The sequence below is a fragment of the Gobio gobio genome, assembly GCF_949357685.1.
Source record: "Gobio gobio genome assembly, chromosome: 1".
Classification (NCBI taxonomy): Eukaryota; Metazoa; Chordata; class Actinopteri; order Cypriniformes; family Gobionidae; genus Gobio; species Gobio gobio.
In genome coordinates this window covers 38,059,430-38,131,518 of record NC_137097.1, presented here as the reverse complement: position 1 = coordinate 38,131,518, position 72,089 = coordinate 38,059,430, and the positions used below count along the sequence as shown (strand labels likewise).

The 72,089-nt window shown below is 37.8% G+C and overlaps 3 protein-coding genes across 4 annotated transcripts; 1 reads left to right on the top strand and 2 right to left on the bottom strand.

Moving 5' to 3' along the window:
* Positions 1–13,120: 13,120 nt before the first annotated feature.
* Positions 13,121–62,011, bottom strand: tbcd (tubulin folding cofactor D). 2 transcript variants are annotated; one of them, XM_079825276.1, is made up of 39 exons: positions 61,505–62,001; positions 60,219–60,269; positions 60,032–60,129; positions 59,838–59,939; positions 58,192–58,338; positions 57,467–57,522; positions 54,387–54,519; positions 53,161–53,206; positions 52,940–53,072; positions 52,694–52,836; positions 52,558–52,618; positions 52,295–52,369; positions 52,110–52,204; positions 45,713–45,869; positions 38,881–38,938; positions 38,568–38,597; positions 38,331–38,416; positions 35,041–35,121; positions 34,897–34,970; positions 34,488–34,605; positions 34,351–34,411; positions 34,237–34,259; positions 34,104–34,135; positions 30,953–31,015; positions 30,733–30,809; positions 30,568–30,649; positions 29,336–29,454; positions 29,157–29,248; positions 28,835–28,975; positions 27,327–27,410; positions 27,077–27,235; positions 25,379–25,517; positions 19,377–19,498; positions 19,026–19,103; positions 18,694–18,783; positions 16,585–16,672; positions 16,383–16,495; positions 16,205–16,289; positions 13,121–14,347 (listed from the first exon to the last, which is right to left on the bottom strand). In XM_079825276.1, the coding sequence occupies exons 1-39, from the start codon at positions 61,671–61,673 to the stop codon at positions 14,333–14,335; spliced, it is 3,576 nt and encodes a 1,191-aa protein (XP_079681402.1). In that variant the 5' UTR covers positions 61,674–62,001; the 3' UTR covers positions 13,121–14,332. The 2 variants fall into 2 exon arrangements, with proteins under 2 accessions (XP_079681402.1, XP_079681403.1); XM_079825277.1 differs by lacking the exon at positions 34,237–34,259 and having other exon boundaries at positions 34,331–34,411; positions 61,505–62,011.
* On the top strand, positions 48,148–51,943 carry znf750 (zinc finger protein 750). Its single transcript, XM_079825292.1, has 3 exons — positions 48,148–48,517; positions 49,539–50,815; positions 50,928–51,943. The coding sequence occupies exons 2-3, from the start codon at positions 49,587–49,589 to the stop codon at positions 51,544–51,546; spliced, it is 1,848 nt and encodes a 615-aa protein (XP_079681418.1). The 5' UTR covers positions 48,148–48,517; positions 49,539–49,586; the 3' UTR covers positions 51,547–51,943.
* Positions 62,012–62,706: 695 nt separating the features above from the next.
* On the bottom strand, positions 62,707–68,572 carry fn3krp (fructosamine 3 kinase related protein). Its single transcript, XM_079821097.1, has 6 exons — positions 68,338–68,572; positions 66,674–66,825; positions 66,489–66,580; positions 66,328–66,410; positions 66,101–66,223; positions 62,707–63,186 (listed from the first exon to the last, which is right to left on the bottom strand). Exons 1-6 carry the CDS (start codon positions 68,476–68,478, stop codon positions 62,848–62,850), a joined length of 930 nt encoding a protein of 309 aa, XP_079677223.1. The 5' UTR covers positions 68,479–68,572; the 3' UTR covers positions 62,707–62,847.
* Between the last annotated feature and the right edge of the window lie 3,517 nt (positions 68,573–72,089).

Here is a 72,089-nt window from a genome sequence, read left to right as displayed (position 1 = left end):
TCTGTATACATAAAGGACTACGGCTGGTAGTAGTATCGCATGTGAGGATGCTCCAGGTGGCGGATCATTTATAGCCTTTTCTCACAGCAGCTGGAATAATTAAATTTATTTTGGATTGTAATCCAGAAAGGTCCAAACTATAATCAACAGTGACAACTGAAGATTCACCCATAGTCATAAGCAAAAGATTAGACTGTACAGAAATTTAAATCAGGGATTCCAAAGTACAGTATCCACACCGGTGCGGTGACAGCCTACACATATTACTCATCAAAACATTAGATTCATCCGCGCCAAGGAGCCGTGCCGATGCACATCCCACGTAAAGATGATCATTTCGCAAATAACTGCAATTGCAGGTTTCAAACAGAGATGGCAACAGAGGCAAAGCTTAGGGACTGCAGCTTTAACTTAAAAATAGTAAAACATTTGTTACAGTATTTATTAATCTTTGTTAACATTAGTTACAACTGTTCATTGTTACTTTATGTTCATGTCTCTTCAGATCCTGATAGCAGTCGATAATAGAAGTAGTCTAAATATCAAAATATTCTGTGGAAGGCCAAAAAATGTTCGTCCAATCATTGCATTCAGACCAAAAAGGCCCTACCTGCATGTCATATGTATTACCATACCTCTGTGCACCTGCTTTCGCAGACATCACATCATCAGCGCGTTGCAGAGTTGTAGACAGATGTCAGTCATGAGCATCACAACCAAAACAGCAGCCGCCTTTTCCTCCTGAACCAAAACAATGAGCTTATGCTGCGTTCACGCCATGTCATAATTACAAGATAGCAACACGTGACGTTCTACGGCGGAGCTGTTCACATCCTCAGACTCGCATTTATGCATTTCTATGTCAACACTATCAACAGCTGCATCAGTCAGGTGGCACATGTCAGAGCTCTGTAAGTTGTTTACATTCATTTTAATGTAATGTTATGTGCTTTAAGATCTGAGGTCATTTAATGCCGTCTCTCGTGTTATGTGCTTTAAGATCTGAGGTCATTTAATGCCGTCTCTCGTGTTATGTGCTTTAAGATCTGAGGTCATTTAATGCCGTCTCTCGTGTTCATGTGTTTTGGAGGAGGTGTGGATTTGGAGACGCACTGAAGGGAGTGTGAGATCTTATTCTTTCAAAGCTAACTTGCTACTGCTAGCCTCTCCGAAATTGCCTACCCCACCTTTAAGTAATATTAACAGATACAAGTTTTGATTTTAGTAACCTATCAGTAATAGCTACTTCATATTGGATTTGAACAGAAGCAAAGAAAAAATAATGTGAGCAGAGCACTGCTAACCTAAAAAAAATCATAAAGCTAAAAACATGTCAATTAAGCTAATCTATGACCTCATTAGCTAGTCTAGATTTGACATCAACCGCATGTCAGCAACCAAATTCGACCTCTCGAGTCAATTAGCGAAATAATCTATAGACGTCCTTCTGCACGCGCTATATAAAAACGGCCTGCCCATTAACCTGTGGTCTATAAAAGCACACGACTTAGCAATTAGCCCACATTCCCGGCGCGATCCAGCAGTCTCCGTCCCCAAATTACTATAATTCCTAACAACAACGTGGCAATTTCTAAGGCAGGGAGCGCATGCCTCTCAAACTGTTCATTAAGGCTTTTGGAAAGATATAAGAAGTGTGGTTTCCTGGAGAATGACCGCATCAGCTGTCATAATCATAATTATAGCATCTCAGCTATTTCTACTGTAATCATATAATTACAATATATCTGGTATTTGAATCATATAATTACATTATTTGGCCATCCTCACAAAAAGATACCCTTTCTGAGGCCTCTGTATTTTCAAAAATGAAATATCTGTGGGTGTCCACAGATATTTATGAGCGAGCCACGTGTTTGGCGTCGGGACCTCTTGTTTGAGTCCGCTAGCTTTGATAGATGATAACATGGTGATGAACGGGCAAGAATTTCATATTGCCTATCTATTTTCTTAAAAACATTTCCTGTAGATTCACATTCCGCCACACATGGGGAATGAGATCTGAAAACATGATTTGAAGCAGAAATCCCTATCTGAAAACAAACAATGGCTCATTTGTTTTTTTAACAGCATTGAAATCACAATTCTCTCACAGTTGTCTTAGCTAGTTTTTCATGTTTTAGGAAATTTATCTCTTTAATAAAGTGGTTCTTAACTCTGTGTGAGATAAAATGATATTTTCCTCTTTTACTAGCCTTTGAAAGTTATTAGTGCAGGCAGCTGCCATGTTATCAAAACAATGAGCTCAGGCAAAACTTCGATTCCGTAAACATCTTTCTAAAAATGTCTGCACATTTTGGATGTGCCGTATTCCACTTAATTTTGTCTCAAAAAAGCAGCTACCTCAATGAGACTCAAGGTCCGTTAAATGCAGACCCACCACAGCTTCTCTTCATAAAACCCTGGTCATTATCAAAAAGGACACGCCAACCAGTCTGTGGCCAGAAGACGTTAATGAGCACAGGGTGTCATTTCTCTCTCACCGGGTGTTAGGAGCTCCAGGACTTGTCTGCTGTAGTTCCACCTGGGCATAATTAAACATCCCACATATTTCGAACGATTTTATAAAGGGCCCCACATAGTCACCTAGGGCTGTGTCCAACAGAGTTGGATTTATGACTCACTGTCCAACCCTTCTACTTAATGAGATACAGAAGAGTTGGTTCCTATTAGAAACTGCTGAAATAAACATAGCAAATTAAAAATTAATGTACCATGTGGAAACCATCATTTGGGTATGTACAAGAATATCATTACACACAAGACACACCATAAAAGTGGAACATCTGCTCTTTCTTCGTACAACATTATCCATTGTGTGTGTGTGTGTGTGTGTATTCCCCACAGTATTCTTATTTATATAACATTTTATATAACGTTGTCTTGATCTACTTTGAAATACAAATTCCACTGAAAATGTTACTTGTATTGTACCGAATAATGGAAAACCGATTTGTTAGTCCAACTATTCAACAAGTACAAGGATAAAGCAATGTGTTTTATTGAACAAAACAAATATCACAATGCAGTGGTAAGTCTGCAAAGCCAATGTGACTCAAAGGGTGACCTTTATTATTGAAAATTTGCACTGATTAAAAAAAATAAAAAATCTAAACTTGTCAAGAGTGAGCTATGGTAATGTTGCTCAAAAAGTGTTTATTTGAAAAAAAAATTATGTATCATTCACACATTATATGAGTCTTTTATTTTTAGCTAAAGTGAGTAATTTTGATCAATAAGTATTTTGATAATGCATCAACAATGCAAAAAAAAAAAAAATCGTTGCTCCCGTCCAGGTCACCTTTGGCTCCCTCTCCCGCCTTGTCTGCCTATGCCAGCTATTTCCCACCTCCGCTGGCTCCCTTCAGTCCCTTGTCCACTCTGCTGCTCGCATCCACTTCAAATCTTCTGGGCGCCAGCTCCACCTTGGTGCGCAGGTCCCCTAGCTCCACCTCTGGCTGTCATGCCTGTTACTCCACCTCAGCCTGTCAATCAGTCAGCTCCAGCTTGGCTCCTCGCCCCCTTGGCTCCACCTGGGACCGTCGTCCTAACTGCCCCACCAGGCTCCCTTCTTCCTCCGGCTCCACATTGGTCAGTCGTCACTCTGCCTGTGCTACAGACTTTCGGGCATTCAGCAGCACCATGTCCCTCCACCCCTTCGGCTCAGTTGGTCTCCGCTTTCCCTCCGGCTCCAACTTGGTCCTCTGTCCCAAAGGCTGTGCCTCAGTCCTCCAGCCCCCTGGTTCCACTTCAGTTTCCCCCCCGCCGCAGCTACGCCTTGTCCTCCAGGAACTACGGTGTCGTCTGTCTGTCATCTCCCTGGTTCCACCATGGCTCCTCCCTCTGTTGTTTTCTGCTGCCAGCTCTGTGTCCACCTCTCTCTGTGTGTGGGGGGAGGAGTTGTAATGTCAGGTTTATGTTCAGCTTGTTTGTTTTAGTTTAGTTTGCCTTATCTGCCTACACATCTGTATATTAACGACTTAGTTTCCGTTTGTTAGTTTGTTTACGTGGGTGTGTTTTATAGTTCCTGAGTTTCTCCAAAGTGTTCCCTGTTGGATTTATTAAGACGTTTGTTTCTTGGGATCTCTAGTGTAGTGCTATTTTGTGCATCCACCCATACCATACCATACCATATAAAAAAAAAAAATCAGGAATTTAACTGTTGCAATACTGTTGGCATGATATAAAATTACTCATACCTTCAGATAAAATACTTACCAGCATGATAGTGGGGCTAATTTGGTTATGTAATTGAATACGATGGCTAAGTGAGATAATGAAGTTTAATTACATACGCCTTTCTTTTCCTGAACAAGAAGAGAACAAACAAGAAACTCAACAAGGCCGCTTCTTGGAATGATGTTTAAGAGACAAGTGCTGCTCCCTACAAGAGGACAAATTGTTCTTGCCAAAAACATAATAAAAATGGATAATAATTAAACTCAAGGTCTGGAGGAGCAGAGTAGAAATGTGTTAAGCTACACATATTTCTTTATGCTAGTACTTGCTATGGTATTTGTGTGAAGTGACATATGAATTGGCCGCATGGTGAAGAGATGTAAGCTTATTCATTCATACATGCACCTCACTCTCAGAGGAGCAGTTACCATGATGCAGTGCAACATGGGATGCACTTATTCATATAAAGAGATCAAACTAGCTTAATAAAAGAAGCTTTCCCAGAAGAGTTGAAACTGCACAACAAGCATGCATGGGTATCTACATAATTTGGCCTTATAGTCAACATTAATCTAAGCATATAAAGCTCCCTTCTTGTAAAGACAATGGGTTCATAGTTTGCACTTTATTAAAACGCTATTAAAAGAGAGACTTTAACCTCAGAATAGTGCAGATCACTACAGGCGGCACCTAATCCCATAACAAACAGCTCAGGGGAGAGTGGAAAATGCCCCGTTGCAATATCACTGCACCGCTGAGTGGATGAGAACGTCCCCCTCCCCATCGGCCTCTTTAAAAGGCCTCCATTGTACAAGAGCCATCGCCATGGCTACTGTCGGCCAACTGTAAGCCTTTCAGAATTATTAGCATTCTTCCTGACTCTCTGCACTGTAGCAGAGCCCCTCGCTATTCCAGAAAACCAGCCAGATAAAAACGAACTGAACTTACCATCTCTCTCGCCTCAAAATTAATTAAATTCGAATTACAAAAGGTTGAAGAGGAGAAGGTGAAACCTCATACTAACTAAACACCCAGGGCTTGTGTGAGGTGTATGATGACTGTGGTGTTGCTTTTGCACAGCAGCGATGGAAGAAACATTCAACAACGATAGCGTTTAATAAGAATCAGCGGTGTGTTGCACTGTTCCAACTAACAGTGAACATTCTCAGAACTTTGTCTAACATTCTGGGAAGATGCTTCCAGTAACATTAATAGAATGTTCATTGAAAGTTATCTGGTCTTTAATAATGTTCTCAAAACATTAACATAAAAACATACATTGTTCATGGAACGTTTTTTAACTGTTTTAGTTGTACGTTCGTCTAATATTACTACTTGTTTCAGAATGTTCAGGGAACATTCAAAAGTATCATTCCCATGTTTGCAAAATGATAAAAAATGGAATGTTCCTTAACGTTCGTATAACCAAGACATTTTGAATGTCCAGAGAACATTCAGAAACACAATTTTCATTACTTAATAGGAATATTAGCAAAATGTTCTTAGAGCATATTTTGGTAACACTTTAGAATAATGGCCATCATGAAAAGGTAACTATGCAGGAAGTAATTCAGGACAAATGATTAGAACTACATTAACACTTAATCTACTAGTATGAAAACAAGATTCACTAATCATTAAGTAATATCACATTTAGGACTGAGATAGTACTACTCATTTGTCCTGCATAGTTACCTATTAATGACAGACCATTATTCAAAAGCGTTACTCATATTTTTGTTATCTGGGATGTCCTAACCAAGAAATTATTAATATCTTTAATTTTGTCTTAACCAGCTTCAGAGACAGATATCTGACCATTCATGAATACGCTGGAGAGCTGCTTTATAATTGAAATTGACCCCATAATAACAACTGTAATTCTAATTCCTGAATTTGAAAAACTTTGTGACACAAAGGCAGTTTTTTCCTGTTTGTTATTGCTATAAAATAACAATACAAAAGTCTGGCAATGCTAGCATTAGACATGATTGATTGCTACTCATATCAGATAATGGTGGAAACTATAACTTAGAATGGCTAAGCTGGCTTGGTCTTAGCTGGATGCATCTGGTCTCCCAGCCTGACCATCTAAAAAAGTGGCCAAAACCCCTCTAAAACCCAGCCTGCTTAACCAGCTATGAACAGATGCCCAGTTGATGTACACTCACATTATGCAAGTTATTTTCACAACACTGTAACTCTATCATATAGAATATAATAGATGTCATTTAGACAGAGACACTCATTAAGGACATCATATAATTGTGTTCCTGATCTCCACCCAGATCATTTAAGGTAAATTGTTAAGCTCAATTTTAGGAGGGCAGACTGGATCAGTAACAAAGGCCCTTTAGTTCTGTGCAGACTATGGCTATATGGAGACTCCCTGCTCATGGGGACACTTTCGAAAAACATAATCGGCTTAACTGGTGATATTTATAAAGCTATTACTAAAATGTTTTCATATAGCCTATTACATACTCAATCTGGCCTTTATAATTGGAAAATGCCTAGTGGTTTCCCACAACCTATTATTACTCCAGCACAACTGCATAGCCTTAATAATCGTATAATTTTAATCTGATTGTACATTAAGATACCAGCAAGCCTTACCAACCCTTTAATATAAATAATGAGTGTGAACCAGGTTATTACTAAAAGTTGAAAGCACAGTTCATCCAAAAATGAAAAATCATTTGTGTCGTTCCAATCCCATATGACTTTCTTTCAACTTTGGAACATTTTGACAAATGTTTTTTGTACATACAATGGAAATCAATGGCCACCAAAATTGTTTGGTTATCAACATTTTTCATAATATAATTTTGTGTGTTTTGCAGAAGAAAGCAAGTCATATCGGTTTGGAACCACGTGAGGGTAAGTAAATGATGACATACATTTCATTTTGGGGTGAACTATCCCTTTAATAATAAGGCAGCGGCTAACACCAAGTATTTACACCAAGTGCAAATAGCAACTAGATTCTATTTACACTAAGTGAAAATAACATTTTCTAAGCGATATATGATATTTACACTAAGTGCCAATAGCTGTAGATACTATTTACTAAGTGAAATAGCATACTAAGTGAAAATAGTGATATATTCCATTTACACCATGTAAGTTCTTTGAAAAATGTGTAAATAGTACACTGTAAAAAAATACCTGGTTGCCTTAAAATTTTGAGTTCATTGAAATTAAAAATTTGAGTTAATACAATGAACATTTGAGAATCGACATCACCTTTTATTCAAACATTATTAAAAGATTTTGTAAGCATATTGCGTAATTGTGTTTTATTTGTAATAATGCAGTGAAACATGCCAAATTGTGCTATTTTCATGATTTATAAAAAAAAATGATGTTGTTCAGATACAATAATATTTTGAGTTTCTATTTATTAAACCAATTTCCTTCATTGTATTAACTCAAATTTTTTATTTAAATGAACTCAAAATTAAGGCAACCAGGTTACTGCCTTTTTAAAGCATAAACCAACTATTTTTTTTTACAGTGTAATTATATGCTATTTATACTTTATTTTGACAGATACATACTATTTGCACCTCAGTATTGTTGTACATAAACAGGATGCAAAAATAACAGAGTGTAAATGATTATATTTATTAAAATTATTAAATGGATGCCGCCTTAATGGGACAATAAAAGCCCTCCCTATACCTCTAACCATACCCAATAAATGCTTTTATTATTATTAAACATTTTGTCAGGCACTTTATTTCCTCTTTTAGACCATTTTCTTAATTTTTATTGAAAGTAAATGCCTTTCCGATGTGATATGTGATGGGAAAAGGGAGAAGAGCGAGCTCTGCAAAAGGCAGTTTCGAACCCGAGTCGATCGCGTCAAAACCAAGATCGTTTAGCCATACGCTTTACTCATTGCGCCAATGAAGACATTAAAACACACACGTTTTTTATTTTATTTTCTATATCTTGTTTGGCCCAACCAGGCATTGTTGAATAACACTTGCCAATAAGGCACGCTATTTGCACTTGGTTTGAATAGACACTCCGTAATAGTTATCATTTGTTGGTCCACGTTGTTCCGACCCCATATTATTATATTTTTTACTCCAAAACACAAACGACTGTGGGAACTTCTTTTGTACATTCAAGGAAAATGGACAATTTATACAGACAAGATTGAAAAACATAAACTTAATTAGTCCATTTGACATGTGCTATACTTTAAGTCCTCTAAAGTCACGTACTTTAAAGTCATTAGCTTTGTTTGAGGAACCAAAATTTAGGTCGTCGTTCGCCGATAGTAATTTTTTCCTCTCCGCTGTGACTCTCATAAGTAGCATTGGAATTGCACAACGAAAACCAACTGTATTTTCCATCAAACGTGGCATGATGCATCCAAAGGCGTGAAGACAATTGTGAATGAGATTTGAGGGAAATATTATCTGTAAATAAGGTTAAGTTTGGTCTGTTTCTCACACAGAGCTATCATATAGTATGACTTCAGAAGACATTTGATGTACATGTAAGGATGTAGCAGATGCTATTATCCAAAAATGACTTTTTATTGATTTTAATGCATTTTGTTTTAATGCATTTAATGTACAGTAAACATTATTGTCAATTCATGTATTCCCTGGGAATCGAACCCATGACCTCGATGTTGCAAGTGCCATGCGTTACCATCTGAGTTACTGGACATAATTAAGCACACATGTAATATAACTCACCAGGCCACTTTATTACCTGTTCAACTGCTTGTTAACAGAAATATCTAATCAGCCAATTACATGGCTGCATCGCAATGCATTTAGGCTTGAAGGTCAAAATGATCTGCTGACGTTCAAACTGAGCATCAGAATGGGGAACTGAGCATCAGAATGTTACAACCGGAGTATCATTCGCATCATGGATGTACAGCCAACAAATCATGACAATATGGATCAAAATCTCTGAGGAATGTTTACAGAAAATTGACAAAAGGGGGCCCAACCCAGTACTAACAAGGTGTACCTAATAAAAGCACTTGTTTGCCTTTTGTACAAAGATGGAATTGAAAGAAATCCATTGTATCATAGTTATATAAATTCCCTTCAGAACTGGTGCAAAACTAGCCTAGAAATCTAGATGCACCCTAGCGGCAGCAAATGTAATTTGCAGCCAGGGCGTCTAGCGACTCTCCGTTGGCTTGCAAGCTGGAACATCCAAACTCTAGTCAGGCCAATCACATCGTGTATAGAGTCTGTGGTTGGGCTTAACATAATGACGGCAAAGTTGCGGCGGTTCCACGTGCTACTTGTAAACAAAGAAGCTGGCGAAGAGCGGTCTTTCGAATTGGCTTTGGCCGCGACTCTGGAAGACTTGGAGTTAAGACTTTCTTTGAGAATAGAACAAAGAACGGCCCTGAAGTCATTCTAGAAAAAGGAAGATGTGTTCAGAGTTTTGCCGACCAGATACGGCAGAATTTTTATCTATCAACTAGCTCCGCTTCACCTTCTTCGTTGCTCTGGTTGGTTGTTGTGCTATCCTATTGCGTGCAGAGGGAATTTGAAAGAAAACCGTTTGTCCCGCCCCTCGGATTGAGCCCTGCCAATGGTGAGTTCCCATACCCAACATCTGTGGGTCTGTGAATTTTCTGAAAAAATTGCAACCCTTGATACTCGATGGATACCAGGTAGAAAAAGTCAGTAGTTTTAAATACTTAGGGACATTTATAGATAGTCATCTGAGTTTTGTTGAAAATTTAGACTATGTTTTAAAAGGCAATGCAGAGATTACATATTATTCTGAGGCTAAAACACTATGGCATGAGAAAGCATATTTTAGAAATGGTCTATAGGGATCTTGTGGAGAGTATCGTGTCTTTTAATATGACTATGTGGTATGGAGTTCTGAATGTTAAAGCAAAGCAGAAATTGTCTAGGGTGGTTCATGTAGCTTATGCAAGACACAAAGACAACTGAATTATTTATATTTATGAAAAGTTAAACAAGGCTTCGTATCACCCATTACATTCTAAATTTCATTTACTATCAAGGAGATGTTTTAGACAACCTTGGGCCCTAAAAATGTGTACAAGATGTCATTTGTGCCAACTGAATTTTAAATGTTGAGACATGAATATGAGTAGGGATGGATATGTACGCATATATTGTATATTATGTACACATTGGAATGTCATTGTTTATTGCTATGTTCTGTTGGTGTCCTTGTATATGGTGTATATTGTGAAGCAAAAGACACATTTACACTTGTGGACAATAAAGGAACCAAACTAAAGTGGCAGGTGAGTGTATTTCTTGTGTCTTTTTCAGTATAAATCATCCATTTTCATTTTATGGAAAATAACTTGGACATAATTTTTTGTTTCATGTAAGAAAAAAAATGTCAGAATGACATGCAGGTGAGTAAAAGATGCCAACATATTTATCTTGGGAGAGTATTATTCCTTCAAAAAACTACTGAAAGTTCAGGGAGAATACAAGGACATACTTGAGCCCAAATTCTGATTACCCAACGGGCAGTAATCGAAATCAAACTACTTCATCTACTGCGCCTCTCTAAAAGAATGAGCCCCCTTCCATCCAAGGGCTCCAACTCAACAATAAGACCTTTGTTTTAGCCAGGAGTGCTGTTGTGTATTTTGAGGCCATGCGGGTTCTTCTCTAAGCTCCAGTAAAGCCCGTGCCCAAAGTGAGAGCCAAGTTGGGTTGGGCCGAGTGTGAGAGAGCGCGCCATGCTTCCTCGTCCGGCCCACAGTCAGACATCAGCCACACGGATACACGCTGCCAGAGGAAGCCAGGACTGGAATGAGCTTGCCAAGCTGCATCTGTCCACTGCCAGGGCTTCCTCTCCTGTAAATGTTAACACTTTCCCTGGAGTATAATGAGGTGGATTAGATTGAGTTTCATTGCTAAGTTGCTTGTCTGGAAAGCTGTTGTGTTGGCTGCGACGGAGGGGAATGAAGTGGAGGAACTAATTGTTTGAAGGTGTGAGAGAAGGAAGTAATCTACCTATAGTTCCCTCAAAACCCAATGATCAATTTGAAGGTGGAAAACATAAGACGCCAGTGTTATTTTACCATCATTGATGTACTATTATAGCTTTTGTTAATATTTTAAATACGCTCTGTTTTTATTCAAATTTTCGTTAAAATTTTAATAATTTTGCAGATTTTTTGCCATTTTAAAATGATTTTTTAATCAATAGTTTTTTATTACGCTTCAATACTTCAATTTAAGCTAAACAAAAATGAGAAATGTTGCAGCTGAATTTTATTTTATTTTTTGTGTTATCAAATCGATTAATCGCATCTAACAAAAGTTTGTTTATACATGTGAGTATATACACTCACATGTATATACATGTACACTATATTGCCAAAAGTTTTGGGAAGCCTGCCTTTACATATACATGAACTTTAATGACATCCCATTCTTAATCCGTAAGGTTTAATATGGAGTTGCCCCCCTTTGCAGCTATGACAACTTCAACTCTTCTGGGAAGGCTTTCCACAAGGTTTAGGAGTGTGTTTATGGGAATTTTTGACCATTATTCTAGAAGCGCATTTGTGAGGTCAGACACTGATGTTGGACGAGAAGGCCTGGCTCTGCAGTCTCCACTCTAATTCATCCTAAAGGTGTTCTGTCGGGTTGAGGTCAGGACTCTGTGCAGGCCAGTTGAGTTCCTCCACACCAAACTCGTTCATCCATGTCTTTATGGACCTTGCTTTGTGCACTGGTGTGCAGTCATGTTGGAACAGGGGCCATCCCCAAACTTTTCCCACAAAGTTGGGAGCATGAAATTGTCCAAAATGTCTTGGTATGCTGAAGCATTAAGAGTTCCATTCAATGGAACTAAGGGGCCAAGCCCAACCCTTGAAAAACAACCCCACACCAAACTTTTCACACCAAAAATGCAGTTAGGCAAGTACCGTTTTCCTGGCAACCGCCAAATCCAGATTCATCCGTTGGATTGCCAGACAGAGAAGCGTGATTGGTCACTCCAGAGAACACGTCTCCTCTGCTCTAGAGTCCAGTGTTGGACGCTTTGCATTGCACTTGGTGATGTAAGGCTTGGATGCAGCTGCTCTGCCATGGAAACCCATTCCATGAAGCTCTCTACACACTGTTCTTTAGCTAATCTGAAGGCCACATGAAGTTTGGAGGCCTGTAGCTATTGACTCTGCAGAAAGTTGGTGACTTCTGCACATGGTGAGCCTCTGCATGCGCTGACCCCGCTCTGTGATTTTACGTGGCCTATCACTTCGTGGCTGATTTGCTGTTATTCCCAATTGCTTCCACTTTGTTATAATACCACTAAGAGTTGATCGTGGAATATTTAGAAGTGAGAACATTTCACGAATGGACTTATTGCACAGGTGGAAACCTATCACAGTACCACGCTTGAATTCACTGAGCTCCTGAGAGCGACCCATTCTTTCACAAATGTTTGTAGAAGCGTCTGCATGCCTAGGTGCTTGATTTTATACACCTTTGACCATGGAAGTGATTGGAACACCTGAATTCAATGATTTGGAGGGGTGTCCCAATACTTTTGGCAATATAGTGTACATGTACACACACATATATTATATCAGGGGTGTCCAATCCTGCTCCTGGAGGGCCACTGTCCTGCAGAGTTTAGCTCCAACCCCAATTAAACACACCTGTACCTGCTAATCAAGGTCTTATTAGGCATATTAGAAACTTCCAGACAGGTGTTGAGGCAAGTAAGAGCTAAACTCTGCAGGGCAGTGGCCCTCCAGGACCGACTTTGGACAGCCCTGTATTATATAAACACAAACTTTTATGTTAGATTTGACAGCCCTAATTTTATTTTATTTCAGTACATGTTTATTTCGAGTAATGCATTTTTATGGTTTTTAGTTTCAGTTGGTTGTCCCAAAAAACTGTCACCATTTACTCACCCTCGTGTCATCATTTCAAGTCAAGTCACTTTATTTTTATAGCTCTTTATACAATACAGATTGTTTCTAAGCCACTTTACAGTGATAACAGGAAAATGATTAAATGACGCAAACATGGTTCAATTTGACTGTAAAGTAGCTCTAAAAAGAAAAGAAAACCGTGTCATTGTTCAGCTGAAGTCAGCTCAGATATTTTAAGTAATCTTGAGGCAGCTCTTTCCATACCAACGCTGCTATTAAAGAGATAGTTCACCCAAAAATGAAAATTCTGTCATCATTTACTCACCCTCAAGTTGTTCCAAACCTTTATGAGTTTCTTTGTTCTGCTGAACACAAAAGAAGATATTTAGAAGAATGTTTGTAACCAAGCAGATAGAGCAACCATTGACTACCATAGTAGGGGAAAAAATTCTATGGTAGTCAATAGTTGCTCTATCTGCTTTGTTACAAACATTCTTCATTCTATCTTCTTTTGTGTTCAGCAGAACAAAGAAACTCATACAGGTTTGGAACAACTTGAGGGTGAGTAAATGATGACAGAATTTTCATTTTTGGGTGAACTATCCCTTTAAGTTTCAAATAGGAAAAAATATAGCATTGAAGTATCAGAAAGCTTTCAAAGTATCACCTTAAAAGCAGTCCATATGAGCCAAGTCAGTGAAATTAAATAATTAGAGAATTAATCAGATTTGTGAACCGTGGTTTGTGAACTGGTTTATTGGAAAGCATAACTTCAAAAAACTGACCGGTTCACTGATTTGGTTTGCAAATCATGAAGGTGCATAAATTATGAATTATGATTTTTTTTTTTTTGGGTGAATGATTTCACGAATTTGTGTTGGAACAAGTATGGATAAGGTACCTTTGGAAGTGGGTCCTCCACCTCATGTGCCTCCGAAATAAAATGCTTTGATTAATTTGCAATATAAAAAAATGCACTAAAAGAGGAAACTAGATTGTTCCTACAGCGTAGTAAGGTAAGCTTAACCCTGTAAATTGGGAAATCGTCATTTAAAAAATTAAGCGCTGTGCTCAAAGACATTTTACTTAAGACTTTAATGATGACAGGTCATACTTTTAGATAGACAACATTATCTGACAGCAGAGAGGATATATGGACATGGTCCCTGATGTCCAGACAGAACACAGTGCAGAGAGGATGACAGCTGAGCTGTAGTGCTGCCCTCATGCTTCTGTCCTGGTGAGAACTGAGCCGAACTATTGAGATGAAGTCTGAAACAAATAAACAAACAAAAGAGATGACAAATGCAAAATAAAAGTAATATTTACCACTTTAAATTTAAATGAGACTTTTTTTTCAGGAGTACAGTAGGTGTTTGATGTGGAGATTGTACATTCCAAAAATAATATATTTCCTTTTTTTTATTGTTATATTTTTTCTGCCTTTTGACAATATTTTAATTTCTCTGCCAGGCTAGAATTCGGAATCGAAAACTTCAGGTCAGGAATCAGAGACTGATTTCCCTTTTATTGATCCCTTTGTGTGCATTTTAATGACTTCATCATTCAAGCGCAAAAAGACCAATGCACTGTTCACAGAAAGTGTGATTTTAAACCATTCAAGCACAAGAAGAGCCCCAATGCAGTTCTCTCTGCTGCGCACACATTCAAAATAAGCCGCCTCTCATACTGAATAGAGTTCTCTTCTGCACCTTTTTGCACTTGAACGGACAAATAAACAGAAAAAAAAGTCAAAATATCCTCATAAACAGTCGGTTATGTCTTAAATATATGTAAACAGTTGGCAAAGAAAGTGCATGTGTATCAGTATATTGGATCTGTGCAGCTCTTAAAGTGACAGCAGCCTAATATTCCTGCTGCCATCTCTATAATAAAGTCAATCGAAAATGAAAAGCAAATTAAAATCATTGTGATATATATAGACACACACGTTTTGGGTCGATGCACAAAGGCTGCATATATTTGAAGAAATACAGTAAAAACAGTAATATTGTGAAATATTATTACAATTTAAAATAAATGTTTTATATTTGAATATATTTTAAAATGTAATTTATTCCTGTGATGAAAGCTGAATTTTCAGCATCATTACTCCAGTCTTCAGTGTCACATGATCCTTCAGAAATCATTCTAATATGAGGATTTGATGCTCAATAAATATTTCTGATTATTATCAATGTTGAAAACAGTTTATTTATTTTTTTCAGGATTCTTTGGTGAGTAAAAAGTTTCCAGAACAGCATTTATTTGAAAAAAAAAAAAAAAAAAGTCTTTAAAACTACAATATGAGTAAGAGGTCGAATAAGATAAGAGGTCGCTTATTCAAAACAAAGGTGTAGATTGATGATGCATTGATTTCACGGAGCTTTCATTATGCCGCAGATTAATGCTTCCACTTCTTCTGCTCATGCTCAACGCAGTGCTGTTTTATCATATTAGATACATTTGAGTGTGTTGAAAGTTACGGTCCGTGTCCTGATTAAAATTGCTTATTTCTATGGATTTAAACATTCTTGGAAACATTGGGAAAATGTAAGTACACAAGTCAACAAAATATATAACACTGTCAAGTGGGTTTTGGATATTTTAATTTAAAAAATCTTTGCTGTAAAAAAAAAATCTTACTGACCTCACATATTGAGTGGTATTACACACACACACACACACACACACACACACACACACACACACACACACACACACACACACACACACACACACACACACACACACACACACACACACACACACACACACACACACACACACACACACACACACACACACACACACAACTTTATTATTACAAACAGTTATTCCATCGAGTGACAGCTATCCATTGTAGCAATGGGAAGTATTGTGCAGACAGAAAGTCTTCCTATTGATGGAGAAAGGCATATTTATCACAGATTAATTGCAATTTTTCTGGCAACTGGAGACCTAATGGTTTCTGTGTCAGATTAGGAGAACCGAAGACCCACTAATACATAAAAACACCTTGTTCTCCTAACAGTGGATGCGTAATGCTGGAAGCAGATGCAACAGCAACAGCCCCCACACTACAAAATCTTCTCCCATAAAACCTTGTTAGAGGCCTATATGTGTTACCTTGACGACCAGAGTCGGCTTTTGGACTCCCAACCAATCGCAGATCTGATTCCTGTGGGTCCGCACAGTGGTCATGTCACTTTCCCTAAGACAGGAAACAAGAAACGGCCATAAAAATCAGTAGCTGCGCTGAAGTTCTTCATCATAATCCTCCAACAAGCCCAGTTTCAACACTCACCAATTAGTGTCACTAAGCGAGGCCATGACATCAGCCAGCACTTGATCATCGCCAATGACATCATCGTAGGTCAAGAGCATCTCGTATACCTGGCTGGCAGTCGTCTTCCGGATCTACAGACCCAAGAGAGACAACGGAGTCAGAATTCCATCAGAAGTGCCTAGACTAAGTCTGGGCTGAAGTGGTCTGCTAATGGCCTTACCACAGGGAAGGGGTGACAGAGTAACATCAACAGCTGCACCAAGACATTCTTCCTCACGTCACCCTGGAACTGCACCATTCCACAGAGCCTGCGGTGAAAGAGAGGGAGTCAATCAGAAGATTGATGCATGATAAAGCATATTTTAATTAGTGATCTTGATATGCCAATATCTTAGGGAGTAGTGATAGAGGCTATATGTGATATTAGCATGTATGGACATTCCCTCAGGGTTACAGGTGCTGTAGATGCTCAGTGTGATTGTGATAAACTCCCGACTTCTAAGATCATATAACTGCGTGACGCAAATTACGTTAATGATGCAGCTTCATGTACTTCTGTCAATTATTTGTGCCAATTTATTTTAATGCGTTAAGGACTTTAAATGAATCGCACGTGTTAATGCGTTAGCAGTGACAGCCCTACTAATTTTAGATACATGATACAGCGGCTAATTGGATATAGCATCATAGGGCCTTATCATACAACCGGCGCAAGTGTTTTTTGCTAGTTTCAGCCCGATGCAGTTATCGTTTTCACATCCAGCACCACGTTGTTTACATTTGCGCCCATTTGTTCGCCCATGGGCGTGCTGGTCTGAAAACTGCCTGGTGCTCAGGTAGTTCCAATTTGCATGGCCGGAGAATTACGTTTTTATGCAGTATTCAAATGCACACTTCAGAAAACCTTGCAGATGGATTCACCAATGTTTGTGAGGTTTGTGGAATTAGATGTTTGTTTAAACATAGTTGTCTGATGTCATTTGCTGAATGGCGATGGTATATGAGAAAGTATTACAGCGTTTGCTTTTCTACAACTACTAATAAAAAGGAAAACGCTATGATACTTTTTTTCATATAGCTTACTGTTAGCTTTGTTTAACAGTTCTGGCTTTTAGACAGAACTTTGACACTTTTAGGCCAAACAAACAAAAATATTGCCCGACATCAATATATATATATTTTTTTATATATCTTCAACTTGGAAACCGTGTGAATGTGCTCTCTCTGCTCTGAGAAAAAATGATGATGATCTGAAAACACTAGCAAACATGTAAGTTGGATCTCACTGCAATATTTTGCACAAATGAAAGTGTAATACAGCCGGTCAGGTTTCTTTCATGGTCAGTTTGCTGCGGTTAAATCTGCGAGCAAACCTCAGTGATGAACTATAATAAATCCAAACATGAATCTTGACTATATTGTTACTGATTGATGTTGATTGTTGCTAAATAAATGCACACAACTTCCGTGCCACAATACAAATTAATTTTTGATGTTTTAAAAGGAAAAACATTCATATAATTTGTAATTGTTGGGAGTTGATATTAGGAATTTCACTGGTTTAGCTTTTAGAGAAGCTTCTTGTTGTACAACTTTTCATAATGTAAAGAGTGTGTTCATTTATATGATAAATATAATACATCAGGAAACTAGATCAGGTAAATATCTAAAGGTGAAGATACTGAACCACTTTGATGGCAGACTTTGCTCGGGCATTTCAGAACAACAAAAACAGCATTTCAGAAGCTGTGCAACGAGATCGGTCCGCTGGCTAGTCCGGTTATGCAGTCCTGTCGTGCAGTCAAATGATTTTATTTGATGCATATAGTAGAATTTATTTGGAAAATGTTTTTCCATTGTAGTTTATGCACGTTTCCTTATCGGATATAAAAAATAAAACAAATTAAAAAAAATTAAATATCATTAGCCTCATAGCATAATTGCCTAAGTCATTTTTTGGCAAAATATGATCTGGGCAATTATGCTATGAGGCTAACGATATGTTTTCCAAACGATTACATGCAAGAACTTGGAACTTTGGAGCTACAGTACATTCCAAGAACTAGATTTCTCAATTTCCACATCCTTAAGGCAATTTCACACTGCAACGACAGACGGCAACAGACACTTCGACGGGTTTCGTCGGTTCAGTGTGTTACCACTGTTGTTTTCGTTGGTTAAACATGCTGAATCGGAACTAGAATGTCTGAGAATGGATGTGCTGTAATCTAGTGATCATCAGCGTTGATCTGCGTCTGTCAGTGCAGTTTGAATCTGCCTTTATTTTACCCATGTATCCACAGAGTGTTGGAAATGCAACTGCACTTACACAGCTATACATGAAAACAACTTCTGGACATCCTTGGACTTCTTGATTTCCTCCTTACAGAGCGACAGCAGCTCTACGCAAAAAGGATGACTGAAAAAAAAAACAATGACATCGGATTAAAACAAACCAACACACACACACACATATTCACCCTCTTTCTCTGTTTCAACATATGACTTGGCCTGGCTCATCATAAGTTCTCCCAAAGGTTCCCTGTGTGAGTCCTTTCTGTGTATTTCTGTCATGATATCATCTCTCCTGCCGAGCTCTGGATGGTTTGTGTATCTGAGCCAAGGGAGGCAGTAATGTACGCTGGGCTTTCCCACGCTCACCTCTCCTCGCTGGTGAAGAGTTCAAAACAGCCATTAGCGAGAAGTTGGTCCACCATCTTCAGCAAAGGCACAGAAACTCTGTGGGCAGATCATTTTATATAGTATAAAAATACAAAATAAAATCTTATTTGGTTCGCAGCCAGCAAGTTCCAAAAAATATTTGTCTGAAAAAAATGTATGCATGAAGCATTTTTTTGGTGTTGATTTTCAAGCATATACACTATCACCATGATGTTACTTTACTGATACTGTGATTTAAGATTTAAGATACCCCCCACCTCTTCCTCACTGCATTTGTTTGACATATGCAGCGGTTCTGTGGCTATGCTGTGTTTTGCGGTGAAGTTGTACCTGTCATTGCGCAGGTTATCTCTGAAGATGCGTAACAATGCGTCTCCAAACTGCTGAAGCGCTGCAACATCCTGCTGAATGCCCTTCAGGTACTCAAATAAAGACTGAGAGGAAAAACGCACCTGCAGACACACAAAAGACGTTTTCACTAGTGAGAGATGGTTTAAATTATTTCTGTTCATTATTATTTGTAATTATTAATATAATATATCAACAATATTTAATTTATATTTCTTTTACCGGCTATTTAGTACAGTAAATGTTTTGCTTGCTTTTGGATGATTAAAAATAATTAGGTCAAAATGTGAACCCATGTCCTGCTTGTGTTCTTAACATCTATTTTGAGTAAAAAAAAAAAGTGTATTTAAAAAGCTAAACTAGTTGGTTTTACAGGCAGGGCTTAGATTAAGCCAGGATTAGGCTTTAGTTTAATTAGGACATTTAAGTTGCTTTTATAAAAATGCCTTAGAAGAAAAAAAAAACAATACTTGTGTCCATCTTGAGACAAAACAATGGCATGGACATGTTTTAAGATATGGATTTTAGTCTGGGACTAGACTTAAGACTTGTCTGTGAAACCAGGGGTAAGTGTTTTAAATCAGAAGTCACTCTTCCGCCGGAATTAGACTCGCGTACGGCCACCAGTGATTAGTTATACATATGGATACTTTTCTTACAAAAACGCATTGCTTCGCTTCAAAAGTCCTTTATTAACCCCCCGGAGCCATATGAGCTACTTTTATGATGGATGGATGCACTTTTTTGGGCTTCGAAACATCAGTTACTATGCACTCCCATTATAAAGCTTGGAAGAGCCAGGATATTTTTAATTAAACTCTTAAATTAGATTATGATTAGATTAGATTGTGTTCGTCTGAAAGAAGCAAGTCATATACACCTAGGATGGCTTGAGGGTGAGTAAATTATGGGATTATTTTCATCTTTGGGTGAACTATCCCTTTAAGGCACCAAATGAGTCAAGGCTGCCACTAGGACCCCTCAAAAATATCTTGTTTTATGTGACACTGCATGAGATAAATGTTAAAGTATATGATACATTGTACCTCAAAACTGTGTTGTGGCGTTTAGCACACAAAGGGAATGTTGAATATTGTAAAATAACTAACGATTTTTCATCCTTTTTGTCCTTGGCTGTTATACTTATCTGAAGGTCTTACTTTAAATGTTCGTAAGTGTATAAACTCCCATTTTCGTAGTATATATGGTGCTGCAAATGTGCTCTCCTCCTTACGGTGTTGCACACAACATTGCATTTATATGCATATGTAAAGTTAGTAACACTTTAGTTTAGGTTCCAATTCTCATTAACTAGTTGCGTATTAGAATGCATATTACTAGGACATTGGCTGTTTTTTAGTACTTATAAAAGCACAGGCCTTATCATGTATGATCATATTCTATATCTCTGCATTCGCCAAAGACCAGCAATTTCCACCACAATGTTTATATTATTATTTAAAAAAATTACAAGTTCAAAGAATTCTTTAACAAATGAAACATGCACAGATGAATCATTCACAATAAGATCTATAGCATGCATTTATAAAATAGTAGGGCTATCAAAATAAATATGTTAAGGCACTTTTGTAGCTTTTATAAGGATTCATCTATAGTAAACTTAGAATGTATGCATGTAGACTGAAGTGTTTGATAACTTTATTCAATTTCTGTACATTTTCTACCTGTTAAACCTACCTGAAAATCTTAAAGTCAAAATCAACGAAAGCAATAACCAATAGAAAAAATTGAGCCCTGATAGATTGAAGAGCAAGTGAACGTGACATTTATTATAATGGGTGCATGTGAAGATTGTTTTAAGTTTACTTAAATTAAAAGTCGTTATATATTTAAAGTCTAATAAATGTTGAAATCAATAGATTTCAATAGGTTTATACTGTAATGCGGAAAGCATATAATTAATGGCTAAAATTGAGAAAAAAAGTCAATTTCATAGAGATTCAGTAGCAGTATTGGTATTAGTGATGCTGGCCTTCTTTCAAAAAAGAAAAAGAAATAAGATGGCATTAAACAAATCATTTAAAATATATGCTACTGTCTTTATGTTGTTTCTACATTAATTTGGAGATAAGGGGCCTTATCATACACCCGGCGCAATGCGATGCCAGGTTCGACGCAAGTGTTTTTTGCTAGTTTCAGCCCGATGCGGTTATCATTTTCACGTCCAGTGCCACATTGTTTAAATAGCAAATGCACTCGTGCTCATCTGTTCACCCATGGTCTGAAAATGAGGTGTGTTCAGGTGTGTTGCTATTTTGATGCAACTGTAAACGACTGTGCCATTGACCAACAAAAACCTGGTCTAAAGTCAATAGCCCAGTATTTTTTGTGATATTTAAAAGGCGCGTAAGTAATATGCACATATAGGCGGGTGCACAACGCACGTACACTCTGCTTATTACACACACAGGGATGCGCAGAAGCACACAAACATTTAAAAAAATACAAATTCCTTGCTAGAGAAGTGTGTAGTCTTTCCGCTCGGAAATTATGCCATGGTGCAAGCGCAACTTGCTTTTAAAGGGAATGGGAGATGAGACTCTGATTGGTTTATTGCACGTTATGCCCAAAACACACCCATGACTCATTAAAAGACTAGGTACAACCCTTTTAGACCATGTGGCTGGCGCGTCAACCTTTTTTTGGCATGCGCTTCAGATCATGCGCTCAGATTGTTAAAATAAGCCCTAAATGTGAAATTATCCCATACATACACATATATATATATACACACATACATACATACACACATACACACATACATACATACATACATACATACATATATATATAAACATTTAAATGTTAGGTGCGATTAATCAAGATTAATTACAGAGAAATGTGCGATTAATTAGTTAATTGTTTTTTATCGATTGACAGCACTAGAAAATAGATTTATAAATAGATAGAAAATATATTTGAATTGCATTTCACCTTTAATTCAGATAGTCCGATTCAGTCCAAGTCATGTGAAGTAATGGTACTTGGGAGCGTAATGTACGAGATAACATGTTCCTATATTTCCATAGAGAAAACATGTAATAATCCGCAGAGAAAACCATGTATACCCATGTAAGGTATCAGTCCGGACTTAGCTGTCCAGAGGGATCTGAGCTTCAGAGAGAAGCTCGATCATTCAGTGCTGAGTCTGTGAGAACCGCTCATTTATCCAGCAGTTCTGGCACAGAAAGATCACCCAGTTCCAGGCTGAAGGTGAGAGCGTAACCTCTGCCGTGGCTCTAATCAAAGGAGAGGGGGAGGAAAACTCTGACGCATCTAATGGGGGACTCATTTATAGGTCCAGTTGGCAGATGAGTTGACGTTTACTATGCTCGAAGCTCCCGTTAAAGGCCTTTACATTATTTGTTCTTCCTCAACAAACACTGGTGGCTATAAATAACAAAAGGGCTTAAAATCATGCTGATGTCCCAACAGCCACAGGAGCAGAGGCACTGAGCCTAAAACACTAAGAAAGTGGGATGGAAAAAGGCTTTATATACAGACATAAGAATTTAAAGCCACAATATGTAATTTTTCACCGCTAGAGGTCCCTTATTCAAAACAAAGCCGTAGCTTGATGATGCCTTGATTTCGTGGAGCTTTTATTATGCCTCAGATGAATGCTTCCGCTTCTTCATGCGTATGTGGGGGAAAGTGCTGTTTTATTATATCAGATACATTTGAGTGTGTTGAAAGTTATGTTATAATGTTACTCCGTGCATTCGCTTGACGGCTACTATGAGACACTTGTTCACACTGCAGTGAGCTAGATGGATATTAGGCATGGTAAAACATGGTACTCGCGGTAAATCAAGAAAACAAGATTTAAACAATAAGACTAACTGTGTTGAGCTATATAACAATCATTCGTTCTCTGTCAATGAATGTATCCAAACAGTTGCTCACCTGTCTAATAAAACAAAATAAAACTGGAAATCGAGGATAATGTGGGTATGATGTCATTGACAGGCGACGCACGGACACGGTCAACAAAATATATAACATTGTTCTACTGGTTTTGGGATTTTCTTTAAGCCTAAACCAACCATGTGATTTTAGATTTATTCGATAACTCCCTGCCTGTTTTGACATGCTAGTTGCACTACATGACTTCATTTGTATGTTTGAATTGCTTCATTCAAAATACATTCCTTTGTTATCAAATTTTAAATCAAATGACTAATGTTCAATCTCTATTCCCGAAATGAGTAAGAACAAGCGATTTTCTTTAGAAAAACACAAATTACTATTCAAAAACTTGGTGTCAATAAGATTTTTTTGTTCCACAAAAATATTAAGCAACAATGTGTAAATGTTTTAACACTGATAATAAGAAATTTTTCATCATTAGACTGATTTCTGAAGGATCATGTGACAATCATAGGAAAATTAGTAAAGAGAGTAAGAATAGGAAAAAAAGAAAAGGCTAATCAAAAACAGCATTATAGCAAATAGGAGAAAGGAAAAGATCAAGTGTATGAGAGCTGATGAGCTGAAGATCCCTCCATGGGCCCTCAGTCACCACCAAAAGCATGAGTGCAAATGCGAAGGGACACGGTGCCAATCCCACTTGCTCCGTTCCAGCTAAATTTGTTTTGAAGGAAACTTGGCACACTGGAGGATCTGTGGTTTTGCCTCTAAACCGTTTACACCCTGTGCACTTTGAGGTCACGATGGGCACAGATTTGCATTTGTGGAAACATTTCAGTTTATTCAAACACATGCCAGAAATATTCTTAAAACACCAAAGCGTTTCAACACCAGCTTATTTTTGAAAACCCAAAATAACCGACTACTTTTGTGTTGCAATTCTTGCAAATCTGAAATGAAGCAATGCAAAGTAAAACTACATGGTCTAATAGTCTCAATTTCCCTGAAACTATTCACACTCCTGACCACAGACACAATAGACACTCTCTGGAGAACAGAGTGTCGACGGCTCCCTCTGTTGGTCACTTTTGTGTCTTTTCTCACCATGCTATTTATTCTAAATTGAACCATTTCTCAACTTACTAACCCATCGCATTTTTCCCTCACAAGCTTATTCTGATGGCTGTGGTCTGGTTCTGTGGTAGATTTATTTTCAATCAGAGGTCAACCCATTCCATGGGGTCAGAGGAGTAGTTACAGTAAGATTTCTATATTTATTATAATTTATATTTTTAATAAATGTATACTTTTATTCAGCAAGGATGCATTAAATTGTCAGTAAAGACATTTCAAATGTTACAAAGATTATATTTCAAATAAAAGCTGATCTTTAAAATGTTATATTTATCAAATAATCCTAAAACAAATATCATGGTTTCAACAACATGAAGTTTTCAGCATTGATAATAATAATAAATGTTTCTTAAGCATCAAATCATATTAGAATGATTTATAAAGGATCATGTGACACTGAAGACTGGAGTAAGTTGAATACGGAAGGTGGTCTGGTGGAGGATAGATATTTTACTTTATAATGTGTTAAATATGGATATTTTTCTTACAAAAACCGATTCTTACAAAAAAAAAGGCCTTTATTAACCTCCTGGAGCCGTGTGGATTACTTTTATAATGGATGGATGCACTTTTTTGGGCTTAATTTTGGGCTGCCATTATAAAGCTTGGAAGAACCAGGAATTTTTTTTTATATAACTCCGATTGAATTTGTCTGAAATGTCATATACACCTAGCATGGCTTGAGGGTGAGTAAATCGTGGGGTAATTTAAATTTTTGGGAGAACTATCCCTTTAACAAATGTTAACAAATGAAACCTTATTGTAAAGTGTTGTCTTATTAATCTACAGAACAAAATTTATGTTTAAAAGAATGAACGTTTTTATACTGCGTTTTAACCTTTACAAAAGGTTAAAATCTCCCCCCTTATTTAACAAATTATACTTAAAGCCTCTCAAGGGAATAAGAGGCGGCTGAGGGTGAATTGTGTTTTAATGGTTGTGTTTATGTGGTAACCTACTGTAGATTCGGTTAGGCCACCCACAGACACGGAGAGGCCCAGGAGCGTGTGGTACTGGTACTGAGGCAGACGCAGCAGCTGCGTGATATGAGGAAAGGCCTGTGCTGCAGCGTTCCAGTTCAAGGAGTGTCCCGTCTCTCTAGGGTACATGTAAAAAACACCAGAGATCAGGGATAAACACGAATGGAGCATTTGGGATGAGACTTTTATTGAACTTCAGCTAAAATGTTATGCAATGCAAATAAAAAGATGTGCTTTCCTGAAACGTCAATGCAAAAGTGCACCTCCCAACTTTGGTGACATAATGTAAGCCGTGTAAATGCCTCACGCATCCGTTGCATGCAAACCAGAGGTACAGAGAGGTGTAGGTAGACAACTAAGACACCTAAACCAGTATCGAGGCCAACAAAATCCATACATTTTTGCTCAATGTCAAATAAACTAGAAAAACTCTTAACCCTCTGAGGTCGATGATTGCACTGGCGCAACCGCATCGTTTTTTTTCTTATCAGTGCCAAAGAGACCCATATATATTTTTTTAATCACTCGGGCAAATGTTACACATTATAATCTGTGAATTTGTTTATACTCACAATAAAAACAAAATGTTGTGCTTTTTGCAAAATATTGCAAAACAAACATGATGTGCGTTTTGCAGCCTCTCTGTCAATGAAGTTCAATCTTGTCTTCAGAAAATGAACTGTAACTTAGTGAATACTTGTCACACAAACATGAGACATATGTCTAAAGAAATGTCTCATTGTCCACTAATGTGGCTACACCCACGGAGCGTGCGTTCTTTTGAAAGTCAAATACTGACGCGATCCATGCGAGAATCTCCGCCTGCATCAACTCGAAAAAAAAAACACTTCGAGTGCAAGTACTTTACATCGTTTTGAGAATAATCCTGGAATCATTTACCTCAGAAGAAAAGGTCATTTTGGTAATTTTTTTAGGGAGATGCTAACGGTCTAATCAGATTTAATGACCTATGCTAAGCTATGCTAAAAGTGCCAGACCCAGAGATCTGCTGAATGGATTCGAAAACTCAACTGTTTAACTCTAGGGGAGTTGGAAAATGAGCCTATTTTTTTTTTAAAAAGTGGAGTGTTCCTTTAAAGCGGCCTGTGCAAAACTGTACGGAAACGGTGACTGAGAATTGCAACGTCACTTTTTTAGTGAGTGCCCTCGTGCTTTCATGGATGCATCAGGTGTAAACCATGTTTTGGTCAGATCGGTTTGTTTGCTAAATTCTGATTGGGTGAAAAAACTAGCACTAGCATGCAAATATGGCGGAAATATTCATTTTGGTATTCATTTTAATATTCATTTTCATTCATTTTCGTCTTGACCCAAAGATTCCAATGATGTAAGACACTTGAGACGAACAGTCTAGGAGCGATTTCTGATTTTCCATTACTGTAGCCCCCTATGGGCCAATCAGGATGACTCTGTGCTTGAGTAACGAGAAATACTTCTACGTCTCTAGACCTTACGGTTTTCTTCTGCACAATCAGCTTAGGGAAGAAAAATTATATTAATAATAATAATAAATATAGCTGCAAGCAGCAATTATCGGGGTTCAAGTGCTTTCGTACACATTTTTCGCAAAACACAATTACGGTGATTTGTGAGTAAACAGTAGGTCTGTTTGTAGAACTGGGTTCCCGAGCACGATTGGACCCCTGTGGCACTCACAGAGGGAAGATGCTCAGTAGCTCCTCCCGGTGTGGAATGTGAGGAACAGCGGGCTCCGTGCTATGGAGCAGACGCAGGAAAACTGTGCCAGCATGGGCTCGGTAGCGGTCGATCTTCTCTGCAGCCTGCTGGGCCAGGCAACACATCATACGCTGAACACTACAGAAAATGAGAAAAATATCTGTGAGCAGTCTGCAATGTGAACTTGGTTAACTGTGACAGAGGTTAAGGGAGACTGATAGTGCCTCACAGGTCAGAGGAGAGGAGCTCTGGAGCAGACGCCACCACCAGCAGGGTAACGTCCATGAGACTGCTCATTGCTGCCGCCCTCACCCTGAAACAGAACGAGAGCGAAGATTGTGAGCTACACTGTGACTGTCAGTAACCGCACAAAAGATGCTTTAAATATTTGTTGAAGCTTTGTTCGTCATGAGGGTATTATGACAATTACACATGTTGATTGTTGACATTTTCAGCATAATGTTGAGGTTTTGCTATGCCTGGAGGCACCTGTGGGGAATTTGAGGAATGCACCACTCATGGGGCAGAGAAACACAATCAATATGCTCTGCATTATTCTTAGGCTATAGGGTAAAGAATTGCAATAGCTGCCACTTTAAGTTTAAGTTCCGGCCAAATTAAGTAAAATTTAAAACTGGTCAAATTTTAAACTTAAAATTTAAAAGCTAAATTAATGAAATCAATATACCAGGGCCATACACGATTGTATACATTAAATGAAAAATAATTAGATACATTAAATAACACTTAAAAACATTTGAATTCAAATGATCTAAATGCTTAAATTGTATAGCATTATTTTATCATTAATCCTTCTAAATGACTACCTTAAACTGATTCAACTTATATAATGAGGATATAAGGAAAAACTTACCCAAACAAGAGTTGTTTTATGGAACCCATTCAATATTACTATACAATAATAATAATAATAATAATAGTTTTTATTTTATTTTAATACATTATAAAAATGAAACAAACAATAAAGAAATAGTACAGCAATACTGTTGTTCTGTAAAATAAAATATTTTAATAAATAATAATAACACTTATTATTGTCATTATTAAAATATTTTTATTTCACTTAATTATAATAATTAAACCATAAAATAAATATATCTTACTATAGTAATAATATTTCACTGTAAATTATGTTTAAAAAAAATATATAATAACAATACATCGTTTTTTTGTTGTTATTATTATTATTATAATTAAAATATTTTTATTTATAACATTTTAATAATCAAACAAACCAACAAAGATGTGTATTACTATAGTAAAACTATTGTACTGTAAAATAAATGTTTTTAAATAAAAAAATAAATAAAAAAATAATAGTTATAGTTGTTATTTTTAGCATTAAATATTTTAAATTGTATTAAATTATAATAATTAAACAAACCAATAAAGAAATGTATTACTATAGTAATACAGTATTGTACTGTAAAAACATTTAATTTAAAAAAAAATGAATAATACATTTATTTTACAGACCAACAGTAAAATGACAAGACTAAAAGCGTAATAATAGATGTTTAAATGTTAAACCATAGAGCTTTTATTTTTGGCAGAAAACTGCAAGGAGACCGTTTTGTTCATGATGTAACAGATGCAGTTCATGTGGAGCAGCATTTACTGTGACCCAAGGCAGTACCTTTATTTTGAGGTTTGAGTACCATGATGGCACTGTTGCACTTGTATACTGTGCAACACAAAAAAGGCATGTGAACTTACCAGGCCCCTACGTCCCCTCTGCTGTCAGTGCTGTAATCGTTCATACAGCCCAGCAAGGCTTCATACACAGGCCTTATGTTGCCCTCACACAGGACGCGGTCCGGGCTTCCTCGCGCACACACTCCTACAGCTACACACACCCTGAGAAGACAAGAAAGCACAGGGCACATGGACATGCAATGCAAGACGGGACAAAGCAGTGAAACTAGACATGAATTTCAGGTCCTGCAGGAAGGAGCAGGCGTTGACCAAGCTGGCTCACGCTAAGCGCGGGCAGACTGGTTCTTCAAGCGCAGAGGAGACAGGAGAAGGTGTTACTCACTGAGACATGGCTGTGGCCGCATCCCTCCTGGCTTCTGTTCGACTCTCCTGTTTCTGGGCAACTCTGCAGGCAGCCTGGAGCCCAGGCAAGATCTAAGGAACACGTAAGAGTATGTATACTCAGCCTAACGGCTCAAATTCAGACTTGAGCTGAAAACAAGAGGCGTTATGAGGTGCGACCTGCTGTAGTTTGCCATGGATCATAAACGGAGGCAGTGAGCCCAAGGCGAGAGCGCAGCCACAGCGCGTCAGAACCTCGGGACTCTCCAGGGCCGACAGGTATTGACTAACCAACTGTTCTGTATGGCAACAAATGGATGTAAACAAACAATAAATGGCAAAAACTATGTGGACACCTAATAACCACACCCATAAGTGCTCATTAAACGTTTAACTCTTTCCCCGCCATTGACGAGATTTACAAGTTTTTTCGGCAATCTGTGTTTTCACTGTTATACGGTAGGGGGGGGGCGCAGTTACAGATCTTCTGAAATAGTAAAGCATCTCTAGATCCAAAAACAAGTGAAGATGATGATCCGAGTAAACCAGAAAGAGCGGATAGAAGCATTGCTTACGCACAAGTAAGCTAACGTGATCACCAAATATTCAACAGCATATAATTCAAAACTACCTAATGTTACTGAATGAAATGTCGACCCAGGACAAGCTATATGCTGTGTACCTAACACAGTATTCCGGTACTAAAGGGTGGAGCTAGACTCACTGCAGAACGTTGATTGGGTGACAGAGAAGAATCGGCACTTGCGAGTGCTACAAGGAGAATGCCAACACAAGAGGTCCTTTTTTTAATACAGTTGAAACAATACTGTTTCTTCTTGTGACAAACAGCCACATGCCGAGAAGCACGAACAATTTTTCACAAATTTTAAAAGTTTACCTATAAAGCCAGAGCAGAACTGTTGTGCTTCTCTGAGCAACACACAGTGGTGCTTCGTTTCTGAATGAGATTGCGTCAATCAGGGGTTCAATTACTTTTGTAATGTCTATTTGATGCTTTTCTCATTTAACACAATAATGACTTTAAATTATCTTTCTAGGGGTAATTTCTCAACCAAATTTGATGTGTGATTAATTTGTGATAAACTACATTAATTAATCACTGTATCTCGTAAATTAATTGCTTGACAGCCCTAATAAAAATGAATGATGGTAGAATAAAATGTTTGTTTGCCTTTTTTAAAGCAGAGGCTCTGTTCTTTCTTTTGATATATTGACTGTTAACAACTAAATATTCTGGGGCCCATGAACATTTTTTAAATATGAGCAAAAATGCTGGCGCTGGTTGGCAACTTAAAAAATTAAACGCTGGCGGGGAAAGAGTTAATATCATAACCACAAGCGTTGCTCACTCCCTTGTCTGCTATTGTGTTAATTGAATTAGTTTCCTGTACCTTGCATTTTCAAGTCTGCTACTCCAGGTTCAACCTGATAATACTGCAGACACAACGCTGCCAATGCTGAGACTGCGGCATCCTACAGAAAACACATAATATTCTCAGAACGACCACATTCGGTACAGTTGTAAGGCCTTCTGGGTGCAGATGCGGGGACTGTACCTGTATACTCCGCCTGGGCCCGCCGGAGAACAGGTGAAGGTTCTTCAAGGTGTCGTCTATTAGCCATTGCCAACCAGCTGCAAGAAATCAGAATACACATTAACTCAAAATAACAAATAAGCCGACAACATTACAAATCCATCAAACAATCACTCCTCCGTGACATTTGTGCTTAAACACACTTAAATAATGCAATTGTAAAGAGGTGTGGTTCACTCACTGATAACTGGGTCATCTTTAAAAGGCATCTTGGAGAGGGAGAGCTTTTCAATGAGGCCACAGACTGAAAAAAAAGACAAAGGAAACAGTGTAAAAAGACAGTAACTAGGCCTCTGTTTTGTTGCTTTGTTGCTCAGATTCAGAGACATCGGGAATGTCTTAAACTTCTTTTTCCTGACTATTAATCACTGATACTTCCACTTTGCAAAGCATTTCCACTTTGAATCAAATTAAAGAATTTTACTTATATTAACCCTTTGATTTTATCCTTATTTTTTATAAAAATAATGACAGTACATCCCCTGGACATACATACATAAATATGTATTTTTTTTAAAGAAACAATGTAACAGAATTATAAATAAAACTACAATTTTTACATTTTGTAAAGAAAAATCGTGCTTGCCCATGCAAACAAGAAAAAAAAAAAGGTTAAAAAAAGGTTAAGCTTTCTTTATTTCAAGATGGTAAGATGCTTAATGAATTTATCAGGCAGCATTATAGCAACACCAGCTGCATTTAATAAGTGAACGAGAACACTTTTTGTGCAAAAAAATAAATAATAAAATACTCTACGTTCTACACTGGTTCATTATTGGCCAGCTCCTGCCTCAGCATCACACGCATGGGTTGTGGTGCTCAGGTGAACAGTGTTGGCCAATAATGAGCCGCTGTTCATAGCGCTGTAATGTGTTTACTACGTCAACAGCGTAGGAGAATGATATTGAAGAGATTGTTGACTAAAGTCGTTCTTTTTGTGGGGTTTTTTGCGCACAAAGAGTATTCTCATCGCTTCATAACATTAAAGGAACACTCCACTTTTTTTGAAAATAGGCTCATTTTACAAGTCCCCTAGAGTTGAATAGTTGAGTTTTACCGTTTTTGAATCCATTCAGCCGATCTTTGTATCTGGCGGTAGCACTTTTAGCATAGCTTAGCATACATCATTGATTCTAATCAGTCCATTAGCATCTCATTCAAAAAATGACCAAAGACACTTTTAATATTATTCCTATTTAAAACTTGACTCTTCTACAGTTATATCGTGTGCTAAGACCAACTGAAAATGAAAAGTTGCGATTTACGACACCTATATGGCTAGGAACTACTTTTTCATTCCTGCGTAATAGTCGCGGATCTTCGCAGCCGTACCATGGTTGCAGCAGCACAATGATATTACGCAGCGCCTGAAAGTAGCCCCCAGCTAGGTAACTTTCGATGTGACCGGCACTAAGTTTGTGTAGTTGCAGAGAAAGTTTCAGGCTTGCAGCCGACAAATTGTGTTGTGGATTTAATTGTGTGATTAGTCATGGTTCTGTGTATTGTAAAGGGCTGTGATAGTAAGTCGAAGGTGTAAACTACCACCATGTTTCACAGAATACCAACGAATCATTGCGCCGCTGCAGCCATGGTATGGCCGCGAAGATCAGCGACTATTACGCAGAAATGAGAAAGTAGTTCCTAGCCATATAGGTGTAGAAAATCGCAACTTTTCATTTTCAGTTGGTCTTAGCACACGATGTAACTGTAGAAGAGTCAAGTTTTAAATAGGAAAAATATTGAAAGTGTCTTTGGTAATTTTTTGAATGAGATGCTAATGGACTGATCAGAATCAATGATGTATGCTAAGCTATGCTAAAAGTGCTACCGCCAGATACAAAGATCGGCTGAATGGATTCAAAAACGGTAAAACTCAACTATTTAACTCTAGGGGACTTGTAAAATGAGCCTATTTTCAAAAAAAGTGGAGTGTTCCTTTAAAGGGATAGTTCACCCTGAAATGAAAATAAAGCCATCTTTTACTCACCCTGCTGTTGTTCTAATACCCTATGTCCCGGCTCGCATGCACTCTCACAGGAGCGTGCTCAGAGTAACGGCCGAGCTCAGTATTTTGAGTGAATAATATGGTTTATTTCTCGTAAAACTTTACAGTATTCCTCCTGAACACTTTCCATATATGGCGCGCTCGTCTCACTGTATCATTACGTGAAACTTTTGTATATTTTTTTGTAATGTTTTAGCCACGGTCGCTATTCACTGCCATTATATGGAGGAGAATTCATTAAATCCATTAAATTTCTGCTTTTGAGGTCCGAAAAAGATAGAAGGACATAGGGCATTAGAACAACAGCAGGGCGAGTAAAAGATGGCTTTATTTTCATTTCACGGTGAACTATCCCTTTTAAGTTTGAACCACTGTATTCACATGGACTATTTTAATGATGTCTTTACTATCTCTATGGAATTGAAAGTTTCAATGATGTTGCAGTCTATGTGGGGTCAGAAAGCTCTCATATTTAATCAAAAACATATCAATTTGTGTTCTGAAGATGAACGAAGGTCTTTCGGTTTTGGAACGACATGAGGGTGAGGAATTAATGACAGGATTTTCATTTTTTTGGATGAATTAACCCTTTAAGGATATACGGGGCAATTTTGGACACATCCCACAGAAGCAGTATCACAATAATACCGACGTAGTGCGGTCATAGGTGTATATTTGTACGGAACTTTCCGTTTTATAATAAGTTATTCCATAACTATTTAAAACATGCAGCACTTAAAAAAGCGAATCCAAGTGCTGAACTCCCATCAAGCTAGTCGCGATGAAAATAGCGTGTGCTTTTTATGATTATGATAATCTGTAGGCGGCGCATAAAGATGACCTTTGAGGTGGTTTTCATTGAGTTGATCAGAGTCTTACAATCACCCGCCATCACAACCACCATACAATCGGATAACACCAAAGCCTGTAATTTTCTTCTGAAGAAAATGTTCTGGTGGTTTGCTAAGGGATTTTTGTACTAGCCCAAAGTCAAAAGAGCCCACCCTAAGTCTTATTGGTATTCTGGCTCCTATATGACTTAGGTCCCTCCTTCCACCTTCAAGTGGATTTCTGCACCCTGTTTATGTTCTGGCTGAACAAAATTATAAGTGGTACACACCTCTCCTTAATTTGCGGTCTTATTCATGTCTGTATTAGAAAGCTAAAGATTTGTTCAAACCACTAACCATTAGTATGATCTATAGTAGTAATGAGGCTTGCTTTATGTCACATACACTTATACATTGGTTTGTCATTTCAACAAAAGAAGCCCAATCAATTCTACAGAAAAAATGTTAATTGTCAGGTCAATTATCAGGTTTCTTACCAGCTGGTCTCATTAGTTCTCCACCAAATCCCCTAGGGTTAAATAAAAGAAAAAATCAGTTACAAGCTATAGACAAAGTGCCTCTGAAAAGCTTTGATGTCAATTATTGTCAGGTTCTGAAGCAAGTGCTCACCTGTACTGCTTTCTGTCAGAAAGCTGAAGGGAAGAAACATATGTAGGATCAGTTGCAATCAACCACTTTCGATTTATATTTCAAGAAATAACACAAGAGACTCATTCTGCAGACCTTTTGATGAACGTCTTTAAGGCCTTCAATGGTGTCAGAGGACAGGAAGTCAGTCACTGACCTACAAGGAAACAAATGCATTAAATAAAATAAAGTTATGGACAGGCGAAACTTTAATAAAGAAAAGCAGGTGTAACCTATTGTTCTGGGTGGCCAGCTCATAGAGAGCATGAGTGATCTCAGCACAGGCCAGGATAGCGCCGTGACGGCCGTGTAAATCCATCCCTGTTGCCATGGGCAGCAGCTGGGGTAAAACTGAAATAAAAAAAAGCAAGAGGGGAAAGTGCAATAACTCTGATGACATGTAAAAAATAAAAGATAATATTATTTTGCAAATGACAACAATCGTTGCAATCATAATCATGAGCAAAATAATCATTATTATCAGTTTAACCACTATACAACATGACGAAAATGTGAATTTTCATTGGCAAAAACTTGACTAAACAACAACAGGAGAAAAGGTTGAGTAAATATGCAAAAAATGAAATGTACATAAGACTAAATGAGAAAAAGAATAGCTGACAAACTTAAAGCTATTCTCACCTGTGTTGGCCATGTATTCAGGAGCCTGGGCAGTTAGATTGTGCAGTGCTTTCGTGGCCAGCTCTCTGATCACCCTGATAAATGTGAATACAGCTTCAGTTAAAAATATAAAACCAAAAAACCCGAAACAGTACACAAACTTACCCGTCCCAGTGATTGATTTTCATAGCCACCAAGTGGTCAATTAAGGGTTTGGTGTATTCCTCAAAACCAGCGATGTAGACACTGAAAAAAACAGTCATAAATTAGTTTTACAAAGCCATTTCTGACTGTTGGAATTCAAAAGGCAGATTTTGCTACAGTACTTAAGAACACACGTAATGACAAGATGATTTGTTCATATGCGCGTGGATGCATGCGGGCGGTCATATGCTAGAGCATTTGGAAGGTTTTTTTTTTTTTGGTGAGAAATCAATCAGACCCGATGGACCAACGAACCAAGCTGTATCATAATTGATAATGGGAAATGTATTGTGTATTTCTGTGTGTGAGTACCTCTTCATCTTAAAAGACACTTCATATTCAGTAATATTATTATTTTGACTGCCCCGACTCCATCGGATTAGAACAAAACTTTAAATCAATTAATGCTGAGTAATGACACTATTGTCTTTTGTAAAGCTGATTTATAGCTGAATCTAATTCATTTCATTATTTATAAATTGTGCAACATCAATATTCTGTTACTGAACTGAATTGCATCAACACTAAACTTACTTGAGCTGAATAATGACCCTAGTTTGCTTTATTGATTCCGTTATTTTCCTGTTTATTGCTGTGAAGCTGCTTTGAAACATTCTGTGTTGTATAAAGCGCTACATACATAAAGGTGACTTGACTTGACTCAACTTAAACTGCCATTGCTTTTCTCAGAAAGAGGTGCATTGCAAGGATGCGGTCTAGACTGGAGCCTTGACTGCCCCTGAATCAGTTCGAGTGAGAATCATGGCTTATATGCATTCGCATAGACACTGATCAGGCATAACATTATGACAACTGACAGGTAAAGTGAATAACACTGATTATCTCTTCATCACGGGACCTGTTAGTGGGTGGGATATATTAGGCAGAAAGTGAACATTTTGTTCCCCGTCTGCAGTGGTCAGTATCTATCAAAAGTGCTCCAAGGAAGGAAAAGTGGTGAACCGGCGACAGGGTCATGGTCAAGGGCCAAGGCTCATTGATGCACGTGGGGAGCAAAGGCTGGCCCGTGTGGTCCAATCAAACAGACGAGCTACTGTAGCTCAAACTGCTCAAGAAGTTAATGCTGGTTCTGATAGAAATGTGTCAGAATACACAGTGCATCGCAGTTTGTTGCGTATGGGACTGCATAGCTGCAGACCAGTCAGGGTGCCCATGCTGACCCCTGTCCACCGCCGAAAGCGCCAACAGCAGGCATGTGAGCATCAGAACTGGACCACGGAGCAATGGAAGAAGGTGGCCTGGTCTGATGAATCACGTTTTCTTTTACATAACATGGATAGCCGGGTGCGTGACGCTTACCTGGGGAACACATGGCACCAGGATGCACTATGGGAAGAAGGCAAGCTGGCAGAGGCAGTGTGATGCTTTGGCCAATGTTCTGCTGGGAAACCTTGGGTCCTTGACACGTACCACCTACCTAAGCATTGTTCACCATGTACACCCTTTCATGGAAACGGTATTCCCTGGTGGCTGTGGCTCTTTCAGCAGGATAATGTGCCCTGCCACAAAGCAAAAATGGTTCAGGAGTGGTTTGAGGAGCACAACAACGAGTTTGAGGTGTTGACTTGGCCTCCAAATTCCCCAGATCTCAATCCAATTGATCAACTGTGGGATGTGCTGAACAAACAAGTGCGATCCATGAAGGCTCCAAATCGCAACTTACAGGACTTAAAGGATCTGCTGCTAACATCTCGGTGCCAGATACCACAGCACACCTTCAGTGGTCTAGTGAAGTCCTTGCCTTGACAGGTCAGGGCTGTATTGGCAGCAAAAACACAATATTAGGAAGGTGGACATAATGTTATGCCTGATCGGTGTAGGTGTGTGTGCAACGACAGCTACTCCACAAAGCTAACTTGTCAATCCATCTTGATGAATGATGCTATGAAGAACAAAAACAGGTGCACCAAATAGATGTCAGTTTTACTCACATGTGACTTGCATAAAACACATTTTGGAATGTTTTGAAATGTTGCCTTGTTAAAGTGAAATCGAACCAAGAAAATAATTCCCAAAACAAAAGATCTTTACAGTAGGTCTGAAAACACCTTTAGCATGCGTATTGTTCAGATGTCAACAGTTTCTGAATGGCCTTGTTTTAAAGCTTATGTTTACTAAAAAGGTCCGTCCAGACTTCTAGGAGACCACGAAAATCCTGTTTTCCATGACATATCACCTCTAAGGGTGTGTTCACACTTGACCGAAAAAAGAAATTTAGTCCCGGTTCGCTTTGTATTCAGTCATTTTTAACACCGAACCTAAAGATACAAAAAGGCAAAAGCAAAAAGAAAACCTTTTATGATGTATATTTTGCAACCGAACATCCAAAACAATGCTGTGTTCTTGGCTAAACTCGTGAAAAGCTAATAAAATGTGTAAAGGAGTCAAAACAGCAGCAGGAAACCCTCTTTCCCACACAAACGAAGATCTTCTGTGAGGAGACGCGGTTTTGATGCCTGTACTGAACTGTAATGGGCAACATCACGACTATGACGAGAAAAAAACAGGTACGCTTGAGCATTCTGTCCTTTTTAGGGTCTCATCTTCCTTTACACATCTTGTCTTGGTCCGTGTTGTGTTCATATTTCATTCAAACCGCTCCTTTGGAAGCAGAAGCTTGTTTGATGCGTTCACACTTATTCAAATGAACCACACTAACAGAGCATTTGCACCAGGGCTCGTTTTAATCGAACCAAACATGTCAAGTGTAAACACACCCTAAATGGTGCCATGCTATGCCGACGTCCCAAGTGTAGTGATAAATGAACAATCAATGATGTTCTAAACAGTCATGCTATATAATAACACATTATCAACCATTTTATTCCGGTTTTGGCTAAGAGGAATGGGCAGAGAATTGAGCTAAAGCAAATTTCCATGTAACAGCGGGCTACGCAGTAAGCCTCGAGTTTGGCTCTTTGCTCCCTAAGGCTAGCATTTTTCACATTGCTTTTTCACTACATTGAGATGCCACAGTCAAATGGTGACATTTTTCTGGAGGGTGGGATCCAAGAAAGTGACAGGCCAGACACGACAGCGTTACCGCTGCTTCACTCATTAATGCATTCAAAACATACTGTGATTGGGCTTTGATTGTTCTGAGAATTGGGGTGTTTATTTGATCAACCTGCTGGCGTAATGTTTGAGGCATGTACTCTGAAGAACAATGGCCTCAATTAAGCACGCCAAAACAGCTCTTAGTCACACATCGCCACCTCTTTACTCCTTACCTGATAGTCAAGTAGCAGTTATTCAGGTTACCGACCGTGAAGTAGTCCGCCGCTGTGACAATGTCAATGCCATAGGGGAAGGTGCCCTGTGGAGACAGGATATCTCAGGGGATCAGATTAGACACACAGACTCAGCAGGCTTCACAGGACACAGCCTGTTGCACTACAGATCAGTGCAGGTGTTTATAATGGATCTGAATTGTCTTGATGCAAGTGTATTTTTTTTTTTCATTGTACCTGTCTGCCCACATTCTCTTGGAAAGCAGCCTAAAAGAGATAAGGAAGCAAAAATTAAATTTTCTTATGTCTTATTGTCTGCAGTACAGTATGTGAAATTAAAGCTTTTTTTCCTGTTACAATACCTTCTCCTATCCGCTACATTAAGCAAACATTTTACCGTCATTTACCGAATTTTAAAGACAACTCGTCAAAAACGCTAATGCTTTTCACTAGCATTTGCCCCTTTATCTTCATTTCAATTTGTATTAGCTTTTGTTATTATGGAATTATTTTTAAAATAGCATTAAAGAGAATTCCAGGACAAACTTACAGACGCGGCCTTTCTGCAGGTGATGTTCCTGTCAAATACAGTTGCGATGACCAGCGCACTGTAAAGGTAGAAACAAATGAAAAATCATTGATAGAATATCATAGAATTAATAATCTAATAATAATACATAAATTAGGACAACTGTTATTATAACCAGGGCTTGACATTAACTTTTTTGCTCACCAGCCACTGTGGCTGGTTTTCCAAAGTTGCTAGACACTCAGCATTTTCACCGGCAACATGTTGTTGTTGGGAAAATTGTTGTTGGCTATATGTAAATGATCACGGTGCATACCCAAATCAAGTCTATATGAAAAGTATAACATGCCAGGTCATCAAATAGGCCTATTTAGCTCTGATAAGGTTGTGTGTAAAGCTCCTTAATCTAGACAGAGTAACACTAACACTTGCATAAGATGTTTTGGTGTAAATATAACTTATTCTAAAGCAATATTCACATCAGTGTTCTATCAGTTATGGCATTTAAATCTAGCATATTTTGTGTATGAGCCCATAGAGTATCCTAGTGAAATGCATATCCATATTTTCATTTGATTTGAGAGTTAATTCTCACCTAGATGAAGACTTTACACCTGGTTTTATGACTGCAAGTTAGGGCTGGGCGATATATCGCATGACATTGTTAGGCGCATCTCGTCAGTAAAGCCGGTTCCTTGATTAGTAGTAAATCGCCATCACCTGCTTTCACATAGAGCGGCATTTACTACACAGAGCCGTAGTTCACTGACAAGCTGAGCCATATCGCATTAATTATCGCGGACGTATCGCCTACTGCAAGTCATTCTATTCAAATGCTATTGAAGTTAAAAACATGACTTCAGAGACGGTATCTTATTTTTGCGAATATCAAACGTCAAGCCAACTTTATGCCAGTCACATCAGATGTGCTATGGTTCTGAAACTATTTTCACTGCTGAAACAAACACCAAATTCATCATACAGTTATTGACTGTTTTTGTTCTATGATGAGTGCAGATTTCAGTGAGTTAGAGCACGCTCTGAACAAAACTTTTCATTTCAGCGATGACTAAATTGAACGCCTCTGATTAGACATTGCATTCATAAGCTCAACAGAATCGTGTGTGATTGGTTATAATGCGCAACACGATTATAACAGATGCCTTTTGAGAAGACTGCCATAAAATTCAACCTGCCAAAGTGGCTAGTGGGAGTGACTGTGTTGCATGCCACAGCTGAAATCCACCCGCAAATGGCGGGTTGGCGGGTGTTAATGCCAAGCCCTAATTATAACTGTTACTATATCTTTATGTGCATCCTATCTCTTGACATACATTTATTTTATTAGTTTGGCAGCCTGAGGTGACGCACATTTACCGCTTTCACTCAAACATGTACAGCTCTAAACCTTCAGATCTCTCACCTCCCAGTGATGAGGCATATTATTAAAAACAAGTGTGTAGTTCTCATCTCAAAACTCATCTATCATTTCAGTGCCCCCATAAACCTGTTGCACTCTTTTCCCTTTATTCCACCACTCCTCCTCCTCAATAGAGCTGTGTGAACGTGCCCGCAAGGTATTCCCACCGTCACTCACAGCCTGGGAGAATGAAGTACACAAACATACACAGTACACACGCACAAGCCTACGGGCTTAACATGGCTGCGCTGGTTTCGATGAACAACTGATAGTGGCCTGGAGCAGCATAAAATGGACAGGGACTGAACATGCATTCAGAGCTAGACGCGTCACTGTTATTGTTTTATAATAACGCCTTACGGAAACTATCAAAAACTTCTGCCTGTGCACTGTAGTTGACTTTAATAGATAGTTCTTCCTTTCTTCCAATTGTATTGGTCACACTTCAAAAATGCAATTACAGTGAAGGTAGGCTGAATGCTTGTAAGATTCAAACAGGACTTAAAAGTATTATTAAAGTCCTTTATACAGCTATATTCAAAATCTTTAGAAGCCATACACGTTTGTGTGAAGAACAAACCAGAACAACCAGTACAATTTCTTCACATTTCTCCTTTTATTCCCCTGAAGAAAGTATATTTGGAACAAGATTTCGTTTGATTAAATAAAGATAGAATTATCATATCGGAGGGAACTATTCATTTAAATGAAGTGACCCAAAAAAAAAAGAAAAAAAAAGACGATTGATTGATTTAATATTCTTAAGGATCTGTTTTTATGTGTAAACTTATTTTTATACATATACTACTGTTCAAAAGTTTGAAAATAGGTAGGATTTGATCTTTTTTTTTAATCTTACATTTTAGTCTCTAATGCTCACCAAAGATGCATTTATTTGATAAAAATACAGAAAAAAACAGTAATATTGTGAAATATTACAAAAGAAAATATATTGTAAAATGTATTTGGTCGCAAAAAGTAATTGTAATTTATTCTTGTGATCAAAGCTGAATATTCAGCATCATAACTCCAGTCCTCAGTGTCACATGATCCTTCAAAAATCATTCTAATATGATGATTTGATGCTCAAGAAACATTTCCTATTAATATTAATGTTGAAAACAGTTGTGCTGCTTCATTTTTTTTTCTCCAGAAAACCGTGATTCTTATTTTTTTCACGATTTTTTGGATGAAGAGAAAGTTCAAAAGATCAAAATTTATTTGAAATAACATTCAAATAAATATTTTTTCATAAGAAATGTAAACATCCTTGCTGTCACTTTTGTTTAATTTAATGCATCCTTGCTGGATAAAAGTTAAAATCTTACTGATCCCAAACTTTTGTATGGGAGTGTATCTATATATATATATATAAAAAAAAAAAACAATAACGTAGTTTCATGCAATGACAGTTTCTGAGAGTGTCAGTAAGCTCATATAATCAGCCTATGACTGCTGACGAAATTAAAACAGGACTCGACAGGCCTACAGCCTGGGTGCCAAATGGCGACCGAAACCCACGACAACAGACGAAACCTGGCAGCACCGTGGGGGCAGGGAGGAGGGAAGTTGCGGGGAGGGCCAACAAACTGAAGGAGCAATGCAAAAGCACAGTCAGTTACACGCAGGCCCGCACTTGTCCTAAACAGGGAGAGGGGGAGCAGCGGAGCATCTTTCAGCTGTCACTCTCGTAATATCATTATGCTTTTACGGTGACTGAAAGGCTTACTGTTGAACCTTGGGAGGGAAAAAAAATGCTTTCTGCTGACGAAAGTGTTTCGCTGAGCTGATTCACCACTACATCACCACACAAACCGAACATTGCAGAATTGCTAGAAGAATTACAGTTACACAGCAAAGTTAAATACAGCAAACCCCTAGCCATAAGCCTGAGTAATAATACCAAGCACCACAGTTAAAGCAAATACGCAACTTCCTTGTGGGACACCGCACAAAATACGTTAGCTATATGAAAAAAATCCATGAAATAATACTTGCTGTTAGGGCTGTCATGATACCTCATTTAAACTGGCGTGGAAAATCCCGGAAATGGCGCATTTCAAGGACGAGAATCCATGAAGCGCATTATTAGACAGTTTTGTAAGGCTGCACGATACAACTAAAAATCATAATATAGCAAAGTGATATTGTGAAATCACAATGGCTGCGATTCAATTAAATAAATATATGCGCTGCAGTTTTCCTATCGAAGCGCGACACTTTAATTATTTAGATGCGTGAAGGTTACGCGTTTCTTTCAGCGGCTCTGCTTACAGTAAATGCTGCTCCACACAAACCCATGTGCTGTTGGTGCACACCAGGGTTCGGTTGGCAGCGTTTAAACGTATTCAAATGAACAGCACTAACTGAGCAATCGCCCCAGGGTTCGTTTCAATTGAACCAAACCTGTCAAGTACAAACATCACGAGAGATCTGGACTTGATCCAAATACCATTTCATTTTAGCAATAAGAATACAATGATCAACGAAATCTAATGCTACACTAAAACATGAAAGGACAACACCACATTTTTTTTCATATGTCAACCACATGGAATCTGTGCAGATTTCCAAAGAATCAACAAGGTCTACGCAGCCTCCACACCCCTTGCTTGTTATTTTATTCAGTATTTAAGCTTAACGTAATTCGGTAGTACTTTCAGCTACTAATAACAGTGCAGCATTGGTTAACACATTTTACCATCCTTAAATCCATTCTGTAGATTTAAGTATGTTAACAAATGTAAAAAAAAAAACCTCATCAGTCATGCGTGTCAAAGAAGAACTACATTTTTGAATAATCTTTAAGCGGGTGTGCCACTGTTTGGAGTCCATTTTAGAACATTGGCAGAAAAGAAAAGACTGTCAAGAAATCATTTTGGTTTAACTGCCACAAAAAGCAACCATATGACTTCAGAAGTCGCGGTATATATAGCACACAAGTCATATGGACTACAACGTGTTGTTCTAATGTTGTTTTGTTGCCCTTTTTGGAGCTTAAACTGAAAAAGAGCCATTTGAAAATTCTTCATATTTTTCCCTTTCATTTCTTTTGTTTTTTTGACAAATCAAAGGGAGTGGTTCTCATTTCAGGTTTGCATCCATGTTTGCAACAACATGAGGGCTTAGGGTGAACTATTCATGTCATTTTTGGACTAATTTATCAACTTTGGGAGGTTTGTCATCTTTTGTCAGGTTTGTCAAAGCAACATCCAGGGTTCATACATTTTTTTTTCCTTTACATTTCCATGACTTTAGAGGCAAATATTCATGATTTTATGTTCCATGAAAGTCTATGCATACATTCAAAATAATAATACAAATCTGTTCAAATTTATCATAGCATATCTTAATTAGGGATGAGTCACGATTTGCGAATATTCGATTAGTTGATTTAATTATAGAATATCGAATAGGTTGTGCGATTATCGTCTAAAAAGTGATTCGTCCCTGCGCCTCCGCAGCGTTGGTCTAGTTACTTTTCTTCCTGAACAAGGGCGCACCCGAGTGTTGCTTTCACATTCACGTAATTCGCGGAACAATTTGAGTGTAACCGAACTCAGGTTGTGGGCTCTCGGGCTCTGTACCTCAGAGCGCACCAAGCTGACAGTATTTCACATTAGCCATTTTTCATGCGAACCGTGCCCCATTTCAAACTAAACTGCCAGTGTAAAAAATCCCTGAGACAACAGAAGAACAACACATTGTCTCACACACACACTGTAGATTTGCGTGGCATATAACGGCCACGGTAACTTGGGGCGATGTCAAATAACAGTCATATGTTTCAGCATGTTACAATAATTATTTGGCTTGAGTTAATATAGCCTAATGAATTAAACAGTTTGTTCTCATACAGACTGAGAGCGTGAATGGTCCCTATCCCTCTCTCTCTCCGTTTATATGTGTGTAGCCTATACATACGTGCATGCGGGGGGAGGAGTTGCGAGTTTCGAATAATAATCAAATAATTCCCAGCGATCATTTGAATATTATTTTAGCTTGAAATGCCCATCCCTACTCTTAACTAAAAACAAATGACTATTAATGCTATTTGTTTTAATAAAAAGTACGTTCCCTGTATGACACTTTACAATTGATGGTTTTTCATTTGAACAATTCTGTTGTTCCTTAGTTTTTTGTTATCAACTATGTATATTAGGGTTATGTTAAGTCTTATGTTGTATGTTTTTTTGTTTTTTTTTATGACTGTGCGCACCTTCTATATATTAGTAATTACCTCAGTATCACAAACACAAAAAAAATATCTCATCCCACACCATTTATGCCACAGACTTGTGTTTCACCCTGAAAAACAAAATATATTTAATATATTACTCTTGGCTCTTAATTCACAGAGTTAACTTTACTATGTTATTTATTCTTTTAAATATTCCAACTCAATAGATTTCCTGTGTGGCAGACGTATGGATCAGATCTAAAGTAATTCATCTTAAATATATGAAAATATATTCTTTCCCAACTCTGGATGCAAACTGACTCCTTGTACGCCCACTATTTATACAAGCATTCTGTGTGACCTCTCTTAGATCTCTGTGAAGGTGTTTTTGGAAGTTCTCCAGTATGAAAGCTCTTTGCACCAGAACCAACTGTGGTGAGAGCTGATCTGATGTCAGTGATGGGTGAAAATGACAGCTCAACTTGGGTGGCTCTGTTGACAATACTGTTACACTTTCTGTCCAATGAAAATATATTTTTTTTGTAAGTGAGGTTAGGCAGCCCACATACTGAGGGCTATTTGTTCTTTAGTCAGCAATCCCTATAGTATGTGGCAAGACGAAAGGACCTTTTTTCTCCATGCTACCTGGTATTTATTTTAAGAAAGTTCTGTCACAGCAAATTATATTAGAAAGATGATTATGGTTTGATATAATTCTATCAAAGCATCCAGTTTTTTGTTCACTTATGGACATATGGAGAACGTGTTAGTGAGATTTAAACTTCCAGGAGGGAAGGACAAGGATTATAACAGCCTCTTCTCATACCTGTTCTCCTGGCTGGAGTTATTTACCGCCTTAAAACCAGTTTATACACCTCTCACAGCTCAGAACCTATCCCTATTGAGACAGCACAGTTCAGTCTGTTGGTCTATGCATCTGCTAGAACATTAAAGTGCTCTCTATGAGAAGCAACAACAATAAACTGAAATGTACAGTTAGCTTTCAGCTCTATTGTACTTATGATGAAAGAAAAACAATGTTTTAGCTATGCTAAGCTCTTTTGTACCTTAAACATATACTGACAACCACCATAATAACACGGGAGGTACAGAGAAGTCCACATGATTCATAATTCAAAATTCATCACAAGTAGCTTTTTTTCACATGCTTAAGGTTGGTAACTTAATTAGCAAATTTAATGAATGGCATAAATAACATGCATAATGTCTCAGTGGCGGTGTTGGGCTCGTACCTGGCAATCTGGTTGACATAAGGCTTTAGTTCGTTTGGCTCATAGGCACGGGCGAAAGCCCAGCACACGTAGCAGGCTGCATCACGTACATTTGATCCCAAACTGCATGCTCCCCTTTTCTCGTCATATATCAGAGCTTTTAGAACCAGAGGCACCACTGTAGGAGTCATAGAGACAAAACATTAGTAGGCAAAAATCATTAGTTTTGAAATTCAAAATATATGTGTGTGAGAGTGTGTGTATAATATATTATATATATGTAGAAGTAACAGTAAACAAAGTATAAACAAAGTAACAGTGAGATAAGATTGTGAAATACTGTTACAATTTTTAATAACCGTTTTCTGTGATGGTAAAGCATCATTACTCCAGTCTTCAGTGTCACATGATTTCCTTCAGAAATCATTATAATATTTATATAATATAATTTGATGCTCAAGAAACATTTCTCATTATTATTAATGCTGAAAACGGTTGTGCTGCTTAATATTTTTGTGAAAACAGTGATACTTTGTTCAGGATTTTGTGATAAATAGAAAGTTCAAAAGAACAGCATTTATTTGAAATAGAAATCTTTTGTAACATTACAAATGTCATTACTGTCACTTTTGATTCACTTTTACGAGTTTTCACTGTTATACGGTAGGGGGCGCTATTACACATCTTCTGAAACCGTATTGAATCTCCCTATCAAAATACATGCGAAGAAGCAGCAAAAACAAGCGATATCATTTGCATATGTAAAATAAGGCGATCATCAACAACATTAAACGGCATATAAATCAAATCTGCCTAATGTTACTGAATTAAATGTTGTCCCAGGCAGAGTATGTGAGCGGAGTGGAGCGGCAGCAATTTCCCCTCCACGCTCCAAGCATTCAATAATCACTCCGCTCCGGGTTCATCATTTCCCACTCCTCGCTCACTGATATCAGAAACAGCGTTCCGTCTTAGCTCCGTGGAAATTTGCAGTTAAAGTATTTAAGTAAGCTCTGAAATATCACAAAAGTTCAGTTTATGACATACATTAAATTTAAAAAATAAATACAATAGGAGACAATAGTTGTTAATTGTGTTTATAGCAGTGCACATTTTGTTTGGAAAGATGAAAATAGTACGTTTTCATCAGTTATTTTATCTACGGGTCACTACATTACAGATTTCTGCTCATTCAAAATCAGATACAGCTAACTGTAAGCAGATAAGCAATGTAAGATTACATTTGTTTGAATGCATTAGAGAGAGAGAGAGCGATTGTGTGTGTGAATAAGTGCTACCTATTTAAAATGTGCTTTCACCCCATCATATTCAGTATGTAGCAGGTACAAAAAAATTCCTTGAACTATAACATCCCACTCATATCCATCGCCGTCATCATAACCTTTACATTCTTTCTGATTTGAGTGATCCATCTGTATCAAGCAAGTTAAATGTGTTTAACGTACGAGTTCTGGCTAAAAATGCAGTTATATTATGGGCCGTGATGGAGCGGTAGTGGAGCGCTCTCGGAGTGAGTGAAAACCACGACGCTCCACTCCTCTCCGCTCACATACTCTGGTCCCAGGACGAGCTATAGGACTGTGAAGCATTGGGGTGTTGATGGACATGACTTCATCTATGTTTTGATCATCGTTCTGAATCTGATCTGGATGAAGTCTTTGCCAAACACTTGATTTTCTCAGCTTTTAACTCAAAATGTTGCTTTTTTATGAAACTTACTCACAGGTTTTTGTTTGTTTTTTTGTTTTTTAAAGCAGATGCTCTGTTCTTTCTTTTAATATACTGCATGTTCAGAAAATCATACAAAAAAAATATATTCTAGGGGCCATGATATTTTAAAAATGATCAAAGACGCTGGCAGTGGCTGACAACTTAAAAGAAGAAAAAAAAAAGCTGGCAGGGAGTTAATTTAATGCATCCTTTCAGAATAAAAGTATTAAATTCTTTAAAAATAATCTCACTGACCAGAAACTTAAAAAAAAAAAATGTATATCATTATATTAGCTAGATTATATATTCATAATAAATTGTGAGTGATGCATAAATATACACACACACACCAAAGAAGAAGAGATTATTGATAGTTGACTTTTAGAAGGATCTCATTACAAGGAACTGCCTTCCTAAAACTTAGGTGGGGCCAACATTTGAAGCTTTAAGATTTCATGATTCATGCTATTTGTGCAAATTAATGAGAATAAATTTCAAAACAAAACTAACATTAAATTTATACAAACTAAGATCCAGACCCAGCGTAAAATAACTGCTCAGAACAAACATTTTCATAATCATTCTGAAAGTCACATCAGGTGCAGCACACATTTGGCTTCATGCAAATCTCACTGGTTGTCCTCAATATCTCCACACCCCTCTGACAACATCCTCAAACCTGCTTCACACCTAACTCTACCACTCCTGGGCTAAATCAACCATTTAGGAAAACAAAAGACAAACAGTCTTGTCTGGCTTCTAGTCCATGTGGATTCTCAGCCACAGGTGAGACAGGAGGCAAACTAGCAATGTACCGTGGCTTGGGGCTTGCCTAATATTAGGCACATTGATGCTGCCTCAGGGCTCTACTGCTTGGGCATAGACTCCACCCCACAGAGTCAACACCTCAGAAAGCGAGAGACTCATCAGACTCATCAGAAACGAGACCGAACACCTAAAGAGAAGACACTCGCTTTCAAGGACAATCACGACAGCAAAACTTTTCTACTGTGGGACTGTCATAAGCTTCAAGAGGGCTGCTGTGGACATAATCCATCGCCGATACTGCCAACATCCCGTGGAATCTGACAACAGGTAAGGCTGCAACAGCTAAGTTACTAAGATTTTCATTAGTAACTGTTCTTATTATTGTTAGTATGTCCATACTTTTATAATTTGTTATGGCTGTTTAAAGGTACTTATGTAGCAGGGCTAGATCTAAATTGCTGACTATAGATGCACCTGTTAGACCACATCTGGCAGAAAATACTATTTTGTATTTGACATGTGGTTGTATAAATATACACAATGTCTAAATAGTCAAAAATTCAGTCACAACAATTTATCGCATTACACTAATATCCCAATATATTGGTGTACTCACAGAGGAGTGATTAGGAACCAGGAAACAATCCATAATACAGAAAAACTTTCTTTGCCATACAAAAATGTTATTTTAATTTGTGCCTTGAGGAGGGAGCGGCTCAAAACCTGAGCCACCACTTCTTGCGACAGTGTGTGACAAACAGGTTCCTTAAGGCGGAGTCATTTTCTGCAGAACTTGCCTGGCACTCTCTTTCTTCAGTCTTCTGCTTCCCAATACAAACCTTCAGGCCTTAAAATCTTTGCACACTTACCGGACCATTATTTATCCTCATTTGTAGTGTACAACTGTCAAAGTAAATTCTTTCAATCACGGAAGCAGTCCAATTGGTTACTCGTGTTATAACAGGAGATTTCATTCTAATACCTCTGGTAGCTTCTCTATATTTACAGTGTGAGTGATATCAACTTTTAAACGTCTGGAGTTTGTATCTTGCAGGTAAGGTCATGGGAAACAGGTGTATGTGGTTTCCCACGCCATCAGGTTTTGATGAAGGGGAGCATGTTTCTACAGGCCTACGCTGGCTTCACTAGTGCAGCTAGAGCATGTCATGCTAACACGCAGGCCAGCAAACAATACAGAACTGCTACAAACTAGATGAAAATCTTGAGGGAATGTGAACATGCAAACTCCCTATATAAAAACCTCAAGTAGTGACCCAACAAACAGAAGATGCTCTGCTTCAGTGTGTGGCAGAACTGTTAATGTTTTTTTTTCTTCTTCTGTTGCCAGATAAGGCAGTCAAACAACACAGTATTGGATTGGAACAACTGCAGCAGTATGGACACACTCCAGGGGAGAAAACCGAAGAAACCCCATTACATTCCACGCCCTCCAGGCAAACCTTTCAAATACCAGTGCTTCCAATGTCCCTTCACCTGCAACATCAAGTCTCATCTCTTCAATCACATGAAGTACAACCTTTGCAAGAACTCCATCTCTCTGGTATCTCAGCGCATGGAACAGACAGTAAAAACAACCAGACCTTCCCAGCATAATCTTCCTTTCAACCACAACAGCATAGAGCCACCCCAGGAAGCTGAAGCCAGCAAACCTATAGAAAGGGGCAACGACAAGGTTGAACAAGAGGAGATGGTTAAAGAAACAAGACAAAAGCCTGAAAGTCCCATCAATGAGGTCAGTAAGCAAGTCCCTGAGCCAGTCCGTGAGATAAGGGACAAAAGTGCAAACATGGACAGCGCACAGAACAAAGTATCTTCGGCTTTCTCACCAGTTGCACGAACAGTTGAAAGTGAGACTCTATCTCGGTCTCCACGCGATGATCAAACATCTTCAACCATTCCTCAGTTTTACAATCAAATGGCACCTTGGGTCCCACCTGCTTCCACAGCACCTCTTCTTCCTCTAATACAAGACTATCCTTCATACATTGTACCTGAGAGGCCTTTGCATTCCCTCTACACGCCCTACCCACACAACCAAGCAAATACCCCTGCCTACCAACTCACACCACGAGAGACCCAGAGACCTCTGGTGCCATCACCTTTGGTCCCGCCTAGTCCTTCTCTTCTCCACCCTTATCACTATAGATATGCTCATTCTATTATACCCGGTCCACCTCTACCCTACAGCGTCTACCAACACCCTGAACTATCCATGTCCTTACAGAGAGCCAGGTATCTTCCTCTGGATGTGTACAGCAACAGATTTTATCCTCGAGAGTACGGAGGACACCTGGTCCCCATATCTCATTCAGATTCTTACAGCAGACTTTGTGAGGACAGGGCTGTACAGGAGCACAGTCCAGGGGACAAAGGTACTCGCCAGAGTCCTTTAGCAGGATGCGCCGCCTCTGGGTCCCCAGACAGGCCCAGTACCGCAGATGTCACTCAGCGTATCCCTGTTACAATTAGGCTCACTTCCCATGGGGAGTCACTCCCAGTCAGTCAATCACAGCATGTCTTACCAGTGCCAACTACAGCAACCGACAACTTAACCAATAAATCATGTGGACAACCTCAAGAGAACATATTACAAAAGAGTGAGAGGTAGGTAAACTATGCGAGACAAAGTTCCCAAAGACACTTTGTATCACAAGCAAGTTTTCTCTATTGTTTACAGAACTTGAAATAACATTGGTATCTCGTTTTCTCTTTCTAGGAATGAACCACACACCACAGATTCTGCAAGAAGCAGTGAGGTTGCATCAGAAACGGAACAGGACAAAGAGAATGAGGAGGAGCCAGGTCCTCTTAACCTTTCAAAGAAGGACCAGGCTGTATCCAGCAACATGACACACCACTACTCTGACCAAGAGCTCAATTATGATTCAGAAAGTAGTCAAGAGGTACCGCTAAACCTCTGCCTCAGGGGACAGTCCAACAACCAAGTTTTGCCCAACATCACAGGCTCTGAAACTCCAGAAAGACAAACCATCATAAACTTTGAGGAATCCACAATTTCTTCACCCAGAAAACAAGACCTAGACCCATGTGACCAGAGGCACTCAGCAGCCTTTGCTCTGTGTCAACTAGCTAGCTCAAGGGACATTATCAATGACTACTCAATTGGCCAACAAGAAATGACAGAGGGCCAAAACAGCCAAGGCCTTCCTCCCCCAGACAAGTGCCCAGTCAAAGACACTCCAGACACACCCAAACAGAGCACACGGGCACTGGGACAAAAACGGGCAAACACCAGACCTCTGAGGCACAATACCAAAAGAGCAAAGGTAAAAGAACCATCCAGAACTCAAAGAAAGAGGTCGCAGAACTGCTGATGCAGAGATTGCAAAGAAGGACTGCTGCAATTCAAATAGTTGATAGAAAGGAGTTCCAGTGAAAAGATCAATACTCAAAGAGACTTACAGGAAGATGGTCAACATTTTTCAGCAGCCATGGGAAAAATTCAGACTATGCATGAATTGAAAAAAATGTATACCTTTAGTTGCTTTGGACAAAATTGTAAATATGCAAATGTAGATAATTCCAAAATACAACATTATGCACTGATTGGAAAAAGAAGGTAGCCCAGATTGTAAATTTAAAATCTTCTGCTCTTTGACCGACTTACAACAGTATGTATAAATTCGCTGGGTGGTGGTATTTTTAATTTTTTTTTTAAATAAAGAAGCTGGTCAAACTTGCAGTATTTGAATAAAGTGTTTGCATAAAGTGAAGTATGTTTGCTTATGAATCTTTTTAAACTGAGTACATTTTAGGGGATGTACAATGTTTAGATTAAGATTATAGCGATAGTTTATGTCAGTGGGTAAGTGAAACTTAAAACCAATAGTTTTCAAATTTAATACAATATAGAATTAATAAAAGAGAACAAACCAACCATCTGAAAGACGTGAAGGAAGCAGGAGTCCTCTCCGGCCTAGCTCTGCAAGAGCCAGGCAACCACCGTGCCAGGCATTATCCGTTTCTTGGAAACTGCAATATGCAGAAAAAAACCTCACTATGTATTTGAAAATACTTCATTCACATCATCACATCTCAGCCTCCTGTGATATCATACCACACCTGAAACACTCTAAAACAGATTCAACCACTTCATCTGCGAGCTCTTTAGGTAGCCTACCAGTCACCCTTCCAATCCTGCATGTGGTTAAAAAGAGGAAGACCAGTTAAAAAGGAATAATTTTAGTACCCTAAGGGATTATTACAGATAAATATGTCATTAAAATATGGCACTGTCACATCTAGCCAAGACAGTGGGTGTCATTTTCATGACAGATTTATTTAAACATACATTAAATTAATAAGGCATCACTAACTGTTCTCACCCCTTTGCAGAAGACCATCGCACTATTGTCTCTTTGTCTTTCAGTCCCACCAACAGTTGCTCTGCAACAATGAATAAGAAAATTAGCAGTAACAAGATAAGATAAAACAGAAATGAAAATATGCATGGAGACTTACCAATTACATTCTCTACTTCCTGAGGTATGTCATAGTCTTCCTCCTGACTGACAGCCTCTAGATCAGGTTTTGTATCCTCTACACTTCCAGTGACAGAAGACTGGGACAGGTTCACTGCGAGTGACCGACTTCCTCTCTGGTATCTGGATGCAGTCATACAAAATGCTTACACTTTTGAGCATTCCTCGTTTCATTTCATTTCATGTTTTTGTTTTGTTTTTTGTCAATCGGCCACTCCTCCATTACCTCCATTTGGCCAAACGTGGTTTTAGACAGGTCAAGCCAAGTCTCTGGACAACTTTTACTCCCAGTTTACGCAGCGTGGCCTGGTTACTTTCAGCTATTCTCTTCTGGTTCAGGCACTGAAGCACTGTGGGGGCTACGAACGAAGGGGGAGCAAACATTTATCTATTTGTATGTTTTGGTGTTATAGAGACCAAAGACAGACCTAGAAGACATTTACACACCATACTGCAGGAAGTCATCACGTTTCCCATGCTTGAAGAGCTGGGCCTGGAGAGAAATCATCACTTGATTAGGATGGTTGCAGTGTTTGCTAACCTTTTTTGTCATGCATTTAAATCTTTAAACAAAATCTAAGTAACTAAAGTGCTACGGAACACAAACCCCTGGTTGGAAAATACAGAACAAACCCAACTACCCATTAACAATCTTTTGAGCAATACTTTACCTACATATCATTAGGTTGATGTGGAGTCAAATTTATTAAAATGAATTCAACCCATTTGCAGTTTGTCTTGTAAAATGCTGAATACAGTTAACACTTAATGCTAGCAGCAGTAGCTTGTGATTGTCAAAAAAAAGTGCACCGCACATGTTTCTGCTCACTGCCTTGTGGCACTTAAAGCATATATGCAAATCGTTGATGGCAGTTTTAGCACCCCAGGCATTCCCAACACACAGAGCCAGTTTTGAGCGCCTCGGGCCATAGAGTGACATGCTTCACAAAAGAATAACAGCTGCAGGATTGTTTTCACAGCTCTCTGGACTTTAAACCATGCAGGATGTCACATTGCAAAGAAACAAATTCTGATAAGGATCAGTCATTAAATTAACAATTATGAGCGTTTTAACACAGCAGTGTAAAAATACAGGTAGGACGGCATGTAACCTCTGCCTCTCTCGGCTTTGGCAGGTATCAGCTGCATAGTATGTGTAGCTACAAAGGCAGGAATTAAAGGCTTAAGGGCCATCGACACCAATAACTATAACTATATTAGTGTCCACACCAACAGACAATATTGTTCTGTTTATTATAAGCACATGCTGCAGTTATGTTATCTTCCTCTGTGTTGTTACCGTTACAGTTGTGGCGTGGACTTGCCTATTCTCTTAGAATTAGAATGATTATTAAAACTATAGTTTTTCAAACTTTATAGTATCATCCTCGGAGTAAATGAGCCTTGACTATTTGACTGTAACTTTGACTATTTACAGCTAACAAGTCAGTAAGAACCTGAAAGTTAAATTAATAAAACATAATAAAAAATGTAATATTAATATACAGTTAACATACATACACATACATATATACACACAACTGAGGATCAACTTGGATTGTTTTCGCCAAGCATTTGCATGTTCGAAATCTTAATTCTCATGAGAAGAAAGGGAGGAAGTGGAGGATGTGTACAGCCCTATATGTGAGATAAACAGTGGATTGGAGGCTCACCAGGGACTGCAAAGCTCCATCAAGGGCTACAGTTCCCTCCATGGTCAGTTCACTGGTCTGAGAGATGGTGGTCAGACACCAGTCCAGAAAATCACCCAGACGCTTCTGCTTCACATCTGGACGGGTCACAAACCTGTGCAGATGATACAAATCTTTCAAGCAAAGAGATCATCTACAAGTGTAAACAGTGCCCTCTATTGCTCAGTAAGTAAATCTGCCAATATATAACACCCGCTTTTGGATATTATAAGAGTGGCATTCATCGGAAATCAACATACCTGCTTATATAGTTTAATACATGGAGGCTGCAAATTAAAGTGATGCCGCAAATTAAATCACTCAATCAGTGTTTGGAAAAAAGTAATTGATATTCACGGTTTGAAATGAACTTACCAGCTCAAAGGCTGAGAACTGAAGTTTAGAAGAGAGTCACTATTTAAAGTCTTAAAGGGGCTATATGCGTTTTTCTGAAATTTAAACTCGCGACTGACACCTGTGGCCAAAAAACAAAACTGCTCTCATTTTCTGCTCGCTCTCGCAGCGGTGGTGACGTCACATCCGCAGACAGCGCGGGAAAAGACGACCCGCCAGAAAATAGGAAAAATAGGATACAGGCTTATAGGTGCACCCACTGTGAGCGGACAAGGTGTCAGTATGCTCATCAGGAGATGTTTGAATCATAAATGGTAAAATAAAAAGGCTATTGTTATGTTTATTTTGGGGAAAAAGTAGCATATAGCCCCTTTAATGGTCTCATACACAGAGGCATGGTGAATTTTGTATAATTACATGCTTTTTTTAAGCAAAAAAAAAATAAAGGCCAAATAAAAAACGTATTCAAATTATAACAATATTTACTCTGTTGTACTCTTAGTGTTGTTCACTTAGAGACCATATCATGCTGCCGATGTTTCTTTGCAGCCAAATTAACTGAAAATACTACATTTGGATTATCACAAGCAAGGTCAGACATTAACGGAGGCTTGGGGCAAAAATGCCACCAATATAAATATATATAAAATAATATATATTATATTATATATATATTATATATATATATATATATATATATATTTTTTTTTTTAAGCCCCTGTATGAGTTCTTGATTTTAATCTTTATCAAATATGACAAATAGTTAAGCAATATCACAAAAGTAAGCTCCTGTTTCTCAGAGTATTGGCATGATTGCAAATGTGATGTAGATCTTGTACAAAAGTCCAATAAACAAGTTGATATTAAGTCACTTAACATTTTAGCCACAATACTGTCTTTTTTAGCTCTATTTTGTGAAAATAGTTTCACACAAAGCCACAGCAGAACTGTATAGCATCTCCAAGCAACAGTGATTCTTGAATGAATCTGCATTTTTGAACGACTGAATGAATGACTTGCACATTAAGACTTGCCGCCACCTACTGGTGGATTTATTTTCATAATTAAACTCATTTTCATACATTTACACTTTACATAGACTGTTTCTATTTAAAATATCAAGGTTTTAAAGTTTAACTTTTACATATTTCTAAATTCAAAAAAATTATATTTTATATTTTCATACAACAATTACCCATGAGCTGCATTTAACAGTCTATGTAAATGTGTCTAAATCACTTCAGATGGAGCTTCTGTGCCACTTCTGCAGTGCAAAGATTTATGTTTTGATGCTGATTTCATTTGATTGGTAACAGTCTGATTGTTTTTAATTGTTTTTTATTGAATTTAATGTTTAAATTAATATTTAAAAACAAATGTTCTGTTTTAATTTAAGACATTGACAAAATATGATGCATACATTTAATAAGATCAGAAATAAATTGCTCTTGTAATGGTAAAAATGCCCCTGGAAATTAATTTAAAGGGACAATTATCACCCTGTAACGGGAAAGTTCATGTTTATTATTGATCAGAAAGTGCTCCTACATTTTTTACTGTGCTCCTATTTTTTTCTTTTGTAAAGAAAAATGTTAGCGTAGAGCCCTGCTGTTGCTTAATTTCTGTGAACCATTCATATATTTAAGCCCAGCTCTACCCAGATAATAAACACTAGGGGTGTGACGGTACACAAAACTGACGGTTCGGTACGTACCTCGGTTTTGAAGTCACGGTTCGGTACGAGTTCGTTACAGCAGTACACATTTATTTTTATTCAACAGTGGTTTACTGAAACAAATGGTGTCTGTCCTTAAATTAATTCAATTATAACTAAAAGTTTCTTAAATATAATGCTGTAAACTATACAGGGAGCCCTTACTTACACATTAATATTAAAGATTAACAACAGAGCCCAAACTATTAGCCTAAATTCAGTTGCTATTTATTTTTAGCTCAAGCTTCACATAAGGCAGTTTTTGCTTTAACTTCTAAATATAATTATATATTTTTTTTTTCAATTCGTTGTTCAAATATAATCATTTATACACAGTGGGTGTCATTTTCATGACAGATTTATTTAAACATACATTAAATAAACAAGACATCACTAACAGGTTAAGTAGAATATAATGAATATATTTAGCGAAAGAGTTAATCTCCCTTGAACTAACAGCTGTGGACACTGCCTGAGGTAAATGTGATGCTACGTGACATTGTTTACAAGCTGTTTTATTGTCTTTCCACCATTGAAACACCGATTGAGCGATTACACGGCATATGATACATTTCAGTAATTTGTAATGTATCCTCAACATACCTTTAGATGTGTTATTTTATGTTTATTTTTTAGGAAGAGATGATCGCGTTCACTAGCGCTGCTGCTTGAAGTTGAACTGACGCATCTATACAGCGCCTATATACAGTCACGTCACATTAAAGAGCGTCAAAACGGCATTTATCGTTTGAATTTCATGATAAAATGGACTGAATACTTAATATGTTTGTGTGGGAACTCGGATTGAAGTGTGTTCCGCGCTTAAAACAAGCCGACTGTTAAATGTTAAAGAATGCACTCGGAAACCGAACCGCATGCACCGAACCGAAAGCCCCGTACCGAAACAGTTCAATACGAATACGTGTACCATTACACCCCCAATAAACACACATAGTAAAATAATTTTTAAAAAGTCGCATAACATGTAACTTACTTTGATACAAGCACTGATGCAGCATCTCGAGATTTGTCACTGACTCTGAGAAAGGACTGCAAAAAAAACACACACACACACACACACACACACACACACACACACACACACACACACACACACACACACACACACACACACACACACACACACACACACACACACACACACACACACACACACACACACACACACACACACACACACACACACACACACACACACACATATATATATATATATAAAATGACACAGAGGCCTATTTAAAGGGTTAGTTCACCCAAAACTGAAAATTCTGTCATTAATTGCTCACCCTCATGTCGTTCCAAACCCATAAGACCTTCGTTCATCTTCAGAACACAAATTAAGATTTTTTTTGATGAAATCCAAGAGCACTCTGACCCCTCCTTAGACAGCAATTTAATTAACACTTTCAAAGCACAGAAAGGTAGGAAACATTGATAAAATAGTGGTTCAACCTTAAATTTAATTTGTGTTCTGATGATGAATGAAGGTCTTGCGTGTTTGGAACGGCATGAGGGTGAGTAATTAATGACAGAATTTACATTTTTGAGTGAACAAACCATTTAAGTGAAATACATTTGAAAAATATAATTAGTAACAATGAATTAATCAAATAAAAAAATAATAATAATACACTTTAACCACCCTCATTAACATTAATACAGATGTTGTCTACGGTGGTCTGTGATTGTGGGCGTCACCTTGGCAACAGCCAGAATACGATCCATTATGGTCTCTCTGTTCAGCCCGGGGTCAGCGGACTGGTGGCCGTCCAGACGGGACAAGTCAAAGGGAATGAGACATGTCATGGAGAGCCAGAGGAGGAGTATGTAGCGTGTTTCCCAGGTCTAATACAGAAAAATACAGTCACTAACTAAATGATGTACAACTTTTGTGCTTTGGGGAGAATAAATTACAAATAACATATGGAATTTGTCCAGACATAAATGATGACCTGCTACAACTAGTTACTACCTTAAGCTATTCAGTGGTCATTTCTTGCTCAATAAATACAAATGGCAATAAATAAAACGTCAGACAGACCAATGTTAGGGCATTAAGTATGAAATGAGAGACTAGTTAAAACATTGAGACATTTCAGCAGTATCAAGCACAGTACTTCTGAACGCTTGCATTAGTGTATACCCACCTGGTGAGATATTAGTGGAAACACTGTAGGTTTGAAATGTAAAAAAATGACTTGCTGTTGTTTATAATGTCAGCAACTGTAATCATCTTGATATTGGCAAGAAAAACAATAAAATCACTGTTCTTCGTTTATTTCGGAATGTTTAATAAACACGGCATACATGCGTGAATAAAATTCCTGAAACATCCTAACACTAGCTTAATGTCTAATATGTTTAGTATTAGACGGTGCAAAACAGTCAGGATAGGACTCGGGCAGAAATCATGTTCATGGATGTGATTATTAACATTACTGTAGTCTGAAGCAGAGCAGGACCGAGTGTTGTGGAGCTGAGCAAGGCCGCAGGAGCGATTGAAGAGCGGGACTGTTATTATGGCATAGTCGCCGGCGGGACTTTTATTATGACACGGTTGCCGGCGCCACTTCCTCTTTTCCAGTCATGAGTATGAGGTAACGCAACTCTGTTTATCGTATTAGATATATCTGAGTGTGTTGAAAAGGAAGTTATGACGTTCGCTCTGCGGCTGCTATGACACTTGTTCACACTGCAGTGAGAGTAGAGTGTTTCACTGAATAAAACCGGAAACCGAGGGTAACGCAGATATGACGCAATCGACAGGCGACTCCCTCACACGCATAGCTCACACGTCCCGGTTCCTTGGTTAAAATAGCAATTTCTCACGATTTACAAATAGTTGGAAACATTTGGGATATTCTAAGTACTCAACTGAACAAAATATATAACACTGGCCTAGTGGTTTCTGGATATTTTACTGCAAAAATCCTACATAGTTCACCTTTAAGCATAACAAATTTATGTAATCCAACCCCAGACTTAAATTTTGTTTTTTGAGTCTCTGGCCCACTTACATGCCTGCACAAGTCTTTCATTATAAACGTATTGGCTTGTTGCATTATGAAAGCATACAGTAACTGTTAGAACTAAAAAAAATTTAGGCCAAAAAGAGTATTTACTGAAACCAAGCTGTGAAAATAACCCCTTCTGAAGTGCAACTTTCTCCCCTTAGACAGGTGAATGCATTTGTGTATGTAGTGTTTAGTGTTTACATTGTTTCACAACTCCAAATAATGTTGTGTAATTCTAAGGATCGGAGAGAAGGCACAAAACGAACACAAAACGTACATTTACATACCCGGATACAAATAAGCAGTTATGAAACTGTGGAACCAACTCACCTCAGTGTCTTTTTGGTCCTGTCTGCATAAAAGATCCAGAACTGGCTGAACGTCCGACACCTCGTGGGGGAACAGCTGCATGAAGATCTTGTAGCCTCTGACCTACGGAAGCACCAGAAATCCAGTATCAAATCTCCCTACCATGATTTTAGCGAGAGGATCAGTCCAACTTAGAAAGCAGTGCACCATCTTGCCTTTGAGATGATATAGAGGAATTTGAAACCGAGATGGACCAGCAGGGGTGGTGACTTCTCATTGCGGATCATCTCTAACAGCATACTCAGCATCCAACCTGAACAACAGCAAACAGAGCGTTACAAACAGCGTTCAATCACAGAGCACAATCATCATGTCCATCACAGCCATGACACTTCCTCTTACCCAGGTGAGGGTCCAGAAGGTGTGGCTGCTCCTGGTAGCGATCCATCATAACTGCAACAGCAACCAAAAGCACAAATTGACATCTTCTACAAACATTTGTGAAAGAATGGGTCGCTCTCAGGAGCTCAGTGAATTCAAGTGTGGTACCGTGATAGGTTGCCACCTGTGAAATAAGTCCATTTGTGAAATTTCCTCACTACTAAATATTCCACGGTCAACTGTTAGTGGTATTATAACAAAGTGGAAGCAATTGGGAACAACAGCAACTCAGCCACGAAGTGGTAGCCCACGTAAAATCACAGAGCGGGGTCAGCGCATGCAGAGGTGCACAGAGCACAGAAGTCAATAGCTGCAAACCTCCAAACTTCATGTGGCCTTTAGATTAGCTAAAGAACAGTGTGTAGAGAGCTTCATGGAATGGGTTTCCATGGCTGAGCAGCTGCATCCAAGCCTTACATCAAGTGCAATGCAAAGTGTCAGATGCAGTGGTGTAAAGCAGAGCCACTGGACTCTAGAGCAGTGGAGACGTGTTCTCTGGAGTGACCAATCACGCTTCTCTGTCTGGCAATCCAATGAACGAGTCTGGTTTTGGCGGTTGCCAGGAGAATGGGCCTGACTGCACTGTCTCAAGTGTAAAGTTTGGTGGAGGGGGGATTATGGTGTGGGGGTTGTTTTTGAGGGGTTGGGCTTGGCCCCTTAGTTTCAGTGAAAGGAACTCTTAATGTTTCAGCATACCAATACATTTCGGACAATTTCATGCTCCCAACTTTGTGGAAGCAGTTTGATGATGGCCCCTTCCTGTTCCAACATGACTGCGCACCAGCAGGGTTATTAAAGACATGGGCGAGTTTGGTGTGGAGGAACTTGACTGGCCTGCACAGAGTCCTGACCCTAACCCGATAGAACACCTTTGGGATGAATTAGAGTGGAGACTGCGGAGCCAGGCCTTCTCGTCCAACATCAGTGCCTGACCTTACAAATGCGCTTCTAGAAGAATGGTCAAAAATTCCCATAAACACACTCCTAAACCTTGTGGAAAGCCTTCCCAGAAGAGTTGAAGCTGTTATAGCTGCAAAAGGTGGGTCAACTCCTTATCAAAACCCTACAGATTAAGAATGGGATGTCATTAAAGTTAATGTGCATGTAAAGGCAGGTGTCCCAAAACTTTTGGAAATATTGTGTTGATAGATAGACAGATAGATAGACAGACAGCCCGACAGACAAAATGACAGATAGACAGATGTTAAAGAAATAGATTTGTAGATGAAGATGAAAATCATTCTTACCGACAAATTTCTCGATGGTGGTCTCTCTGCTGACCGTGTCGTGATGGATGTCCGGTAAACTGCTGATGAGAGCTCTAGTCTCTGCGCTGTCGCTGAACTCGGACAGGACACACGCGTGAGCCGTCACCTCAGACTCCTCTCCATTACACACTCCCTCCATCGCCGACATGATCTATCACTGCTGTCTCTCACTGACCAGGTTAAAGATGCGATGAACGTGCGTGTTGAGGTTTGTTTAGAATGCCTCTAGAGGACCTGTAACTGATTCAAGATGAAGTCGCAACCGCTCCTCACAATGACGCACTCAATTCTCTTCAAACTCCAGCTCATCACTTCTCAGTTTCTCTAGTACGCTGCAAAACATACATTTAGAGCAACTTCAGCTGTCTTCTTTAACAGACTGACATATCGTCTTACATATGACACAATCAGAAAAGACAATAAACGCTTATAAATGGACCCCGCGTATTATTATGATGCTCGCACTGCATGTTAACGGGAAGTCGCGAGGATCAAAACAACTCTAAAACGCGTTTTTTTATTTAAACTTCCAAGTTTAAAGTCTTTACAACTTGAAGAGAATGTTGCAATGAAACGCTTTATTAAATATTTAAAAGAGAGTATACATATTTTGATGCGATTAATTCGCACCTTTCATTTATCTAGTATGTTTTAAAGCTTATATTCCATTTTATTTTTTTTCTCGCCAAAATATCAGAGTTAATATACTAAGGGAACAACTATGGTCTACCTAACTTAACACATTAAATAACAGAACAAGCTCACTGCAGAGATGTCTATCCCTCAACCTCGCTTTCATTCCTGTTACATGGCTACCTGGCAATCAAAAACACACCAAGACAAAGTTATTTTTAAAGTTTTATTTGAATGTCCATACATTATGCACCCTGTTACTCCTGCAATCTGAAGAGGCTCTCTTCAAAAGCATATTTATGCAGTCAAGTTAAAGTGAAATTCGCAAAAAGGAATGATGCAGATATATATATATATTATATATATATATATATATATATATATATATATATATATATATATATATATATATATATATAATATATATATATATATATATATATATATATATATATATATATATAATATATATATATATATATATATATATATATATATATATATATATATATATATATATATATATATATATATATATATATTAGATAGATAGATAGTTATTTCTCATCTCTGCAAATTAAGACAACAGATTTTCTCATCTTGTCAAAGCATTTCAATCAGACGTTAGAATGTTAGAAAGTGTGTGACCATAAATGAAGACTTGAGAGGGCTCCTTTAATGGAGAGCATCTACTTTGTTAGATCCTTCATGATCTGTAGAGAAGAGCCCCTGTAACTCCCACCAAAATGATTCCAGTGGTTCAGATAGTGGAACAGCTGGTACAATTGCTGCCTCTTTGCAAACCCAGCGGTCTTCGGGATCTTCTCATGGTAAGCATTGTGAAACGAGCTCCCAAACCTACCAAACATGCCGCCAATAGCCAGCTCGAACTCCGAATGGCCATAAAACGATGCTGGGTCAAAGATGATGGGACCATCAGAGCATTCAGCCACATTTCCTCCCCAGAGGTCTCCATGCAGCAGAGCTGGGACCACCTCTACGTCTGTGAACAGCTGAGGGATCTTCAGCTAAACAAAGAGAAACGGGAAACATTTGTGTGCCGTATATGCAGCACTGTATGTAGACTTACATGGTCTACTCTATTTCGTTCATACAATTAAAGTCAATGGGAACTGAAACTCTTTGGTTACCAACATGCTTTAAAATATTTTATGTTCCACAGAAGAAAAAAGGTCCAGGTTTGGATCAACATGAGGGGGAGTAAATGATGACAGAACTTTCATTTGTGGGTTAATTATCCATTTACACTTTTGAGACAAAGACTAGTATCTTTATTTAAAGGTGCCGTTGTTACATTGTAATTACTCAAGTAAGTTCTAAGTAATATTAAATAACTTAATGTACTTACAATAGATTTACTGTTAGGTTTTGGTTAAGGGATAGTTACTTGTAATTATGTGTAATGTACAGTTATTACAATAGTAAGTAAATGAAGTGATGTGTAACTAAAAGTAATGTGTAAACTTTTCCTTAATTACATTAACAAACATTATTTAGCTTGTCCCTGTCAATGGATAATGTTTATTTTCCATTTTTAAATATATTTGAGCAAATGTTGGATAAACATTATGGACAAATATCAAATTTCTAATTCACTTTGTGTACTTTTACACTTCATTTTACTACTGTACCATTACATTACATAATTTATCAAAATAAAATGAACGGTATATAAATTAATTTGATAATGATTTGAGATTCAATCAGTAATTGATTTGATTTGAAAAGTAGTATATTTTATACCAGAATGGAGTGGTTGGAGTGAAAGGGTTAGAAAGTAAAATAGTTAATATTTTGATTTTCTGTTGCCATAAATCATTAATATAATGTCTGTTATATTACATGAATATATACACTGTATATTTAATGTTTAAATTAAAAATAGCCATGTTTATTCCATTTAAAAAACTGGAGACAATGGGTCTGCGTACAAACATTTTCACAAACAAATCATGATTTATCAATATAATTTGTTCCAAAATGTATTCTAAATTACGAAAAAATTTAGAAACATCTGAAACCACTTGTATGCAAAAATCACATACTCTTTGTGGCCTTGTAAACATGTAAAGATGAAGTTTTAAACATAGATATAGATCTTAAATACGCTGTAAACCCTAGCGCTCGAAATACTTAATTGGTTTGAGTATGACAAACTTAAATCAAACAAATTAGTAATTAGTTCACAGCACTGACATTTTTTAAGTAAACTGAACTGTTTCATTGTTTTGAGTTGTATGAACTCATTTCCTTTAATTTAGACTAACTTAAGTTTAACTGAAACTAGCATTTTTATTTCCCAGCATGCTTTGCCCTTGGCATTCGAAAGGGAGAGTAAATGCTAAAATTAAGTGTTATATAATGTTTTTTTTTGTGCAAGATTAATGTTAAGTGGGAGATTTAGTAGAGATAATTTTTTTTGTTAATTTAGAAGAGTTTCTGTTAATGTGGGTTTTGTACTGTCATGGTGACAAGTGGCGCATGAGCTTGGTTTGAGAGCAGGTAAATTACATGTTTTACGTTGCTGTACTCATTCAGTAAGTGCTATACCATGCTATTGTTAACATGTTAGCAAATTAGCAAGTTGGCATTTTTTGAATTAGTTTATTATAGCTAGAAAACTATTTCTTAACTTAGAAAAAATCTCATTCAACTTTTTTGAGTTCTGACAACTTTTTAGGGTTTACAGTGAAGTATATAACTAACTTAATGTGCAAGGACTTAAAATAAACAAAAGTGAATTAACTAAATATTTCAATTGCTATCAAAATGTATGAGTTAGCTAACTCAGTACTTCAAGTTAGGAGCAATTAACATGCAAATTGGGAACATCATAACTGATTACCTCAAATGTTTTGTTAGCCCAGCTTATTCAGGTTTACAGTGTAGGCTATATTTCATCATATATATGCCTATTAGTAAAAGAGTAAGAAAAGGTACGTTAGCTCAAGCTGTGGCGAGGTAGCTCTGCATAAAGATGCCGATGTACAGCTGGCTAATCAGAGGTCGGTACCCAGCAGGCAATTTTGCGTTTAAAGGACGTCTAATAGCCATCCAAACACAGCCCTGGCGTCTAGGCTAAAACAAGGCCAAATTTGGGCTGTCAGTGAAAATTGAATAGACGTCCAACCAAAGTTCAAGAATAGACTAGAACATGAACATGTCATAGAAATTAAACCAAACACCTTGTAATCATTGTTGACTTTGCTTACATGATATAATATCATGTAAGGTTATTTTGGCTAGAAGTGGGTTACTCATAGCCGGACTATATCGGGCCTGTAGTTACCGAGACGGTGAAATGACTGCTATTGCTTGCTGGGTAATGTCTGTATAAAAGGTGTTTATTGCTTTTAACTTGTTTTGAAGATAGCACTCTTGGCATTGCTCGAGGATTTCAGTGTGCAGGCTCTCAGGTGAGAACAGCCCTGTCCTAAATGGCACCCTAAACACTCGTGGTCTTCGCAAAGGGGGCGCTCATGAACACCCATTTGAAACTTAAAATGACAAATGGGAAACCCTACGGTCTCATGGACTTAATGGACACGCGCACACGGCGGCCATTTTAAGTCCACAAGACCCAAAAGCGCACAAGAAGTGTGCCATTTGGGACTGGGCCAACACGTCTGTAGAGAGTGTCATGTTTGCTGAGAGTGACGAAAGAAAAGGGTGAGGAATGCCCTTATATGGACATGGCTTGGGCGTGTTTTATGTAAATTACCTCGGGCTCAATCATTTAGAATACTCTAAATTCATCAACATTAGAACGAGGTTTTGAAATAGGCGGAAAGTTTTCATGAAAAGTTCAAATGTGTGTATAAATATGTATAGTGTACGCAATTATTAGTGGACGAGACCCAATATCTTTTATGTGTTTGCGTGTTATTTTGCTGGAATAAAAATCTGAGCAGTTTGGTTTACTTGGAGTTTGGCCCACAATTCCCTGGCCTCTCTGTCTCCATGCGACTGCTCCACTAAGCCAAGCTGGTACTGCAGCCTTTGCTGGGAGTAAAACGACACCCAATCATCCTGCCAATCATTTACCTGAAAACCAAAGGTGATAAAAACCTCTCATTGCAAATTATGTTTGAATATAAATCACTCCAATTGTTTTTATGATCTGACACCATACAGAGATAGACGCTGACCTGATGGATATAACCACAGCATGTGCTCACGTGAAACCCAAACCTGTTGGCTGTTTCAACCTCAGACTGTCCTGAGCCTTTTCCTTTTTAAATACAGAAATTATGATCAATAATAATGGCACTGAAAAGTCTCTATCAATGCAATATTAATAAGACATTACCAACAGTCTGCTGCTCCTTGTTTTGTTTCTCTATCTGTATCTTGTTGTAAAGATGCAGGTTTGCTAGTTGTTCACCCAGTTTTGATGAGTGTCTACACAAATATAAAATATTTTAAAAAGAGCACTTTCCAACAATGCAAAAAATGTCTCACTCCTAAACAGGCTCTATGGGTTCACATGATTACTTATTTAAGCTCCTCATATCCACATGTTCCATTACGAGAAGAGCTCCACTTCTCTCCAGATCCAAGACCTTCACAGGCCTGGGCACTTTCACTGTGTTTGTGGACAGGATCACTTCCAAGCTTGCCATCTCTCCATCAAACATCCTCCTAGCCTACAGAGAGAGAGAGGAATTTAAGATTAGAAAGTTCAATGATTAGTTGATGATGTACTTTCAAATAGTTACAAAAGACACTTCACATTATATTTATACTTCATAATGCAAACATATACAATTACATGATGTAATGCTAAATAAAACATTAATTTATTACATGTTAACAGATACAAATTAAGTTTTAAAAAATGTATTAATAAAGGCTGAAATTACCATTGACTAAGATTAATAAATTATGTAAAAGTGTTGTTCATTATGGTAACAAATGAAACCTGTTGTTACTGTTAACCATTAACCATTTAATATTAAAGACAGTTAGAAAATGTTTAAAATATGTTCGATATGTTTTCATATTTATTTTTTTATATTTGTTTTTGTAAAGTTATAATGTCGTTATAATAGTTAGGCTATTTGATTTGTTTGCTATCATAATAATTACATATAATTATAATAATAATAGTAGAATAATTGTTACAATAATGTATTGTCCCTGTTTTTTTTATTTTTATATAGATAATAGGAAGTGCGTATTTTGACCACTGAACCAAACCTAAGAAAGAAAGAATTTACGTTCGATAATGCACTTTGTTATACAAACTATACTATAGCTAACCAAATCATATTATTATTCCAAATTTGATCATGCATACAGAGCCGGCCCGTCCAACAGGCCTCATCTGGGGGGGGCCCCCACCATGACTAATAATCGGAGTGTCTATTTTGCACTAAATGCAAATAAACCATCTGCCTTGATGGCAGATGCAATGTCTGGACAGACAGAAGTATAAAAGTCGCCTATAACTTGTTGGTAGCAGTGGTGTAAGTCATAAAATTAATATAACGCATGCATAGCTGACACTTTTGATGCAAATCATCCAGAGTTCAAATCCGCCTTTTGCCGAACTCGTTCTTCTCGCTTTTTCCATCGCAAGATTGGAAAGGCATTTATTTTCAATAAATATGAAAAAACTATATGAAACAACAGAATAAATAAAATCCGAAAATATAAGAAACAAGCACAGTAGCACTTTACACTAATTTGCCTAATGAAAAAGAGAAGAGCACAGGAAGAACGATAAGCTCAAAGTAAAGGTATGTTCTTTTGACTGCTATAAATTGCACATTATTTATTGCTTGTGTTACATACGAGAGAAACATTGGACCACATTCAGCATGCTAAGTTAAAGAATTATCATCTACTCTTATTGATTTACTGTCTGATGAAGTTATCAGGTAATGAAGTTGGCGTGCCACCTACAGGCTTTTAGGTGAAGTGTAGGTTCGTAAATTACATGTACACATTTAAATATTAAAAAATTGTCGTTTTATGTGCTTTCTCTTCACTCGTAAAATTGTTATGATAGTTTTTACTTCAGTGGGTCCTATTTTTATGATCTCGCCTAGGGCCACACAACTCCACGGGCCGGCACTGCACACATATAAAGTTGCATGACAAGATTGCAATGCAAAAATCCAATGCGTCGAGGTCAAGTGTGTGTGAGCGCGCACCTCATTCTTGTGGTTGATCTTGACGAACACTCTGCCAGTGTCAGTGTCAAAGCTCTGGCCTTCACTGATGCATCCTCCTCCTGAATGACCAGTGCTCTTCAGAACAGATGTGCCCAGCTCTTTCTTCAGCAACGCGTCCATCTCACTGCACAATGCTCATACAATCATACAATCAATATAAAACAATGCGTTTCTGCAAAACGGGTCATATTGCTCTAGCCTACTTACAAGTGGGATGGGGCGTGTGCGGGATTACTGTAGCTCAACGACATGTCAAAATAAAAGTCTAAAACAGGCCTAGGGATACAGCTATGGGTCATTCCTAGGATTATGTAATACTCATCCAGACTTTTTAAAGTGGTGGTTCACCTAAATAAAATAATAAAAGCTGTTCACAATACTTTGGTATTGTCCATTATAATTAATACAAATAATTATTTCATTTAAATATTTTTCATCATCATAAAATCATAAAATAATGTCTTATTTCTATTGTATACTAAGCATTTTGTCATGTCCCTGAATTTGTACTTAGAAAATATTTAACAAAATGTGCAAGATGGAAAATGAAATGAAATGAAATTTTAATCCATAAATTTCCATATCCATATACAATGTACTTATGCCGAATATGGTCTACTCTACACAACAAGAGGAACAGTGGCCATTTTGAACAAAATGACAAAAACAAAAAACAATAACACTAAACCCTGTCACATATATGCATATTTCTAACATATGGGTCAAAGACGAAACAGGGGTTCTCAAGCATCAAAAAAATAAATGTGTAATACAGCTTTAAATTTAGTTTTTTCCTGTACATTAGAATGTGTCCTGTTTAATTTTATATTTTCTTAGAAAAAAATAATGACTATCACACATTTTTTTACCATGATTTACAGAAGACACCCACTAAAATGTCATTCAGTGTAACAATATTTATGTATCAGAAAATCTTATTAGGCATATTTAAAACAGGAATCATTTGATGGCATATTAAAAGACTCTATTTAAGTATCAAAGTCCAGCCCACAAATACTAATTAATTGTAATTTTTAAATCTTTATACTTTGCCACTATCCTTCAAACCACTAGGTTTACCTATTTGCCAGCAAGAAGTTTTTGTAAGGCAGTGAAAATCATTTAAAATATAATACAATTTTGTATGATCACATTATTTTATATATTTTGATGATTACAGGTTAGAATAAGTATATTGTTTAATTTTTTACATAAATATATCTGTTACACTGAATGAAAAAAAGCATTACCCTGAATGACGAAACTTCTACTTCAGCTTATATTGCAGGTCATAAGCTGGCCATCTATATCAAAAAGTGAGCTTGACCAATAAAGTTAATCACAATTATTCACAACATCTACTTATTCTTAAAAAAATCTAACAATATAATTTTTTTTTTTGGCATTTCACTGAATGACGTGCGGTTTTGTAACTTAGGATACCACACCATGAAAAGGTGGAATTATCAAATAATTAAGAGCAATGAATTCACTTTTCTGCTGCACAGGGGGCCTTTTGATGATGTCCCAGACTGTCAAATGACTATCTGTTTTTTATATGATTTCAGAATGGCTTCTTGATCCTGTTACACTGAATGATCTCTTACAAACTGGATTTTCGGGACAAAAGTCCCCTGGTTATTTAAATACTTAACAAAATAAGTAAGACATAGTCCTTTTAATAAAACACAGCCAACACATATTTGAAAATGCCAAGAAAACAAATATATGTTTTTACTTGTTATTTTATACATTTGTTTAAAGATGAAATGGCAAAATCAAAGTCTGGACCATTACGCTGAATGACAATTTTACACTTTGGAACATTGTTTCCCCTAAATGTTGACATTTTATTTTGACAAAAGTTATCTGAAATAGTAAAGTAGACAGTTTACTTGCATTTAACATGTTTTTTATGTATATAAAATTACTTTTGTAAACATAATTTGATGCCGACACCAAAATTGTGACGTCTCGTCTTTGACCCATATATCTCCTATATATATATATATATATATATATATATATATATATATATATATATATATATATATATATATATATATATATATATATATATATATATATATATATATATATATATATATATATATATATATATATATATATATATATATATATATATATATATATATATATATATATATATATATAAATAATAGTAATTGTTTCAGTAAAGATATAGGCCTACTTAGCAAAATCATGGCAAATCATAATTTTGTTATAAATAGAATAGTTGATGTAATGATAATTACATCACTTAAACACTGACAAGCGTCAGAAATGGCAGCCACATCAGCAGCAGAAATACTGTGTTGTGCATGCATATATGCTGACCCAGAAAGAAGGGCACCATATGAGAAAGAGACCACAGACACACAATGAAAACGCTGTCGTTTACGTCGCTTGGACTACAGAACGCCGTATTTTGAATCTCCGTCTTTTCATCTAAAACGCTGCAAATTACAGCGTTTTCTGGACACCAGGCGTTTGGTTAATGGTGTTTTGAAACCCTTTTGGCGTTCCATACGGGAGCGGATGCGCCGAAGGACGCTGGCGATAAGCGCGCGCGATGATCGTACCGGTGTGCACAGGCCTTTATGGTTATCACTTCGTTCCCCCACTTCGGTGATTGGGACACAACCTTTGGGTGATTGGGACAGTACATCTTGTCATTGATTTTGGCTAGTGTAAGCATTGTTGCACAAGTTAATTCATCCTTTGATATAATTTCAAATGCAAAGTCACACTGTCTGTTCCTCATGACTCCCATGTTTATTTCTGTTAAACTTTATTACTCAATGTTTATGAATCTGTTGACAATTCATTACAGAATTGTCTTCCCCCTAATTTCACTGAACACATTTAATTGTCTTCCCCCAAATTTCATTGAACACATTTAATTGTCTTCCCCCAAATTTCATTGAACAAATGTAATTGTCTTCCCCCAAATTTCATTGAACAAATTTAATTGTCTTCCCCCAAATTTTCATTGAACAAATGTCTTCCCCCAAATTTCATTTAACATGTTTAATTCTCTCCCCCAGCTTTCGCTGAACACATGTAGGAGGTAAAAGAAGAGTCTAAAGATTAAAAAAAGTCCCAAAGTCATTGAAAGGTAAAAAAATAAATGCTTCAGGTCCCAAATTCATTGAAACTTTTATGTAAACTGACCCAAAACATGTTGGTGAACTGCCCCTCAGCTCAAGTACTGTTTAACAAACATATTTAAATGAAGAAAAAATGACCCCTGAACCATCAGACCAAAAACAGACAGTCCTTGCAGGTGAAGGAGGTGTTATCATCAATGACTCCATTATCTTCTCCACAGGAGTCATGAAACCACTGGCAGATAACACACGAGATCCATTCCTCAGCTTTTTTCGGGTCATCTGTGTGTCCCCATATTTGTGCAAACAAACCACACTTGAATCTTCCTTCTTTGCTTTTTGCTTTTTGGGTTGTTTGCTTTCCTTTTCCTTTGGACTTGCTTGTCACATATTCAAAGTGTGTGTCGCTTGTGAGATGGAAGCTTGGGGGTTTTGACCCGCTTTCTTGTGGTAGCACGATCACGGATGGGTATATCAATCAGGTCAACAAAGCTTGAAGTGCTCTGCACAGAGCTTTGACAAGGGTTTGGAAGAGAGCTTGACAAAGTATTACCTGGACGTAGTCATGTGCCGGTAAACGGTAATACGATATACCGCAAT

What these genes read in the sequence shown, in the direction of transcription:
- znf750 (XM_079825292.1), top strand. Translation starts at nt 49,587, where the DNA reads ATGGACACACTCCAGGGGAGAAAACCGAAGAAACCCCATTACATTCCA. An exon ending in ATATTACAAAAGAGTGAGAG is followed by an intron (nt 50,816 to 50,927) that starts GTAGGTAAACTA and finishes TTCTCTTTCTAG; the next exon opens with GAATGAACCACACACCACAG.
- fn3krp (XM_079821097.1), bottom strand. Translation starts at nt 68,478, where the DNA reads ATGGACGCGTTGCTGAAGAAAGAGCTGGGCACATCTGTTCTGAAGAGC. An exon ending in CAAGGAGCAGCAGACTGTTG is followed by an intron (nt 66,411 to 66,488) that starts GTAATGTCTTAT and finishes GTATTTAAAAAG; the next exon opens with GAAAAGGCTCAGGACAGTCT. An exon ending in GCTGTGGTTATATCCATCAG is followed by an intron (nt 66,224 to 66,327) that starts GTCAGCGTCTAT and finishes TTTGGTTTTCAG; the next exon opens with GTAAATGATTGGCAGGATGA.
- tbcd (XM_079825276.1), bottom strand. Translation starts at nt 61,673, where the DNA reads ATGTCGGCGATGGAGGGAGTGTGTAATGGAGAGGAGTCTGAGGTGACG. An exon ending in TCCTCTATATCATCTCAAAG is followed by an intron (nt 59,940 to 60,031) that starts GCAAGATGGTGC and finishes GTGCTTCCGTAG; the next exon opens with GTCAGAGGCTACAAGATCTT. An exon ending in GCGGCCACAGCCATGTCTCA is followed by an intron (nt 28,976 to 29,156) that starts GTGAGTAACACC and finishes TTGTCTTCTCAG; the next exon opens with GGTGTGTGTAGCTGTAGGAG.